This window comes from Phalacrocorax carbo, chromosome 2 (assembly GCF_963921805.1).
Source record: "Phalacrocorax carbo chromosome 2, bPhaCar2.1, whole genome shotgun sequence".
Classification (NCBI taxonomy): domain Eukaryota; kingdom Metazoa; phylum Chordata; class Aves; order Suliformes; family Phalacrocoracidae; genus Phalacrocorax; species Phalacrocorax carbo.
The window spans coordinates 26,741,581-26,813,669 of NC_087514.1; the positions used below are offsets into that span (position 1 = coordinate 26,741,581).

A 72,089-nucleotide genomic window follows, 5' to 3' on the forward strand; every position below is an offset into this window, starting at 1 on the left:
TCTTTTCTAGACTCACTAGAGACTGATGCTCAGTTAGGAGGGCAAATGCTGTGGGCTGTGGTGGTGTTCGGCACGCTGCTGGCTTCCAGGTACACAAAAAAATGTTTAGTGAGAACCGTCAACCTTGCCTGCAGTCCCCATCAGTTCTGGTTCAGCAGGGTAGCACAGGACAAAATATGTTTTCTTTGGTGCTTGTCCACTTGTAGAACCCATGCAATGCTAAGAGTGAGGTAGCACCCAAGAGACACATAGCATCCTGTGTTAAAATTATGCTAATGGTCACATTCCTGGTCATACCACACCAGCATTTTTAAATGTGGCAGAATCTGTGGGAGATTTATACAGTGACCTCTAGGTCTCTAAATGTAGTCCCCCTGTAGTCAAAAAAGGAACACCATGTTCACTATGCTCCAGAAAGGCTGTGGAGAAACCTTGCTCCTGCCATTGCTTCCAGAAGGCACCCATAACATCCTCATGGACAAGCTTAGGAAGTGTGTGTTAGATGAGAGGACAGCGAGGTGGGTTGAGAACTGGCTTAATGGCAGAGCTCAGAGGGCTGTGATCAAGGGGCAGAGTCTGCTTGGAGGCCTGTAACTAGTGGTGTTCCCCAGGGGTCTGTGCTGGGCCCAGTCCTGTTCAACATATTCATCAATGACCTGGACGAATGGATGGAGTGTAATCTCAGCAAGTTTGCTGGTGATACCAAGCTGGGAGGAGTGGCTGATACCCCAGAAGGCTGTGCTGCCATCCAGCGAGACCTGGACAGGCTGGAGAGCTGGGCCGAGGGGAACATAATGAAATTCAACAAGAACAAGTGCAAGGTCCTGCGCCTGGGGAGGAACAACCCGATGCACCAGTACAGGCTGGGGGCTGAACTACTGGAAAGCAGCTCTACTGAGAAGGATGTGGAAGTGCTGGTGGACAACAAGTTGACCACGAGCCAGCAATGTGCCCTTGTGGCCAAGAAGGCCAACGGTATCCTGGGGTGCATTAAAAGGAGTGTGGCCAGCATGTCGAGAGAGGTTATCCTCCCCCTCTACTCTGCCCTAGTGAGACCACATTTGGAGTCCTGTGTCTCGTCTGGGCCCCAGTTCAAGAAGGATGTGGAACTGCTTGAGCAAGTCCAGCGGAGAACTACCAAGAATGTCAGGGGGCTGGAGCAAATCTTATGAGGAAGGGCTGAGAGACCTGGGTTTGTTCAGCCTGCAGAAGAGAAGACTGAGCGGGGGATCTTATCAATGCTTATAAATATCTAAAGGGTGGGTGTCAAGAGGATGGGGTCCGACTCTTTTCAGTGGTGCCTGATGACAGGACGAGGGGCAATGGGCACAAGCTGGAACACGGTAAGTTCCACCTTGATATGAGAAAAAACTTCTTTCCTGTGAGGGTGCCAGAGCAGTGTCACAGGCTGCCCAGGGAGGCTGTGGAGTCTCCTTCCCTGGAGACATTCAAAACCCACCTGGATGCGTTCCTGTGCCCCCTTGCTGTGGGTGTGCCTGCTCAAGCAGGGGGGTTGGACAAGATGATCTCCAGAGGTCCCTTCCAACCCCTACCATTCTGTGATTCTGTGACCATGGGCCAGGGACCTGCAGGTGTAGGGACCTAACATCAGGTAAGGATGGCTGCAGAAAATAGAGTGAATCCCAGCATCTACCACAACCAGAGAATGTGCAATGTTAGTGGGCAACCTGACAATCCCCCCACCTGCCCCCCCCCCCCGGTGCTCTCACCCCAGAAATCTACAGACATTGTGGTGATCAGGACCTCCTCTCTCAGTGACCACCTCCCACAGGGGCTTGCAATATTTCTGCATTTATCCTCTGTGATCACATAGCTAAGGTCATCTAAATAGTGGCTTTTTGCCTAGAGACACCGAAATTGAGTGTACTAATTACTTGTGTTTTTAGTAATTTTGCTGCAACTGTTTTCCTGCTGTCAGGTAGCAAGAACAACAGGCCCGCATGGGAGCACACTAGTCCTGTGTGGCTCGCTTTACAGCCCCAGCACTGTTGCATCACTTGGTTAATAATTTGCTAAGAAAATTTTTAGTGTAACACACTTCCTCCAAGTTTTGAAACTTATGCTTAAGTAATTTAAAATTAGAATTATTTTCTAAGTGGCAATCATTTTATAAGCAAGGACTTGACTGATCTTTGGGCCAACAGGAGAAAGAGAGGTAGGAATTTTCAATGAGAAAATTAAGACTATCACATCTATAGGCTGAATGATGTCTGACTTCAACTGCCGTGCCTCTACACACTGCATACAGGGACTAGCATTTCTTCTCCTCTTGCACTGCTCTCTGGGTGGGTATGGACAGCCCCAGGATGCCACATCCTCCACTGGACCCCTAAAACTGTCTACCAGAGGGGAGGTGAGCAGTGGGGGATCCGGGGGTGGGGGGGTGGAAGTGGGTAGGCAGTGGTCCCCTGCAGGGGCGAGAGGGAGCACGGCATCTGCCCCTCTGGAGGAAGGACCTCTAGCTCTGCTGAGTTTTGCACCCATTCTCCTCTGACTCTGCATGGTTTTCACTGAACTGCTTAATGTTTTAACTTCCACTGAACTCAGAACAGACCTCAATAATTTTTACATGGCCAGGATGCTATTTCTATATCTACCTGTGCCTTTCATTAGCATGTGTGTATTACTTCGAGTCACAGCTTTGCTCTGAGGTTGCTCAGGATGTATTTCCTCTCTAAATACTGCTGAATCACTCAGTGATACCTAGTAGGATGTTCTCAAGCTTTGCCACCATAATATCATTTTAGGTGCTTTTTAGCTATATTTTCAGTCTTCTGTGGTTTAAGATTTTCCTCCTCCCCTTGCTCCAGTCTTGTGGATTGGAGCATAGTAATGCTCCATGTATGCAATGCAATAGTAATTGCAGCATGAATGGCTGCATTTGATCCTCCTCATCTGGCTCCATTCAGAAGTAAGCGACGGGGGCTGGGATGCTCCCTCAGCAGCCATGGCAGGATTTTTTGCCAGCAGCTGTACTTGGGAGCCACCCAGCCCCACCAGGATTTGCATAACATCTTTGGCACATGGGCTTCCACTGGAGAAGCTCCCTTGGCATCTGTGCTGTGACTGGGATGTTGTGCCCAGCTGATAAAGCCCTGGGAATGGAGCTGCCCAGTGCAGCTGTATTGACACAATCCACCAATAAATGCAAAACCATGTTGGCAGGAGCATGTTGGGCTCCTGTCCATGTTCCAGGTACCCCTTAGACTGTTGAAAGAGCAAGTGTGGAAAGAGCTTGCAGTAAATAAGCCTGTGGGTTAGAGAGTTGATGGAATAAATATGCCCCCCCCCACATGACAGATAAGTGCTCTACCCATACAGAAATCCATCCTGTGATTTTTTTTTTTTAAAGCAAATTGATATCCCTTGGTTTATGGACTTCAGACTGCCCCTGGAGAATTATCAAAAAGGAATCTAAGGACCCAGTGAGAAGAAATGCCCTGGTGCTTTGGACCAGTGATGCTTCTAGCACATGCTGTCTCTAGGAGGAGGCAAAGTGGCAATAGGTGGTGCTGTTTAGGAATATCACCTATGAGACCTTATGAACAGCAGTTTTTCACTCACTTTCTCCACTAGCTTTGTGAAACTGAAATTATCAGTCATTTTCCCCTCAGCCTTCTCCTCTCCACACCAAAAAGGCCCAAACTTTTTAGTGTTTAGTGTTTCCCCTAAGGTGGCTGCTCCAGCCACTCCAGCCACTGAACTGTGTTTGTTGCCCTTCTCTGCTCCTTCCCTAATGCTGCCCTACCTGAGAGGCTGAGGCTGCAGCACATACTACTTGAGAAGTTATGTTTTAGAGAGTGATAAAACATAATTTTCTTTCCTGTTTTTGGTACCCTTCTTGATTATGTCCTATGCTTGTTGACATATTTGGCAGCCATTATAGACTGATTTCAGACCACAGTCAACAGTGACTGGTCACCTGCCACCTTCTTACTCCCTCACTTGGTTTTATGAGATCCTTCATCACTAAAAATAGTTTTTATGTAAACTATGCTCCATTTAAATGCACTGAACATCTCTTTCATGCACTACCTTGAAAGCAACCAGATAATTTGTAGCACACAGCTCTTGTCCTAATTAGGGATTTAAATACACGTTTGGTCACAGGATGCAACTCCTATATTCTGAGTGCAACAAAACTTTCTTTCATAAGGATTATTGGATCAAGGCTGTCTTGCAGATAAGAATCTTATATGGTAACCTGAAAAGGGGTGACTAGTTGGTAAAGGGCAGCTCTGTCAACCCTGCCAGTGTCTGGGGTTGCATCATACAATGAGCATGAAGAGGGATGCCTGTAGCTACTGCTTGCAGGTATTTGCTTAAGCAAGTAATCCAGCTGATATTATTCACACTGGTGGTGTTTTGAGGACTAGACAGTGTCCTAAGTCCCAAGAAATGATCTGTTATTTTTTTTGTGAGTAAGAATTTATGTCATTCTCCTACATGAAAAGGAAATACATCATGGTTTCATCTGGTCCATCCGATACTTTCTTTAAGGTGTATTCTTGTCTCCAATGGGTGGGGCCTGGAAATGTTCTAGGCTTTGGCACTCACTGAAACATGATATTGCATTACACTGAAACGTGATATTGCATTACACTGAAACACGATATTCTGTTGAGACTATATACAGACTTTTCCCTAAACTGCTGATGGAGAAAAATTTAATTTCTGTGTAAATAAATCCTAAATAAAATCCTAACCTCAGGGTAAGGATGACATCCTAATTTTATTCCTGATCCCTTCCTTGACTTCAGACTTGATTATAGCCAGGCTATTTAACAAACACATATCTTAGTTTGCTCTCTGCATGCTGGGAGCAGTACTGCCTCCTTTTCTACCGTATGTGGCTGAAATGTATAAATTTGAATGCCTTTGCAGCACTCAGTGCTGCTTGCTGCATTTTTGGAGGTGCATTTCTCAGGAAGCAGTAGCTGCACAGTGCATCTGATCCCCAGGGACCCAAGGATGATAAGAAACATGGGATCTGAGGAATTCCAGGCCTGCCAGCTGGGTGATATCCAGGCAAACCTTGCCCACGGTCCAGCTCCGCATCCAAAAGCTACTACTTTAATAGTTCCTACCTGCAGTATTTCATCAGCTTGGTGGCTGAGCACTTCTGTTTAAATAGAAGAAATGACCAGAGTGCTTTAGATCCACATAGGAACTCTTGCTGGCTTTAAATATTTGGCTCTGGAAGGCAGGATTTGCTATGAGTACCATCGGGACTGTGCAGAACACCTGCATCCCTGGCAGGCGGCACCTGCTGCAAGACTGCAAAAGTACAAGCTGCCAATGACAGTTGTGGTTTTCAGAGTGGTAACTTGGAGGGGAAAAATGCTAGTTTCCAGTCGTGCTGTGAGAGTCAGAAGATCTTGGTTACAACAGTCTAGACTGATGTATACTATACAATAGAGGAAACCCTTCCGCGGAACTGTAGCCTCAGACACTGTGTAAGCTCTGTCACTGTGCATTTACCCCAGTGATTCTGGCGGTACTTGGCAAAGACTTTGCTGAAGTTTACTGAAATACAAGTAAACTAACAAACTCTTCCCTCTCTAATTAAAAAATGAGTTTAGCATGATGGCAGGCCAGTGTAAGAAATATATAGAGTGTTGAGACTTTGACCTTGAACCATGACATTAAAAATTGCATCTCTTCAGAAGCCACATTATTGTCTGCATGCCAGATATATTTAAAACAGTTACAGAAATATTAACCACACTTACAGAAATAGAAGACCATAGTCAGCTATTGACATATATGCTAAAGTCTATCATAAATAAGTTCAACTAAAGAAAATGAAACTACTTTAAATCTAAATAAGAAAAAAAATATAGTGTTTCTAATGTGAATCTCCATAGATCTGCAAGCCTTCCTGCACAGCACCTCTGAAAATCCCCTTGGAAGACCATGCACATCCCCCTGCTCTGCCCGCTGAGGTCTTGCCATCCCAGGCGGCGTAACACTAATGCTGCTCACTTCATATGGCTTCTCTCTCACTTGTGATCTCTGCTTTTTTGCAACAGGACTTTGCGTCAAAAGTGGTCAGCCAAAAACACGTAGCCAGAGGGGCTGCCCAGCTGCCTGGCTGCCATCCAGTTGGTCTGACAGCAGCCCCTTGGCTCTAACAGCTCACCTGGAGCTGACCCCAGCCAGTCCATGGCTGCTCAGCAAACAGGACGTATGCAAGTAATAAATACAGACTCCTTGTCAAACTGGCAAGCAAGCAAGGACCTTGAGAGGCATATGAGAAGTACTGCACTGTTTGGAAAGAAAAAGTAAAGGAGTGAGCTAGTGACCCGCTGGCTTTGAATTCTCCCAAGCCAATATAATTAAGGCCCTTATGAACGTTGCATTTTCCTTCCTTTCTTTTGTTTTTAACTTTTCTTGCCTTCCTGTTGTGAGTCTTCCCTTTTGAAGTGCATGTAAATGACAGTTAAATGTGGCTTGGAACCATAACACAGGCAGCCAGAAAGTTTCTTTTCTGCCTATAAGGATAGTAAGGCAATGACAGAAGTGAGATAAATTATTATTTGAATTGGTAGCAATGCATAGGGCCAGCACCCGACTCAGAAGTGGTGAGGCAGCAGCATCAGACGAAGGGGAGAAGGCTTGCTCTGTGCCAGATGCCCACTTAGCTCAGCTGTGCTGACTCCTGCGGGCAACAGCTCTGCCCAGGTTGTCACCGGTACGGCTCGTCCCGCACGTTCCTCCTGGAAGCCCTCCTGAGGTCACACAGAATGATCACAGCTCTTATCCTCAGAACTAAATCCTCTTTCTCATAAAATAATGTATCCATCATGCATCCAGGAACTTTATTCCTCCTCTTTCCTGCATGCTTTGTGGCATCAGCCAAGAGAACTTCCCCAGTGATCAACTGAACGCTGGCTTTCAACAATCAGTAGAACCACCATAAATGCAAGTCTTGACTGCGGTCATAATCTGCATCTTGTGTAGATCCTCACACAATGGTCACTGTTGTCTAAATACAGAAGCAAAAGTCACCTACAGAAATCCCCAATGGCATGAAAAATATATTTCTGGGAAACATCTGATAAAATCTTTGCTAAGCGCTTCTTTTATTTTTTAGATTGAGTAAAAATTAGTAACAAAACTTTGGAACAGTACTACGTATACATGGAATTATAAAGGTACCAATTACAGTGTTTATATTAGCCATCTAAAAGAGAAAGAAGTGATGTTTTAAAATAAATGAAGAGCCCATGCATTGATATGTTTTACGAATAAAATCTTTATTGTTTATAATAGACAATAACGGCATGCTATTTAAATAGAACTTATTTAACATGTGTGTAACATTGCCTTCCATGTGTCCGTCACAGCATTTCTGCCATGTCAAATACTTGTGCTTACTCAACAAACTGCTTTCCTTTCTGCAAGTAACCTAGAAAATATCTACATAAAAATACACACACATAACTTCCATAGTAGCTAGATATTAAAAGCAAAGAAAAACAAACCTAAAGCCATCAAGACTGACATTGACTCTTAAAATGTAGCAGAGAGTCTGCAAATGTGGCATATTTAAAACTGAATTCCATAAGCAGCCAAAAAATAAAGAACAAAAACAAAATAAGGAAATTAAATTTGCTTCTGTCATGCTTACCAAGTTTAATTTAGTAAAAACTTGTAGTGACATGAAGTTACAAACTATAAGTAACTAGTACTTTGTAGGAATTAGCTGTAAAAATCCCGTTGTAGTCAAATAGTTACACACAAGTCCAGCTTTTATTTTTACCTGAAAAGCTATACCATTGTCAAAACCTGCTACTTCTCATGCCCACTTTAAAAAAAAAAAACAGAATAGCAAATGCAGTAACAGCCTTGAGTTTCCTTATTTCTATTTGAGTTAAGGTGTTACTGGAAGCAAAAGGAGTCTTACTTGGTGGGGATTAATAAAATAACCTAATTTTTAAAAATAAACATAATTCAATTCTTAGTAAAAAAAGACCTTTAAAATAAAATTGTCACTTAAGAGAGAATTTTAAAAAGTGTAAATGCCTGAGAAAGGTGGTCTTTCCCCCAAAGGATGAAGCGATTCCTCCTTTGCTGCCCACTCCACTGGAAATAGCTGTCTTTGCAGCAGAGTAGAGGGAAGATGCCCAAATGTCTCAGTTTGCATGGTTCAAAGCGCTGCATGGTGCTGAAAATTAAGTTGACTTGGACATAAGATGCCAGAGTCTGCAATTCAAGCAGCTGAAGCTTAATGGGAATGCCCTCCCTCCGGCACAGCTGGTGCAGCTGGCTGGGGCGAGGAGGGTGCACAGCAGCACACACCTGGGAGTGCCTGTGTGGTGTGCAGGCTGGTGAACAGCTGCCCCCCTAAACCACTGCCACAAGAGTAAAAGTGATGGACATACCTCCTGACCAGCTTTTCTCAGTTAATAAATATAAGAAGTTAAAAAAAAAGTCTTAGACTTTTTTGCAGAAGTAATGCAGCACCATAGCCAAAAGATGCAAGTAAGTTAAGGCTAAAAGAAATTCAGCAAAAACCTATAAAATGCAGAAATCTGAAGACTGATCTAAAAATTAAAATGTTTCCAAAATAAATAGGAATGTAGCTAAACATGTTTTGTGCAACAAAGGACAAAACCCCCCTCTGGTTTCATCAGAAAACCCCAACAAGCTACCACAAAGCGCAACATCCTGTCCTCATCCCACCTCTCCTCTCTGTGATCTTGTCACAGCAGGTTGCATGAACATCAAAGGCATTGGATGTGTGTTGTTTCTCTTTCAACATTAGCTGCTCATGGTGCTATTTAACTTCCCAGCAAAAGTAATCAGTAAAAATTTACTACCACTACTACTGTTTCACGAGCATAACTCAAAGTCCTTAGACTGATAACAACCTCTTTTTCATTTGGATTTGTTAAAGATAAAAGTTAAGTATCTCTGTAGTTCCAAACAGCATACTAATTCTTTTGAAGAATGCACAGAAAGTTCAGACAACATTATATTTTTGTTTTCTCAGCAGACTGTGTTGAAATAATGTTGGGTTTTGCTTGATAGCTTCTACAATATGTGAGGTTTCCTTTTGTTCAAAAAAAGTCTAATCTTCATAACTGTAAAGAAACATTATGAGTCACCCAGCAAAAGGTGAATAAAAAGACATTCATTCATCCTGTCCTTATTAAGACTTTTTTAAGCCTATCATGGTATTTTGCAGCCTGAATGACAGTTTTTGAATTCCTGGAATTGGCAGCAGCACTACTTTTGGGGAAAGCAGAATTTTTCTTACAGAGTTCTTGCAGAATTGGATTAATCAAAGTCTGCAAAATACTTGGAACTCCTATAATGCATTATCTAAATGTAAAATTATCATTAACCTGTAATCGATATCATTTATTCAATATCTCATGAACTGCTGGGTCCACTCGGCACTTACAGAAGACCCATTAAAACTAAGAAGTTCAGGCAAACTGTTCTTTGAAAAGGTGATTTTTGTTTTATAGATGTGCTGGTCTCCCTTTGGACGGGGAGGAGAATCTGCCCGGCAGCAGTGAGCTTGCTGGGTAACAGGTCCTTGTTTGCTCAGCCCTGCCCTGCTGTACCTGTGCTGGGGATATGGTCTGGGAAACAGCTATGAAAAGGGAATGCACACCTGAAAGCAGACTAGAGGCACTACTCTGACCCGAGTCCAGCTGATTGCAACAGCTCACTGGAGTCTTGGGATAAAAGGAAACAGCTTTGCACTTCTGTTTTTTAGTGAAACCTTTAACCTTGTGTTTGGGCTCCTCAGGAAGAAGTCTGTCCCATCTTCCTGTTGTCTTTGACCATGAAGTTAACCCCTGGATGCACAGCATTTAGTTTCAGCTTTTCTGGTCCTGGATCCCTGTGGTCTAGGATGGACATTGGTACCAGCAGCCCAGGCCAGCTCTGCTGCATCTCTGCTCACAGGCACTGGTTCATCCTCTGGCTGCACTGACCTTGAGGTACAAAAAGGCAGAGGTAGCTCTGAACTGATGAACTTATATTACTGACTGCCCTTTTGACTTGAAAGGTAATGAGACAGATGCAAGTTTGAGACTTTAAGGTGGGAGATGAGGGAGGGCATTAAGCCATGCGGTTTCCATTAATGTCAAGCAAACAGGTGTATGTTCAAGGAGGCATTTCCATATAAGTCACAAACGAGTCAGGGAAAGAGCTGAAATAGTTGCACTGCAATCTTTGGAAGTACAGAAGAAGTGAACATGAAGTACGTACACTGATAGCACAATACCACAGCTATTTAGTCACAGAAATAGTCCCTGAAGTCCCAGCTTGTGTATGGTGTGCCAATAAAAGCTGATTATCCACTGCCAGTTAAAATTGTGTGGTATTTCTGGCATTTTCTATTCTAAGCACAGGAATTAGAACTTTAAATAATGTTCATTGTAGGTGACTGCAACACAAAATGTGCACAGTTCTCTCTTGCAGACCATAGGCCTCATCTTCTAATGGCTCATCTGTGTGACTAGGTCTTGATCATCAAAGCAGGTATTTGAAATAAGTGGGGTTATTTATGTTTGGCTTGGCCTCCAATGCATGCAAAATTCCTTCCAATAGATAAAGGTCAGTCTCAGCATTGATTCAGGTTGATCCATGTATCTTGACTCTGAAATGAGATAGCCAGGTCCCTACAAGGCTCAAGTCCACTTCTAGCCCTTCTCTGGGAGTTCATAATGTTTCCAGTGGAAGGCACGGCTACAACCAGACCTCGTGGTCCTCCTGAGATGAGAGGTAATAGAACTGATTTGTGACAATTTTTCCAGCAGGAATTACATTTAAGGCAGTTCCTCTGAAAAGAATGTGCACTAAAACAAACCCTGAATTTGATATTTAGGCATAACATAGCTTCATTGCTAGTCAAAATCAATACATATATTCAGATCCCTGCTACCAATTCCTACCTTTGTCAAAGGCTTTAAAGAAGACAATTCCGTGTTGAAAATGCAGTTTTGTTTAGGGAAACGTACTCTAGGAGCTCAGCTATCAGTAAAGAATTCCTGATGAGCTGAAGTTTGCTGCTCTTCTCACTATTACAGTTGCTGGGAAAAATATTTGTGAGAGGTACTGTGCTCAAGGGAGCCACTTGGTATTTTACCAGGCTGTAAAGGTTCCACCCTGTGATGTAAAGCAGTGTCAGTCTGAATGCTGGCTATGTGGGGAAGAGAAGGACAAAAACCAGAAGAAAATGAGTCAGGATTGTCTGATTGTCTTAGGGAAAGAGCATGTTTTCTTTTAACCATCCCAGCAGAACAAGCTGGTTGTAAATTATAAAGTTGAAGCAGTTTTGTCTTCACTGGTCAAGTTCTCCATTTCTTAGGTTTATATTAGCATGGCAACAATAAAGCCTGCCATTTAGAGAACTCATCAAACTTGAGATGAAGGTCTTGGACAGATGCCCTGTTGCTGGTTTTACACAGCCAGGGCAAAGTGAGAGTCAGGAAAGCCCGAATGGCAGAACCTCATTTTGTATTCAAACCTGGGCATGTAGCGGGGAGGGAGAAAGTGGCATCATCTTCCAGTTGCTTGTGCTGGATTTTGAAAGGTGTTTTCATTCAAAGGCCAGTTTTCCAGGTTCCCAGCTGAGCTGTGGGACATGGGGCTGCCAGGCACTGCAGATTTCTGTGTATGGTGCAGTGAACTTTGGTTTGGCTTTACTTTGCATGTCAGTCACTGTATACATATTGCATATATGCATCTGCACCATACGCTTATTGTTCCATATGCACATCACATATTGCACCACAGGCATATTGCATATGTAATAGTAGTTTTTAATAAAGAAGTTGAGAACCAAATATAAGAGAAAGCTTAAACAGTGCTGTGCTTTTTTTCTGGAGTAAAATCCAACCGCAAAGCTCCAAGACCTTATTCCTGACCCAGCTAATAGGGACAGTGAAACACCTCAGGAGGGCAAATGCTGGAGGTGAGGAGGTGAAGCAGTGAGCTCTGCAGTGCTGGGGACCAGGTAAGGCTAAGCACAGGGCTGGACATGAGTGCCTGCTCCTGCCCTGGGGCTTGGATGCCTGCAGGAAAGTGTTTGTCCCTACACCTGGGACCCAGAGCCTCAGATCTCTCCCCAGGGTCTGTGGGGATTGCCTGGCCATGATTTCTGGTAGGTGGAGAAGGGAAATGAAGAGCACCTGAGTCCTGCTTCAGTCTGAAGGGGGAAACCTGGCATCTGGGCTTTGCTCCTGGGTTTATTTCTGATTTTTATCCAATGACTGCTGTATGTAACAGCCCAGGCAGCAGAATCTGTGATCACAATGATAAATGAAGCCCTAAAGACTAGTTTGTTTTATCATACCTACTTCAATGTCCTACAGGCGGGCACGTGAATCCAGATGTTAGAGTGCTCTAAGACTATCTGCTTCACGGGTCCTAAGGCCATCTGCATTTACATACGTGTGTGAATAAACAAAAATTGTGTCAGCCTGCCAGCTTGATGGTTGTTTCATGTCATAATACTATCATGCTTTCTAATCAGTCTATAGCTGAGAAAAGACTTGGGTTTCCTATTTTGTTTTGACACAGTGCAAACTGTGGATATGTTTTTATATGTACTGAGTAATGAATGAAAGAAGTAAAAATTTGCTTCTTCTGCATTTATAAGGAAAAAATGTGACTTTGAAATATGTGGTTCATAACTTCTAATGCATATGCCACCCTAAGACATCATAAGAATTAGCTAGAGGATACCAGCACACTGAAAGAAAGTGAATTTCCCCATGCTTCGGTACAGAGCTCAAGTTCTAATCTCCTTTGGAGGTCTTGTAATAAGTAGTGTAAACACAAGTAATCTCTAGAATATGCATCGTTTATTCCAGAAGAGCCATTTGGTTCCATTATGTCATTGCTTGCAAGAAGAAAAAGGGAAACTAAAATCTATCATCTTGACCTGGGCAAATTTAACAACCCATGAGTTTAACAGCATTAGCTCAGCACATAACAGGGTCCAGGACCTGACGGCAGCAAATGGGGGAACTTCTCAATGGGCCTCTTGTATCGGTGATGAAGAAGGCAAGCCAGTATGGTCTGTCTGTGTGCAGTGGGAGAAGTCAGATGTCTGTGCCTGGGGGAGATGGACACCATGGCTGGGAGCACTACATGTGTGGGGCAACTTCTCTGGGGCTGGGACTGACCGAGGCCTTCAAGGAGACCCTCTGGCAACAAAGGTAGGGATGTGCTGCCTCATCAGAGCCAGGCATGCTGCTGATTCAGCTTTATCCTGCTTTGAGGAACTTGTAAATGAAACCAGCTTAGGATATCTCTGTTGAAGTCCCGGTGAGGATTTACGGAACTGCGAGCTAGCATCGATGTCAATGGAGCCAAGAACAAGGCACTATGTGGGTGAAGGGCTGTTGGAGGAGCTGGCTAGGCTAAGACACATCAGTGGCTGGGAGAATTTCATCAGTCTAATGGACATGAAGTCCTCCAAGGACAACCAAGTGAAGATGCTGGAGACAGAGCAGCAACAGTGAGGAAGGAGCAGGCCCCTCAGTGGGGTGGAAATGGCCTGCAAGCTTCTCTGAGGAAGGACAGAGCCCATATCTTAAAGCAGATGAGCAATTGACAATGACAGCTCCAAGGAAGAAAGAAAGCAAAGAGTTTCTCTGCTTCTGAGGCAGTGTCCCTTTTAGGTAGCTCACCTGAGCTCCTGATGCTGTTACCTGTTCCCCCAGACAGACACTAAGAATCTGGCCAAGGATTAAGGTTAACAGGTCAAAACTGATTGTCAAGTTCTGGGAACAGGGATGATTCAGGTAAGATTTTCCTCATCCAAGGCAAAATCATTCAAAGGCCGTATCTCCTGGGTAGAGAACAGGGTTGCACAGGTGATGTAGCTTCATTGACCCTGGCCATCAAGCATTAGTACCATGAACTGCTGGATACATCTGCATACTCTTTTTGTGTTCCCATTGGCTAAGCTAGTAAGAAGGGTTTAAGCAAGGATCAAAGGGTGCTGATGGTGAAGCCCGACAGTACAAAAATTATGCAGGGAACTTGCTGAACAGTCAGTGTCGTGCTTTGTTCCTATCCCAGTACAGGCCTACATAGTTCACCCCCCTTATCCCCTTTACCATGGTGCCTCTTGTTTTGGATGATTGCTCACAAAGCTGTGTCCATCTGATCTTCTTGGTTTGTGCTTTTTGTCCGAGTTCCCTCTCCCCAACACATCTTGCACTGTTGTATAAACATAAATTATCTCAACGTGAACAGGGGTATAAACACTAGAAAGGGCAAGGCTATGAAATACAGTAAGAGATGTAAAAGGAAGGTCTGAAGAACATCTTAAATGGAAGTAATACAGGGTCCTGTAAAAATGTGTTTTCAAGATTATAAGAACAACAGAGATTTGGCTGAATAATTTGGGACTAGACTGTTTGTACAGAAGGGTAAAGTGCTTCAGAAAGAACTGTCAGGAGAAAAAGTGAAATGTTGATGGGGATTAATATATTTATTTTGAAGCACAGAATACAGGAGGTAGGGGTGATGTAAGTGTCTAGTAATTATACCATGATGAGAATCCACAGTCCTTGCAAAGGGAAAGAGGGAAAAGAAAAAAATTATAGTGGACTTGAAAAAAGCAGATTTCTATAAATTAAGATTATTGATAAGAACAATTTCAGAGGTAACAAACCAAAGAAAAGCTTTAGCAGGAATGACCAGGTCTCTGTATAAATTAAATGAAGGACATAATATGTCCCAATGCAGAAGTAGTATTAGGAAGAGTAGTAAGAATAACTTTGTTCAACTAGAGCTCTTCAGTGTCCTCAAACTCAAAAAGGAAGCACAAAGACAGCCATAAGTTGCACCACTAAAGGTGAGTATATAGCATAGGCAAATAGAGACAAAAATCAGAATTATGGAAGTGCAACTACTAATGCAACGAAGATACCATGAAAATACTTTATAAACACATTGGTTAGAGTTGCATTGGTCAGGAAATATTGTTTGTAAGAGCCTGTCCTCAGCAGCACTGGGAAGTCTCACCTGGGAGAATGTGGGGCACAGCCCATCAGCAAACGTGGACAGTGACTGAGCAGTGTCCAGAGGACAGTGATGTGAATGAGCAGATGTCTGGAAGTACCACAGTGGATTACCTTTGGAGACTGGGCGTGGCTATTATTTGCATTTTTTACAATCAGGGAGGTTGCAGGTGTGGCTGATTCTGCCTCAGGAGAAGTAAAGGAATTAGATAACCATAAACTTGCGTTTCTTTTAAGCATTATTTTTCTATGCTTCTTTTTTCTTCACTGATGCCAGCTCATTTTGACACATATTGATGATGTTGTGAAATTATCATGCCCTAAGAGATCCATACAAGAAACATTTTCTAAACAAGCAGAAATGGAAAGAAGCTGAGGTCAGGGAGTTTTGGAAGTGGATGAGGTTATGTAGAGAGACTTCAGGTGAATCGAAAAAAGGAGTAAAAGTAAAAAGACAAAGAAGAAAAATTAAAAAGGAGCGAGGGTGAAATGACAAAGCTGATAAATGGGAAGACTAAAAAGGATGTGACTAATGATATGAGAAGAGTTGTTTCTGGGAAAACTGACTCGTTGAACAATGATTTACACAATAAACACCTGGATATTTGCCTCCTTTTCAACAAATCTACTCAGAGAAACAGCTGGCTGAAGGCACAGTCTCATTGCCGAGTTTTGTCATGTGATTTTTTATCTGTGGCACCATGTTATGACTGTTGTAAAGCCTTAAGTGCTTCTGGACTTTGTAATATATTTGACACGGGAGATTTCTTTTTTCCTGGGTGGTTACAAACTGTACGCAGTTGCTCTGTGGCTGGGAAATTATTTCAGCCAGAAAAAGACACTAGGGTTGAGCAGGATCACCTCTTCCAGTGACTTTCAAAAATACAGGCATTCAGTTAAGCATATTAGGTACCTTAAATTTGTATTTCAAGTATCCCACTGCACTTCCTAGTAATTGGAGTTCCAAGCAGAGATGCTAGCACTTGAAAGACAAACACCTTATTTGTTTATGAGGGTCCCACTTCTGACATAATGACTTGGGTTATTCTGCACTTGTCATGTACAGTTGGGCTAAAAATGATATTATGAATATGTTTATGTGAATTTGTTATTGCAGTATGATTTCTGGCTGTTTTGAAACTTATACTTCATGCTGAAAGTACTTCTCATTCATATCCAACTAGTACACAATTAATCTGCATGTAAGTCAGTTAAAGTCAACATATTTCCAAGAAAGTTCAATTCCCTCCCCCTTATTATATTTACTTTGAAATCATTAACAATAAGTTCTAATGCTTTAACGGAAACTGTTGGTTTTGAGCTGTGATCTAAAGATAACTCATTGCTAGCAGGCAGCTTTGAGAAAGTTTGAATCATTCTAAGTTCGTGAGCAAATGGAGAACAGTTGTCTTTGAAAGTACTCTGAAAGCACAGTCTAGAGGTTTTTTCTTGGAAATACAAATGCTGATTTCAAGGGAAAAGTGTGATCTGAAGCACAAACAAAAAGCTCACCTTTCCCAGAACTGTACGCCTTCCAGCTGTAATTGATTCTAAATGCTTCTTTCTTTGGATGCAAAATACTAAATGCACTGCACAAACAATTTAACAGGAGCCTGTGACTAGGCAAGTAGCAAACGTTGCCTCCACCTGAGGCACTTGCCTCCTCTTTTCTGCCTCCTCTCCTACAGAAAGAGCAACTTTCCCCCTGCGGCTCCAACCTGTGGCCCGTGTGTTCATTTCTTGCAGCCTCACTGAAAAAAATGAATTCACAAAGAAAATCCAAAAGGACATAAAAAGGTAAAAGGCTGTAAATTGTCTCGAAGCTACATTGCTTCCTTACATGGAGGACGTTCCATACCACACCTAGTCATTAAGAATCAATAATTCGCCATGCTGTTAATGTTTGAGCTGCTGAATCTCTAGGGTGAGTTTGAGGAACTATAAACTGTGTGTAGAAGCACAAACGGACACTACCAACCTGCACAAAGGCGATTCCCACAGCAGAAAGAAAGAAGCATTTTAGAGCAAGATAAGCTTTTCATGTTACAGGTAAGGGATGATCTAACTGTCGTTTCATGGAAAGATTTTAAAAGCCGAAGCAAGGGTTTTGCTGAAGGCTTTTCTGGCAGCATTAGGAACTCAGCTGTCCTTGTAAAATGGATGACTGCTGTGCTAAGGCTTAGTCTGGTTTGTATTTGATTTGGATCAATTTCCTCTGTTTTCTCTTTACTGAATTTGAACATCTGAAGTCAATCATTTAAAGAAAATCAACATTTTATTTTTCATAGAACCAAATACTTGGGATTGTGACTGATCTTTAACCTCCAGGAATATTCTTTGTTCTCTGAATATTTATTATTCAAAGTCTCTGGGATATTTGTATGTTGTTATTCTACAGACTTCTGTTCAGGCAGGGGAACCATAAGGGATTATTAGGGATATAGCACTGAGATGAAACTAAGAAATGAAGGGGAAAATATGGCTCCAGTCCTCAGCCAGATCTCAGGCTGCTTTTAGTTAAGCTGATCCTATTCTAATCCTGAAACTGTCTATTATTGAAAACTTTTGTATGAGTTTATATATACTGAAACTCTATTCTGAGTGACAGAGGAGTATATATTTTGGGGCTTTGGTCCTTGGCAGTGCAGTACTTCAAGAGACTTGGTAGCAGCTTTCTAGGCAAAAATGAATGATCAAGGGCTGATCAAGCCACTCATCCTGGCCTTGCAACAGGCACCGCAAATGGCACGACATTAGGGAATGATATTTATAGTCAAAGTGCAGGGAACAGCAAAGGCACTTATCATGCAAACCCGTAACGTCAAAATGGCTGTATTTCCACTGCTGTGTTTTGCAGTTGGATCTGGACAGAGACCCCTGGCCAAGACACAGCACAGTCAGACAGCCACACGAAGGAGTGCATTTTCCAGCATTTTCTGTCTCCTACACTAAGGCTAGACACATCCCTTCCTTAAGTTTTCTCCTCACCATAGTAGGTCTTACTTCCTCTCTTTTCTCTGAATGCAGACTGTGGTATCCCCAGACCACCCACACCCTTTTTCCTCACCTCTTGCTGGCCTCTCCCCAGGACTTTTAGCTCCCTGGTGTCCCTGCACTGCTGGCTGGCTGAGGGCACGTACAGCCAAACCACACCCTGAGGGGCAGGAGGCCACTGGGCACACACTGCAGCCTTACCCTTGTGGAAGGGCGTGTCTTTTGGTCCTCTGCCCCACCTGCCACCCCAAATTAATAAGGAATTAGGTTTTTTTAAGTTCCCACCTACTATTAAGTGCATCTGAAACTGGCCAATATATTCAGAAGAGACCAGGATGAGGGGAGTGGAGAGGGTGTTGGACAGATGGAGGAACTGAATGAATTTCCGTCAACTATCTAACTGAAATATCAGCCATGGTCTTGGTTCAAAGTGTCTTCTCAGGAGGTTCAAAGTGTCTCCTCTACCCCTCTGTCTTCCCTGTGCCCAGCCCCAGCTCCTCTGACTGCGGGCAGCTGCAGGGTCTCACCTTCAGCCCTTGTTTCCTGACAATTTTAATTATTTTCCTGATTTCCTTTGGTTTCAAAGGAGTGTAATTTTATTTTCTTCCAGTACCCATGCAGCTGGCTTCCGCCCAAGGAAAGAGCCCAGTAATTTCAAAGGACATAATGGTACACACAGACCCTGCTCAGAATGGGATTTGCAAGATTAGGTCCTAGCCATGTCCTAAAGTGACTGCTTGGAGACAATAGCAGTGTGGGCAGCAGTTTCTATATTTATAGGTCCCTTTTTTGGTCAGCTGTTGAGGAGAGAAAAGGAGGGGGCAAAAAAGGTATGATGAGAAGCCCAAACAGGAAGGCATCTGGAGGGAGCTGTGCCTCCACACTGTCTGCTTATCCTTGGGAGCCTCCATGGGGCAGGGCTGTGGTGGCTGAAGGATACCTGCAGGTGTGAGCCAAGTAACAAAGAGTACCACTGAAGGCGGCAGCACTGTAGGCCAGCTTCACCGCTCTCCAGAAACGGCCTTGTCCTTTTTGTTAAAATCTAGAAGTAGTGAGAAAGCAAGATTTTATTTTTGAGGAACCCATGTAGTGTCCAGGAGGATGCAACACAAGTCACTGCAGCATGTGCTCAGCATTTTTTTGAAATCTGAGGCAGGCAGTGCTCCCTGGACTTGGGAATTTCATTTCTAGTAGCTATATTGTTTTAAGGGGTACAGACACATCCAGCTTCCTCTGTCTCTACAAGCTGCACAGAACAGTTGTTTTTTGTAACTAGAAGACAGAGGTGTCAGGATGGTCCCTGCAAGACCTTCATCTTCTTGTGGTTATAGTTTCCTGTGAACGTGTTGCTACCTTCAGTAAAGCAGAAATGAAAATGGGGCCTGTGTGACATTGCAACAGTGAGTTTGCATGGTTTGAAGTTTTGTTCCAGTTTCGACCTGTGACAGCTGCTTGAGGATCTCACAACATGTGGCACCTCCTGCACCATTGGGGACGGGCCTGATGGGCACAACCTTTCCAGCCAGCCCGATGATACCAGCGGTCTTGCCTGCCATGGACAGAGCTGTGCCTGGTCCTTAAGAGCTCCGTCCTCAGCTACTCTCTCCCTACAGCTTTGGGAAAGCTTAGCTGTAGCCTTTATTTGCAAATAGATTTGGCCAGCTCCGTGTGGTTAAAGTGACTATCACCTCTTCTTTGCAGGAGCTGAAGCAAAACATATCCCAGTATGTTTAAGCTGTGTGGACTTCAATTTCTGCTTGCCATTTACTTGGTAAGTTACAGTTTTTACTTTGTTTATGTGGGAGCAAATGACAAAGGTTGCCTGCGAGCCTCTGAGCTGTAATCCATGGGATGTCCCTCGCTGCAGGTCAGGCTGGCAGCTTATGCCAGCAGACTGGCTGTAACTCTGGGTGTGGGTATGCAGCCCCAACGTGTGTGACCCCATGGACAAAGTTAAGAAGATGTGTTAATCATTAGGAAAAAAACTTTAAAAACCTATAAGAAACTAATTTACCAATTTTGCCTCTTGTAGTTCCTCCTTAAATATTACTTTTTCCAGTACGTGGATTTCACACTGGAAAAGATTTTAAAATACTGTAAAAAATCACCAAACAGTGAAAACATCTGTGTGTGTATTATAATCCATACATGTGCTGACATATTCAATGTATTCTAAGATATATAATAGCTCATAGTTTAAACCATGCATATTAATTATTTATCCTCATTATTCCATCCAAGTGAATCCCTTTTCAGAGGATTTTCTGGGACTGAAATGTATTCATTAGGCTATTTATGGACCTAATCTATTAAAGTCAATAGATTTACTAATGTCTGTAAAGGCTACAGTGGTAGCTTCTACTTTACAATTGAAATTCATGGAAAAAATAAAACATGAGTCAAATTCAAGTCTACAAAAAAAAAAAAAAAGCATCAGAATATGGAAACCTGGAGGGGAGCAGGGCGGGGAAGGCAGCTGATGTGCCGTAAGGAGTTCTTTCTTTTTTCTTCCCATTTCAAAAGTTGCTGCCCGTGGCACTGCGGACCCCCGTAAAGCCATTACAGTTGCCTTCAAAGGGGTGCCAGATGGATATGGGCCACGGAGAAAGCCCTATTTCCCCTTCAGGCCCCTGAGTAGTGATTCATGCTGTAGACATATATTTGGATATATTTATGGTCCACATAAAGTAATTTTAATCAACAGGAAGAGATATCTCCTGCTTGCTTCACAGCCTGCACTTTGACCCTGTTGGGTTTTATAGCGTCAGCCTTTGTTCGTCCATGGTGTAGAACATGACCAAGCAAAAGCCCTCCACAAAATGGCCCTGGGAAAAACCTCCAGGAGCCAGGTTGTGCCCACCAGCGTGACAAGGGAACAGCTGTAGCAGATCAGATCCACAGTCCTGCTACCTTGTCCCTGGCAGGGGCCAGCAGTCAGCATTTAGCAAAAATAGTAAAGGGTAGCTGTAAAGTACTCTTTCCTTGTATGCGTACCTATTACATGGCTTTTTTTGGATATTTTTTTTACTGTCACTGGTGTTCACTAGCATCCCTTCCCCTCCTTCCCCAGTTCTCACAATATTCTACTTTTCTTGTTTGCAAAGAGTCACAAACCCTTGTAGGCAAGGAGGGCACCATCTCTGGCTGTTATTAAGCAGAATCTGGTGTTATTCAAACACCACTTGTGACACACACACACAGAGCAGTGCTTTAGGGTAAATTGCACTGAATTTAGCTACGTTTTTGTCATAGACAAAATTAAGTTTTCCCTTGGTAATATGTAAGCTATGCTTTTCTATGAAAGGCCAAATAGCTGTCCCAGCAGTAATAGGACCAAATCCAGGGAAAAAGTCATGCAGCAGAGAACATGTACTCCTGGAGCCTGACTCCATGGGGTGATAGACAGGGTGGCAACGGCACTCTGAATCTATAAAGCAGCATAAAGTAATTTTTATACCAGAAGAAAGGGAGTTTTACCTGTGCAGATAAATGACAGAGCCCTAATTCTGGCAGGCAGCTCCTCAGTGTTGGCAAGACCTTGGTGTCAGGGAGAGAAGGTAGATTATCTGAACTGTAGGCTGACTTGTCCTGTGTGCAAGGTCTGCTCCAGGAGGCTGATTTTTGCTTTTTGTTTTTTGTTTGAAAGTAAGAACACCCCTGAAATGTTAGGGCAGGAGTGTGTCTGGGTGTCTTTGGGCACTAGGAAGGGGACAGTTATAAAACTCATATAGAACTCAAAAAATTTGCCAGAAAAAACATGTGAAGACATTGCCAGCCATTAGGAAGAAAACAGAGACTAAGACAGAATTGCATGGCATTTTTGCCGTGAGGTAGAAGCCAAAGATCAGCAGGACATGTCTGCTCTGGCTGTGGCTTGCACTCACATGGAACTGCTGCGAAGGCACAGGGCACTGAGGGTGGTGGGGCAGGGGACCTGGGGAGGTTCACCTTCTTCCCTTACAAAAATGGTTTGGATTTACTGAGGAAATTACAAGGGGTGCAGCCCCAATTCCTCCCCAACCCCAGATGTGGCGTGGGTCTCCCAACGCCCTTGTGGCCACCGGACTGTGCGGCTTCTGGATGGGATGTGGCTGGTCCTGCTGGGGACAGAAGGGTGATCCAGAAATACTTTTATGAATTTCCTCTTGCTCTCAGTCTACACTCAGCTCTTCAGTGCTTCTGTTTGCTCTTGAAGGTAGATCAAATCTCATTTTGTTACATAGTGGTTAGAAAAGGGCAGGGCCCAAATATTTGTTTTCAAATTAATTAATAAATAACACTGCTTTTAAAAATGGATGTGTGCTGAAGAACTGGGAGCTGTTCAGTACAAACCAGAAAAAGCCTCCTTCCTTATACTACAGGAAAATAACTTGCAAGAGGCTCAGTGATGGAGAGATGCTGTTCGTGTGTGGTGACAGCAGACATCCCCCAGCTGCTTTTCTCCATCCCTTTCTCTCTCTCTCACAGGCTACAAGCCAGAATTTGGGGCACCTGCATATAAGTGGGCCTCTGAAGGACATGAATTTCTCTGTTCCAGAAGAAGGGGGAATGCGCATTGTTTACCAGGTAATCAAGTGTCTCTTGGTATCCACTCCAGTCAAAAACTCTGTAGTTTGCACACACTGACCTCACAGGCAGCGTTGTCATCTGTGCTGGTGGGAAGAACAGTCCCCCGAGAGGATCTGAAATTGACTTTGACTTCCTCTATCTGGGAATTCAAGAGTCTGCATGCAAAAAGCAGGAGACAAACCCTTCTCAAACATGTTTTAAGAGGATATCCTAAGTCAGGGATTAATAAAATCAGCAGTCCTAGAGAATGGGTTTCCACGTAACTTGTGTCATCATTTTCCTTCAGCTCTGAGGTTTTCTTCCCAAAGCCATAACCACAGAAGGACAGATCCAGCTCCCAGGCAAATGGAGGATATGTGTCATTTTTTTCCATTCCTGTGCTCAGACAAAGCCCTGTCCTAAGCAGACGTTTGCTTTGGAAAGAGACCACAGTTGGGATTTCCTGCAGCATTCAGGAAATAATGTGAAAACGCCTCTATTGCAGATTAGAAAAGAGCAGACTTGCTTGAGCAGACTCTTGGAGTATCATTCCCCCGGCCAAGCACACTGTTGGCAATAGATTTTAAAAGACTCAAAAGCATGAAATTATTTTGATTATGCTGAAAATGCTGAAGAAATGATGATTTTTCCTCTGATTTTTCCCCATCCTAGTTCACATCTGAGCCACCTGCTGTGAGTTTCAGAGCAACTGGTGAAAAAGATGGAATAATTGACATTGTGCCAATGACAGGCATCCTGTATCTCAATGGGTCTCTGGACTGGGAAACCAGAGCAGCGCACAGGTTGCAGGTAAAAACTCAGTGAAAAATAGGAAAGGAGCGTTATTCACATTCACCTTTTTTTTTGGTAAACCTAAAATTAATGGAAAACTATTGAAATATCAAATTCTTTCTTTTGTCTATGTTTACAGACAGCTTTTCATTTTTAATATTGAGTTTTGCTGAAAGGCAGATAGTTTTATAGGTCTGAAAGACTTTGCACAGGAAAATGCTCCTTACCACGGGAGTGTTATACTGAGAACACAAAAATCACCCTGATGCCAACACCAGTCCTTTCATTCCTCTAATATGAGGAGGACACTTGACTGGAAGTGAAATCTGGCCCCATGAATGAGATTCACTCGTTACCCCTGAAGACTGACAGGGTGAATTCCATGGCTGCAATAGGAAAATAAACTATTGTAATCTACTTAGGAAGATTATAACCTATTTAGTGACTAATGGTATGAGTAAATGACATTTAGACACAGAAGGACAGATCTGACCTCTGTTAGATAACAGCATAAAGCTGTTTGGCAGATATCAGAGGCCACTGTGAGCTTGTCCTGCTATTATACTCTTTTCATAAGGATCTCATTGGAAACACTGTTGGGAGTGGGACAGTGAGTAGGTGACCTTTTGGTCTCAGTGTAGCCTTGTGCTCTTATTCTGTGTCAAAAACGGTATTGTCTTTTTCTGAGGCACTAGCAACTGAGAAGGAGACGATCATGAGAGGATCAGTATCTGAAAAGTCAAAGTACATGATGATGTTTTAGCTAGCCTTAGCTATCTTCCTAGAGTCTAACACTTCAGGTTTAATGGTTTCATGTTCTCAGCTCTAAAGAACCCTTGGACTGTTATTAAAGAGAACAATTTTATAGCCCTAGAAGTTATTAACCCTAAACATGGGAATCCTTTACAGATAAGAAGTTATGACAGAACTGAAAAAAGATACTTGTTTAGGCATAAATAATCATTATTTGATCTATTATGTGCAAACAAAATAAAGTCTGACAGATATAATACATACTTGGTGCTTTAAATTTAAAGAAGGCTGAAAAATAAGAAATCAAATTGTTTGGAACAAAAATGTAATCAGAACTAAGAATTAAGTTTTCTTTACAAACCCTTAGATCAACCTATTTTTCTGGTTGATATTTACAGTAGTACACTTGAGTCTGCTATATCATGTTGGGCTTTCTCTTTGTTCTTTAGAAAATATTTCTTTTTAATTAAGAAAAGCATGAGGTCTAAGCTGTGCAAGAATTCAAGTAGTCAGCTGAGGCTGGAGGTGAGAAATTACACTCTGAAAAGTGTCATCAGAAGCAGGACTAGGTTATTTTGCTTTGTTGCCATTATATACTGTGGTCAATTATTGTCAGTGAGCTACCGTGGTAAATTTGTCCTCGTAGACGGAGACACCCAGTGATGGCTTTCACCAGATTTGTGTCACAGTAAGAATGACTTGGCATTTGACACCCTGATGTTCATTTAGGTCTTTTAATTTATCTACATGAAAATATTTCCTTGCTGTTCCTTCTTTTTCCAAATCAAGGTGGAAAGTCTGGATGAAAAGGGAAACATAGTGAAAGGTCCATACACTGTTACAATATATGTGGAAGATATCAATGACAACCCACCAGAATTTGACCAAAAAAAGTACACTGGAGTAGTGAGGCAGAATTCCCGTCCAGGTAATCATCATCATAATTAAATATTACAGCTAATAGGAAGCTAGGTAGTTTAGTTAAACAGGAAGATAAAGTGGGTGCTATACTTCAACAAGCTGAAAAAATATCCATTTTCCTTCCCACAGGATTGTACAAAATAAAGATGCAAGCATGCATAATATAATGAAAGCGCAAAGAGCTGACAACTGTGTCATGTAAAGGGATGTGTGTAATCAGAAATATTTCATAGTACTGATTGCTTTGAAAGTACCGCTTAACAGGCAAATATTGCTGCCCTCACCATTGCAGTGAAAAGAATCACCCTGTGCTAGCAGTTTAAAATGTAAACGTTGCCAAAGACTATACAGAAGGAGAATGCAAAGAATATGTCAGTCTTTGCACATCAGTGAAATAAAATGACAGTGTAGCTATGGTGTATGTGTTTATACTGTGACTGATGCTTCTCAGAACATGGGCTGAACCTTAGTATTTAGGAGTCTCAGATTATGGATTGCAGCGATCCAGTTCAGAAACCAGGAAAGTATCGAAGAGCAGTTCAAGACCCAGATCTTGGAATTAAAACAAAGGACTCAGCCAGCTGTTATCACTGTGACTATGGACTCAAGAACAAAATTCTGCTAAAGAATACGCATATGAAACTCCATGGGGTCAGAGAACCATTCTGAAATATTTTACTGCATTCTTCAACTGCGTCCAAGTCAAAAAAACTTTGAATGTTACATGGGTGACCAAAAGGCAATAATTCACTTATGTTATCATGCATTTCCATATTTTTTTCACTTTAATTATCAATGTGTCACAGCTGTAGGACATTTTTCTAAAGCTGCTTTGGATTGAACTGATTTGTATAAGGACTCCAAAGTGACCTTAAAGAGAGATACCAGCGAGCTATATTCTGGGTGGAAGCACTCTTGGGTGGTAGATAGCTCTCTGAGTTAGCACTGTCACATTCTTCATCACACCTATCGTGACCCTACAATGCAGAGCTGGTGGAGGCAGGACCTGTGGGATGGTATACAGGCAATGCAACATCCACACACAAGCATGGCTTATGAGAGATGCATTATGAAACAACGGCAGCTCCCCATAAGCTGCCTTCCTGGCTTGAGGGCTCTGCTGAAATGGACTATGTGTTGAGGTTTCAGTCTCCTCTTACCACTGTTTCGTCTCTAACCTGAACAGGCAAGCCCTTCATGCGTGTCCACGCCACTGACCGCGATGATCCTACTACTCCCCATGCACAGTTGAAATACAGCATTCTCCATCATTTTCCCAACCCTTTTACAGAAATGCTTTTCCAGATCAATAATATAACTGGAGAAATCTCACCGAGTAAGGCAGGTATGTAAAAAGATTCTTGTTTGTCAAAAAACAAGCATGAGTTCTTGGGTGTACCTAGGAACAAAACAAAACAGCTCTGATGTTAAATTTTTAATAAACTTAGTCAGTGGGACATACTCCACTGAGGCTCTGGTTTTGGGGAACTTTCTTTGTGTCCCACCAAATTCAAGGGAAGTTAGAAGAAATGGAGATTGGGATCTAAAAGTGAGAAGAGAGGTGGATCCTTTGGCCCTCAGGCCTATGCTGAGTCATATCTTGGGACTAATTCTTTTCCTTGAAATTTAGAAAACCAAAATCAGTAATAAGAAAAATGCAGAGAAAAGTCAGCCAGCTATATGATCCCAGCTAAACTGCAATGATTTAAAAACCTTGTCTCTCCTGGTGGGCAGAACAAGTGCCTAACTGGAGTGAGGGCTGTTCGGTGAGGCATCTGCACAACATAAGACCACAGCACAGAAGTCTCATATGATTGCATCCACTGGTTGTGCTGCTTTGGTCAGAAAAGCCAGAGGAAATGGCTTGCTGAGATTTGGCAGAGAGGCCCATCTAAGGAGTGAGCCTGGAGCAGATGAAGCAGCATGACATTATGTAGGAGGCAATGGGCAGATGAACCATCTCCACAGCCTCTGCTTCATTTCACTTGACCCTTTGCTCTATCTCTAGGCTCTTACCACTTAGATCCTCACAAGCAGGACACTTTCATACTTGTTGTCGCCGTGAAGGACATGGCAGGGTTGACAGCGAATGCTTTCACCAGTAGTGCTGATGTGATCATCACTGTGAAGGAGAGCCTGTGGAAAGCTCCCTCCACCATCCACATCCAAGAAAATTCAACTCAGGTCCACCCTGTCAACATCACCCAGGTAGGGCCCTTGGCTGTGCTCCCTGCACCACTTCCTGGTGCCACAGAGTCATTTTCTGCCAGCTAACTGAGAAGGTGTCCCCACTGCACTCAACGCCAGGCTCTTCAGGAGGACTTTGGCACCTCCCAGTTATTTTTTATATTGTATCCTTTAGAAATTATCGTTTGTGCATGTTTCATTAACTTATTGTATGAAAGTTAATGGTGACTAAGATACTGTCAGAACAAACATGAGAGTGACTGAACTTTGCCCTTTAGTTTGGAGAGGCTGTAAGCGCCGCCCATGTGTGAGAATATCTTATGGATAGAGGAAACATTTGGAGAATTTTGTTACAGTGTAATGACTGGAAGGAAAAGGGTGCTTTACAAGCCTATTTGGCACAATATGAAAAATAAAGCCCTTGAGACATCCCAAGGGAGCTCCCAAACTGACACGTGGCAGTTGGGTGCCTCTGTGGAGGTGCCGCTCACCTCTCCCAAGGGGTTTCTCTGAGCACTTCCAGCCTTGTTCTAACACCACAGGCCCTCCAGGCTTTGGGCAAATGAAGAGCTAACCTGCTGAAGGTTATTTTGAGGTTAGCTGCTTCCATCTGCAGAAAAGCCTGGCAGGGGACCAGCTCCTCTGCAACCCTGGTGTGGGCAGTCCCCCCCACTCAGGGATGCTTGTTGTGACCAGTTTTGTGTGATGCAGCTCACTTGCTGTATCAAAAGTAGCTAGGAGGGACTGAAATGCCCTTCTTCAGTACCCAGCTTTCCCACGGTATTCCTCTTTTCACAGTGCAAACGCAAAATATCTTGCCGATAACGGCTGACCGATAGCAATGTATACATCAGTAAATATTAACTAACAGGCCAGCAGCCTTTCAGAAATGTTTGACTTTGAAAAATTCCTTGGCACTGACATGCCCAATGCTGTCATCCCTTAGACATGGCAGGATTCCTTGGATCCTATTTGCAGGACTAACTGACTTGGTGCTATTCCCACTGGCCTCAGCGACAGCCTGAGGAAGTGCAGAGTGAAAACAGGTGGAATAAAAGCTAGCATGCAATGGTGCTCCCATTCTGGAGTCACTTGTATATAATTTCACGTGGCAGCCAATGACATGCTGATTCTGCCTAGGGAAAAATGAAATGCAGTTGCTGCTATATAGTATAAAACATGAACAGTAATAATGACTCCATTAATTTGTCAGTTTACTGCATTTCATTTTAAATCTGAAACACCCCACTAAAGATCCTTCATCACAGATTTTGATGCATGTAAAGCGCATGCACACTCATACGTGCAGATAGGTGCTGGATATTTGGGGTTTTGTTCCACGTGTCTGAATTAGATAAACCAAAGCAGGCAGGAATAGACAGTGTAAGGAGACAGAATAAATGAGTGTCAAGACATACAAATACATATAATACTTTCTTCTCATGTATTACTGTTTAGGTCCACATCCCAAAACTTTTCCATAAAAAGATAAGTGTCCTAACTCATCTGGACACTTGGAGAAACTGAAGTAAAATGGCTTCACCACAACAATTCAGAGAGCAGAGGTGGATTATCAGTCTGGTTTTCTGCAGCTCATCCCAAGAGCCTAACAATCTGTTAATTTTCTGGTTTAAGAAGCTAACAGGAATGCAGTCTTTTCTGTTTGTGGTCCAGAAATGATCCCTGTTAAATCTCAGTCTACATCTCTGATTTCCTATCCTGACTTATTTTTGTGTTTTTAGGTACGCTCAAATGAGCCAGATGTAATTTATGACCTTCTTGAAAAAGAGAAGCTGCCCAGGCTCCCATTTTCCATCGATCAGAACGGGGTTATTTATGTGACCGAACCATTGGACAGGGAAGAAAAGGATGCTGTAAGTAAACACATAAAACCTGACTGATGGGAGAGACCATAGCAAGAAGCCAATTATTGGTGTGGGAGGAAATACAAGAAAGCTCACTAGAAAGGACAGAGGGGAAAAAAAGAAATAAAAGCTTTTTTTCTTGTCATTTCCCTTTGCAAATGAGTTGATAGATATGAAAGCACATTCATCTACTACACTGTAAACAGCCTTCAGTTTGGTAGCCTACAACATTTCTCCACAGGTCTGGCAGCAGCAATCACTGCCCACGGTGTATGTATAATGTACAACACGGACCAACCACGGCAGGATTGTAGGTCCATAAGGAAGAGGTAGGCAGTGGCATTTGTGGAGGGCAGGAGATTTGGATGTTTTGCCTCTACTCCAGACCCCAGGGTCCTCAGGGATCTCTCCACAGCAGAAGCAGAGTTTAGTTTGCAGTTGCAACTGTAAAGTTACCCTGAAGTTCCCCATCTGGGGGTCTTTTAAACAGAAAATCCTCTGCCCCTTTCTGTTCTTAGAGGAAATTTGAGCAGAGAATAGGCCAGAGGTCGAATATGCTGGAGGAATCCTATCTCTGTATGTGACAGATGAATTTGCAAAGTGGCAAAAATGAGATATTCCAGCTTTTCTTGAATTTTTGTGAAAACAAGTTCACAGTGCAGTGGAGTATTCAGGACTTTTAAATTTTGAGAACTCAGACCTCAGGTACTAAGGGGTGATGGAAGAGTTCTGAATTAAACAGAGTGAAAATACTGAACAAACATATCAGAGGATATTTCATTTGCATGGAACCCTCCCATTGTTACACATTTAAATGCAAAATATTGTCACTGTGGACATTCGACACATCTAATCTCAATATTCTTATTGCAGTATACTTTCTTTGCGATCACAAAAGATAAAATGGGAGAACTGGTAGACAAGCCTCTACAAATTCATGTTATTGTGAAAGACATTAATGACAATCCCCCTGTGTGCCAGCAGGCCCTCACTGAAATTGAAGTTCAAGAAAATGAAGGTGGAGGTGAGAAAGCAGCTACTTTTATACATTTATACATTTATACACATCATTCTGGTCCTGTTATTGTTTCCAGCTGTGTGCAAATAAAGTTAGAAATTCTGATCCCAAAGAGTAAAATGTAGCTCTCCTAGAGAAATGTTTTCCTGTGCCAACAGCCCTGTTGTTTTCACTTCAATAATTCATGTGTAAAGGATTTCAATATCTTGAGAGGACAGACCCAAGACCCTTACTCAAAAACCAGTGTTCAATTTAAAATATAAAATTGCATTTTCCTACAACCACAGTTTTGGACAACTGCTTAGAATGTAAAAATTAAAACACCCTTTTATTGCTAATATAAGAAATACTGCTCTAAAAGCAGCTTGAGCCCATCTTCCCTCATCCAGATGCTCCTCCAGCATAATGCCTTTGATTTCAATGGACCATTACCAAAATCTGCCCCTAAGTCTTCACATCAGTTTTTTGGTTTTGAGGCTGAAGTATCTGTTGTTACAGTCACTTCTGACCAAAACACATAACCCAGTCTTTTTGGACTGCCCAAGCCCAAAACAGCTGGTTGGGATGTTAAAGGAAAAACTCCCAGAAGACAAATGATTGTGTCCATTTAAGTGTTTCCCACACAGTTACATTCTTATTGCCCCTCTACTCTTTGCATTGGTATCTCTTTTGTGTTTGTGTATGTCTGTAGAGGAATGGACCACTGCATTGTCTCACTGACTCTGGTCTCTCCTCTGCCATAGGAAGTAATATTGGTACCGTGCTTGCTACAGACATGGATGAGAAGGACACCCTTAACTCTCGTCTGCAGTTCAAAATCAAAAGTCAGGTTCCTGCTGTGCCTGCAAGTAGTCTGTTCTTTATTCAGCAAGACACTGGGATTTTGCAGTTAATTAGCCGTTCCTTAAACAAGCGCATTGCATCCAACTATTCCTTGAAGGTGCTGGTGACAGATGCAGGTATGTAATGCCTGCTGTTATACATCGGAATAATTTTATTTGCACTGACATCCCCTGTGCTCAGTGTCCAAGGGATGAGAGGAGACCTGGAAGATTCACAGGACAGGCAGGAGCACTGAGAGCTGGCTTGCTCTGGCGTGGTACTGCCTTGTTCTCGAGATGCAGGGAGGTTAATCATGATTCATAACACAAGTATTGAAGGAAACCAGCTCTAGGGCAGAGCATGGGTAAATTGGGAAGCTTGCTAACAAGTACTCCAGTAACAGATTTCCTTCCATGGGAAAAAAAAATGAAGAGATCATGACTGTGGTTTTCCCCAAAAATCTTTCAGATGGATTCACTGAAAAAAATCAAGAAATTAAACACAGCTGCTCAGAGAGTCCAGATAACGTATTTTAAAAGATTAAGAGCTGAAATTAATCTTCAGAAAGAGTCTTGTCCATTATGTAAGTTCCCAGGAGTCCTTTGTGGTTCTCTGAATGGAAAGGAAAACAAACTCCATACTAAAGCTTAAAGCTTTGTGGCAAAACTTGTGGATGGAGAAACTAGCATGTAAAGAAAGCAGTGTAACATGTCTGTAAATTAAATAGCATCACTTGGGCAGATGATATGAAAACCTTGCAAAGGGAAAAGCTAATTATTTTTTTCAATTTTTTTGAATTCCATTCAAACAGTTTTGTTTAGAATATTCCTTAATTTTCAGCTCATGAAGCATGTCCGTAAAACACTAAAATCCAGCTATGTATGAGTTGTACACAACCAGACAGAGTATGCTTTTAAAATCACAACCCTCCCATCGCTATGGGTGTCCCTGCTCAGGTAGCCCTTAGATTTACATAGATCTGAAGTTTAAGTGTGGCTGTAATGAAAATGAGGGTGCTGCCTGATGGCCCACCAAGAGGACAAGGTAGCATAACAATCCAGGGTTTACTTTTTGACATGCAAATGTGATCTTGATAAAGCTTACACAGTTCATAGCTATCATCATCCTGGTAAAGGGATATGGTTAAAAAAAGTGAGGGAAATGAAATGGAACAGGATGGGACAATGCTGAATAAATTGGGAAGGTGAATAGTAAGATAGAGAGTGAGGTTGTCACTGAGATCAAGTGCTTCTTACAACAGCAGGACTTTGCTTGGCTTGGGCAGTTTGGCAGCTGTCACTTTTGCTCACAGTGAACCCTTTTGGAGGAAAGTTATTTTTGGGAGAAGGGTTGTTGTGACGTTGTTTGTTCTCTTCCCATGCAGCATTCCAAACAATCTGTGACGTGCAAATACATGTCATTGACATCAATGATCAGATTCCCATCTTTGAAAAATCAGATGTGAGTATTTCAAACACCGTTTTTGATGTCCCAATAACTTTTGACAAATGTTGGAGCACACGTTCAATGTCTATAGTATGTCAATGGGAAACTAACCATTTACAGAACAAGTAACAGAGCAATCCACTAGTGGAAATGAAGGCAAGATGTCACTGCAAAGCCTGCATATAAGCTCTCTCTAGACAATGAACAGTGGGACTGACTCACAGTTAATTCTGAAATATAAGGTAATTTGCTCAGTGGGAAACTGTTTACAGAAATAAATCATTCTACTGAAGCAGTTTATTGCAGAAATGTAAGTTCTGGAGGGAAACGGGGAAGAAAAAGATTTAAAATTAATTAAAATAGCTAAATGGAAAAAAGCTAGCATCTCCCAAGTTCCCTTCCATACACAATACTCATGTATCCAGAAAAGCCAGAAGGTGAACGGAAATCAAAGACACTACTTGCTTTAATCAGAAACAATGGTCCAGTGATCCATGCGCATACACATACCTGTTCGCCCATGGTTCTGTAATGGGTGTCAGGCTCTTCCCTCTTCCTCTGGTGGAGGTGCTGACATCTGGCAGAAAGTTCTGCAGACCTTCTATGACTTCTGCCTGCTGGCCCAAGCCTCCCTGCAGACATGTAGTGGCTGGAATGCCTACATTTAGGTGTCTAAGCTCCCACCATACTTGTAGGCAATATAGGTGATGGGCTTAGGAGAGCTGTCCGGCCCATCAGGTGTAGGTGTCCTCTTGGGGAAGCTGTGTTGGTTTTTTGCCTTTGCTGACTGCATTGCCTAGCTCTCTGTTGATGAAACAGGAGCTTAGACACATGCAGACTAGACGCCTACATAGCAGGTTGTTGACTTTCTCACCTCAAGGTCTCAGTCCACAACCTGGTCTCAAGATGAGACTGCTCAGTCAGGGCACACATCAGAGTAAATGGAGCTGGGCTGCTAGCGTGGCAACACTCTATGGTGCATGGAGCAATTAAATACGTAACAGTCAGTGGCTACGGTGCTCACTGGGTACAGAGGAGCTGTACTGTCCCTACTGCTGTGAGCATGGCATGAACATGGAGTGGTTTCAACAGAGGAGGTAAAGGTTTTGGGACTGTTGCTATACTAGTAGCTTACCCACTGACAGAGATCCCACCACCTTTGATAAATGTATGGCTAAAAAGGGGGATATAGCAACTTTGCAGAGGCTCTAGTACCCAGCTTGCAGCCCTGGGTTCCCATGGGCAGCGAGGTAGCTCACCTGTACTGCTGCAAGGCATGTCACCAATGCTTTTGCACATCCCTCTAATCTGGTTATGTCTCTGCTGTGAAGTGGACCCACCACTTCCCTCCCTCACACAGCTGCTGTGGATTAAAATACATCTGTGCTTGTGGGTTGCAAGCTTATTGTAGTGCTCAAGTTTTTATCTGTAGATGGTGCTCAGTATGTCATATTTCAACCATATCTCTCTCCTCAGTACCACAATGTGACTGTTGCAGAAAATCTCCCAGTAGGAACAGTGATATTAGAAATTCAAGCTACCGATGGAGATGAACCTGCCACAGGGAGCTCCAGCATCATTTACCAAGTGAAGGAAGGAGATCCAAACAACACATTCACCATAGAGACAGATCCTGAAACAAACCGAGGGTTCGTCAAGATTAAAAAGGTGAATAGAAGGGTTTATTATTTTTTATATATATATACACATATATTTTTATATATGTGTGTATGTGCGTGTGTATATATTTGTCATAAACAGTAGCTACCCTGGTGATTTGCAGAGGGGGGTGTTTGGCTGCTGGTGGGGCGAAGACCGTGGTGCAGACTGCAGGAGGCCCTACTTTTGGGCCCAGGCACCGTGCCTGTGCGGTGCTCAGGCACAGCTGTCCTCTTGCCTTTGTTGTCCCCTACCCACCCACTGCCACCAGCCGCTCCCTCCACTGGTTTTGCTGCTGGCCCCTTCTCCGCCAGAGCAGGATCTGGCCAATGACGTAGGTGTTTACGTACCAAAAAGAAAGAACAGAAGAAGGAGTTATTTGAGTAATTTTGCAGCAGTATTTCTGGAAAACAGAAGGCCAGTTAAATGCTTCCATGGGCTGCGGTCATGGTGATGGACTGTCACAGGGCAGATACTCTGCCCTGCTAGCCATTGGTGACTTTTGCAGTGGGAGGTGCATGTGAGACCAGCATGTCTCAGTGTCAGGATGGAGAGGCAGTTTGTTCCTGCTGAGGCAAACATTAGCTGTGACAAAGCCAAAGTCAGCACATGCTGCGGTGGGTGATGATATATGTCATAGGTTGAGTGCTGGAGACTGGAATATAAGGAACACTTTCTGCTGCATCCATGAATTTCAATAGCTTAAGTGTTCTCCCTTTGATATTAGCCTTCTTGAAGGCCCTTGAATTACAGGTCCAGAAAACCTATCACTCATTTTCCAAGGAGTGACATGTTTGCATCCAGTTCACCTGCCACTGGCTGGACCAAGGGCAGGCAGATGCAGCATTTGGTGACCATCTTCAGGCTCAACCTCATAATTTTTTCCCAAGGAGGCAATTGTAAGAAACTCTGTGGTGTAACAACCCTCACATGACTTTTGTCACCCAGAGGTCACTGGAGGCCTTCTCGTACAGAGCTATAAATACTATTTTTGTAAACAGGTTATAGTTATTAAACTTACTTGGGCAGGTGGCAACATTCTTAGGAAATGAAGTTGCTGAGGAGGCCTCCAAACCTCTGTATCTATCTGGGATACAACCTCCTCCTTGAGAAGAGGGGTCTTAGTGGTTTCCCATGGGAGCTCCCAGCAGCAGCAGGGCCGTTGGTAAAAGCACTTTTTTCTAATTTATTCAGGCTCTTGATTTTGAAGCAGCTCCAGTGTACAACCTGGTGATCAACGCCACAAACCCCGAACCGTTGGTGCCAGACGTGCAGTACAACTCAAGCTCCCTTACCTTGTTTAAAGTTTTCGTAACAAATGTGGATGAGCCACCTGTTTTCCACAAGACAGTTTACAGAGGAGAAGTGCCTGAAGATATTCCTGTCAATACACTGGTCATGACGGTGGAGGCCTATGATCCTGAGGGGGCTACTGTACGGTAAAAAAGAGTGACCATGATTTATTTATTGAATTTGGGATCTAGAAAAATTGCTCTAAAAGAGGTACAAGAAAGACATGCCCAATTCTTGGCATGCAGGCAAAGACTTTTTTACAGAAGTCTCACCTCCTGTTAGAAGGTGGAGGTCTGGTGGAGTGGTAGCTGGTAACTCACCTGCAGCATACTGCTGGGCAGTGCTTTTCTAACCTGCTTTCTATCTGTGCTGTGACAAGCATCAGCCAGTGGGGCCCTTGAAGCAGGAAACTAAAAGGGAAAAAAGCCAATATATGTTTCCAGGAAAAAGGCAGAGCTGGTGTGAGAATAGCAGGGTTTCCGTATCCATAATGCCTTTAACAAATGAATGAAGCATATACTGCATACCCCTAGGAACGAGTAGGACAATAGCTGCTTTTCATGTCACACAGAAAACCACACAGGACTTTTTCCTCCACCAAAACACACAATGTCTAGTGAGTTCAATTCTATAATTGGCAATTAATCAATTTTATTTTCCAACTGCCAAAGATTATATGCCTACTTCCACTGAGGATGTAAAGCTCTCTGCAAGACAACTCCTATGCTTATGAGTGGGGTGCAAAACTTCAGACTGGCTCATTCGGTGGCCCAAAGCCGTGTTGTGTGGCCAGTCACCTTGAATCTCTGCCAGCTCTGTTGCATGGTGTAAATGTACCTTACACAGTAGAGCCAGATAGAAGAATTATTTGTGGCTCTTGCTGCACAATTCCCAGCTGGGACGCTGAACAGATCAACCCAAAACAAACAGTCCTTCAAATTTAACTAAAATTCAGCAAAACACCAAGTCGTTATTGGAGCTGCAGAATATGACTGTTAGGCGTCCCATGGATTTTTATTCCCAGAGGTTTCTCATCTGGCTTTCTACTTTCCCTTAATTTTTGGGAATTTAACATGTTTGGTCTTCTGTCAAACTGGTTTGAAAGTGAGCCACATAGTCCACGAGCTCTGGGGGATGATGACAGAGACAGATGACAGAAATTTATGTTTACATAAACTGCATTTCTGCTAAAAAATAGGTTAAAGGACATAAAACAAAAAGTATAAAAATAAAAGATGTACAAGCATGTCAGCATGCTCTTTATAATGCAAGGAGTACTGAAAGAACAAAAGCGTTGAACAAGAAGGTCATGTCACATCTAGTCAAGCAAATGCCTGTGCTTTAGCTGGGTCATGTTCATGGTTAAATTTGTATAAGTAAATATGTAGAGACCTTGGGGTTTTTTTAAACAATAATATAAAGGCAATTATATGGTGATATTTAAAGCTCTGTTTGTTCCAAGGCTGTCCTGATGGTAATTACAGACTGCTCCAGATGGAGAGCAGATGACCACTGTAGCCTACCTCAGGGTCCTGGCCCCTTGGTTATCAAAAAAAGGGTGCCTAGCTGCACTGCTCCCTCTGCCCCCCAGGCTTTGGCTTGTGCCCCCGTCAAAATCAAGGCATGGGAGAAGTGATAGGGAGAGAGGGACATGGAGTTGGGACAGAGCACACTTCTGGACCAAAAGCTCAGGAACACCCCAGGTTTTGCAGTTAGGAGGAAGGTGGAGTTGCGGTACACAGGCTGGAGAAGCAGTGGCATTCCAACGGTTCTGCTATCAGTCTTTATTCTCAATGATTTTGGCCTGCCTTCCTCTGTTGTCTCTCTTGGTTGGCTGTAGTACTGGGACTCTTCCAAGAACTCTCTCTTTGAGTACAATTGTCATCAAGCTGCTAGCCTAAAATCAGTAAAGAAGTATTTGCTTTGTCAGCATTTTTTCCTGATTTAGAATAGTATATGTGACTTTTTCTTATTTCTTTCCAAAGATACTCCTTAGAAGGTGACATAAGGAAATGGCTGAGGATTGATTCAACCACTGGGCAGATATACACTGCTTCCACTTTGGATAGAGAGCAGCAAGAAATATACACAGTTGATGTTGTTGCGTCAGAGCTAAGTAAGTGATGAAACAACTACATATACACACAGAGGAATTCCCTGCCCTTATTGCTTTATGAGGAATTATCATAATCCCCATGACTAAACCCATGAAAAGTTCAGAAACTTGTGATGTATCCTTAGAAATATATATTTGTTAAGAATTTAACTATCTTAAAAGAAATCTTGATGTTGTAGATAATGAGGATTAAAATAGCTTTCATGAAGTTAGCTATCATATGCCATTATATTTGCATGAGCTACATGACATATAGATGTTAGGATTTCTTCAGTATTTTCAGCATCAACATCATCTGCCACGCTTTTCCTCTATAGCTATAAAGGTTTTATTCTTTCTTGTGTGTATGTTTAGGCTTCCTGAAAACATACCTGGAGAGTAACTTGCAACCTCGTACCTTTAGTGTTATTTTATTTCATTTTATTATGAATAAAACTAATATATTAATTAATCTGAAAAAATATTAGGGCTCCTAATTCCAGCTGTTAGACTCTTTCAGATAGTCCATCTGGGGAGATTTTGTTACATGATTTACCTTGATTAGGGGTTACAAACTCTGGACTATATCTGATTGAATGAGGTATAAATCTCGATTTCCCTTATTAAACATAGATAAAAATTAATGCTGGCCACTGTTTTAGGGGAGATGGGTAAAGATGCAGTTCCTGTATGTCAGGAAAAAGGAGTGCTTCCTTGAACACTGAGGTGGAGTGGGGCTGTTCCTACAGGAACAGGCTGGAGAAATTATAGCGCTTTGAAAGGTTTTCTTGAGACCCTTGCCTTGGCTCCAAGGCAGAATATTGACTTACTTTTCCTATATATAGAAGAGAGCTGGGAAACTTAAGGAGTTTCATGCTTAAGCATGCTTAAGAATGCTCCAAAGAGTGCTGGTCACCTTGGATGTGACCGCTGACCAGGTATGATGGATGTGACTGCTTACTAGATACAATGGTCTATCTGCCTTTTTCACTTAATAGTGTTCTGTAGTTAGCAAGAGTTGGGGCTAAATAAACCATACCATAAAAAGTAGTGGCAACTACCATGAGTCCCTCAGGACTTTGTGAGACCTTGCCGCTTCAACCTGCAGGCAAAATACCACCTCCCACTGCCTGCCTGATGGTGTACCTATACAATAACTGCAAATGCAACAACCCGGCATGTAAGTCCAAGACATGTGTGTAACCTGGCATTCTGTTAAACACTACAGATAATGCAGCTCAGAAGTCCAAAGCAACCTTGACACTACACTTAAGTGATGTGAATGACAACCCTCCACAGTTAGCTATGGATTATCTTCCTTTCTTCTGCCACCCACTCAGTGGAGGAGAGAGAACTTTCATTCAAGCTACTGATCCTGATGAACAGATCTATTTTTCAACATTTGATTTTTCTCTCGTGGATGACATGAATACAAGAAATAATTGGGAAATCTCAAAATTTAATGGTAAGTTAATAAAGCTATTCTTATAATGATATGGGACACTAACTACTCTGGGAAATATAAAGAACTATTGAATTCCTTTTCATTCCTACTATTGCATATCCAGTGTTCCATGCAGAAAAAATATATGTTTTTGAGAAACTAGATGTATTTTGGCATGTATTTATTTGAACACTTAGGTCATTAATAATTTTTTTCAAGAGCTTACATCTAGCATGTTGCAAGCTGAAATTTCACTGGTACTTACAAGAGAAGAAACATGTAAGAATAAAATACTGTGTGCTTAAATGAACACAAATCACTTCTTGTAAAGAAACTGAGCAGTTCGCAAATGGTCTATTTCTGACATTTCATGTGTGAAAGGAAGTCATGCCTCATGAACCAACTGGAGTTCTTTGAAGGGGGTCAGTAAGCACATGGATAAGTGCTTGGCCAATAAATCCTGCCTGAATTCCTAAAAAACGTTTGATGAAATGTCCCACTAGAGAAAGTTGGGCTGCCACAATGTGAGAGGGACAAGTTTTGAAAGGATAAGTAACTATTTAAAATTCAGGAGTTGGAGTAAATGGTCAGCTCTTGCACTGAAGGGAGTTCGTGTGTGGTTTTCCAAAGCGATTTTAGGTAGGACCTGTGTAGGTCAATAAATATGGATGTGTAATGAGGAGGCAAAGTTCACTTATTATACAAAGTTATTTGATTAGAAACCAAGTGTGAAGAACTGCAGACTATCCTTGCAATGCTAAGTTGGTTGAACAATAAAATGGCAGATTCAAATAAACCTCAGACTCCCAAATTCACATTTGAAATCATGGGTGCTGAGCTGGCCATTACAAGTCAGGAGTGAGACCTGTAAGCAGTTCCATGAAAATGTGAGATCAAATTATCAGTAGTGTTCAGAAAAGCAGACTAAATATTGGAGATTGTTAGGAAAGGACCAGAGAAGAAATCAGAGAACATCATTATGCCCCTGTATAAATCCATGATTTGTTCAAATTTTGAACTCGGGTCTCTGTATCTCCAGAAAGATGCGGTAGAACAGGAAACAGGTTCAGATAGGGCAACAAGGATAATCAGAGTTATGGAGTAGCCTGATATAAGGAAGAGTGTGGAAGCAGCAAAAAGTAAGCTACTATTTAGCTTGGAAGAGACTAGGGGAAAAAATACAATAGAGGTCTATAAAATCATGAATGCTATGGTCAGGGTGGCCAGAGGTTCATAGTTTGCCTTCTCTTCCAGTGCACAAACCTGGGAGCTTCAAGTGCAGATAGGAGGACGTAGCTGAATCTGGAACTTGTTGCCACAGGGTGCTGAGTATCTAGAAAGTTTCTACAAGTTCAAAGCAAGAAATTACATCTTGCTCAAGAAGTCCCTGAACTGAAAGTAGTTGAAGGCTTGGAGACCATTAGGAGAAAATAAAATGCATGCTCGCTTTTTTACTGTAATCCCCAGTTATTCTAGAGATAAGATACTGACATCAATAGACCTTTGGTCTGAGCCCAATGGCTGTTATAGTCTTACTTCTCCAAGTTTTAAGGAGTCTTAGATGTAGAAGGATGGTCTGCCTTACTAAGTTTTCTTGGGAACAAATTAAGATGGTTAAGGCTTCTATGAGTATGGGGTAATATTCTTGATTTAAATGTGACGCTATCAGTGTAGCACTACTCAAGATCAGATTTGGCCTCCTGTAGAAATTAGGAAGGAAATCCTCTGACCATACTATTTTGGAGGCTGGAGTAGGCATTCAGATGTTCCCTTTTGACTTAAAACCAATGAGACCTGGGAAGACATGGGGAAAAAAGGAACTACCGTCATGTGCAAAGCAGCCTTAAAAAAGAGTGTTTGCAGTGGGTATGAATGTTGAGCTAAACTTCTTTCTTGTGCTGACATGAATGTTCCACTTCCTGCTTACAGCTACTCATGCTTACCTCTCTCCGAAACACACTAACTTTGAAGAGAACGTGTATAGTGTTCCAGTAATAATTAAGGACAATGGGAAACCACCTTTGGAAAGAAAAGTGAATCTTAAAGGTATACCATGCACAGAACTATTTATTTCAGCACAACAGTTACATTTATGACTAACCAAACTGGACTGCTAAACTTCTCATTAATTTCATGGCATTTCTTTTTGCAGTAAACATCTGCAAATGTTCAAGTGAAAAATCATGTTTTGTTCCAGTCCAGCGTAAGCACTCTGGGCCGAGCGCTGGCCAGGCAATTGGGATTCTTCTTGGGGTCATGCTCATCATTGGTAGGTCACTTTTTCTTGGTTGATTTGAAGCCAGGTCTCTGACATATGATAGTGCTGCTGCATTTCTGACACTGATACACTTACTTCATGAAGAGGTGTTATGAATGTTGCAGAATGGGCAAAAGATGGACAATTTCATGATTGTGTATCATGATTGCTGCAAACCTGTAAGTTTTTGGTCATAGGTATAGCTTTCTTTGGCCTGTGCTTCTGAATGCACATGCAATGGCACAGCAAGCAGCTATGACAGAAGGAAATGCTGTGGTTGTAGCATATTGTCGCTTCATTGCTGCCTACTGCCTTTTCTCGGTCAGGGAAGGCATGGGAGCCTTATCTTTGCCTTCCAGATTACAGTGAAAATAGTGAAGCACCCAGGGATGTAATTCTTACAATGTCTATACCTGTAGCCTACAATTATTATTTTATTCACCTATTTCAGCTTCATAGGTTTCCATATTTCATATGGAGAATGGTTTTAAGCTGTGGGAAACTGGCTTTTACATGAACAAAGTCCAGTTATATTGTTAAGCAGTAGTGAACAGTATTATGTTTTTATAGGCAGGAGTTGATGCAATTCAACAAGTAGCTTAAAACTTTTTCCAAAACAAGAAAAAACCTTTTCTCATATTAGACTAGACTAGACTAGACTAGACTACAGAATCACAGAATCACACACAGGTTGGAAGGGACCTCAGGGACCATCTAGTCCAACCTTTCTGGGAAGAGCAGAGTCTAGACAAGATGGCCCAGCACCCTGTGCAGATGACTCTTAAAGGTGTCCCACGTGGCCGAGTCAACCACTCCCCTGGGGAGATTATTCCAATGGTGACTGTCCTCGCTGTGAAAAATTTCCCTCTTGTGTCCAATCGGAATCTCCTCAAGAGCAACTTCTGTCCATTCCCCCTTGTCCTCTCCATGTGACTCCGTGTAAAAAGGGAGTCTCCACCTTCTTTGTAGCTGCCCCTTAAGTACTGGTACATGGTGATGAGATCCCCTCTGAGCCTCCTTTTCTCAAGGCTGAACAACCCCAGTTCTCCCAGCCTATCCTCGTATGGCAGGCTTCCCAGTCCTTTGATCATCTTGGTGGCCCTTCTCTGGACCCCTTCCAGCCTGTCCACATCCTTTTTGTATAGCGGGGACCAGAACTGTACACAGTACTCCAGGTGTGGCCTGACAAGTGCTGAGTAGAGTGGGATGATGACTTCATTATCTCTGCTGGCGATGCCCTTTTTGATGCAACCCAGCATATTTCAGTTGGAAGGGACCTACAATGATCATCTAGTCCAACTGCCTGACCACTTCAGGGCAAAAGTTAAAACATGTTATTAAGAGCATTGTTCAAATGCCTCTTAACCACTGACAGGCTTGGGGCATTGACCACCTATCTAGGAAGCCTGTTCCAGTGTTTGACCACCCTCCTAAATGCTTCCTAATGTCCAGTCTGAACCTCCCCTGGCACAGCTTTGAACCATTCCCATGTGTCCTGTCACTGGATCCCAGGATGAAGAGACCAGCACCTCCTTCTCCACTTCCCCTCCTCAGGAAGCTGCAGAGAGCCATGAGGTCACCCCTCAGCCTCCTTTTCTATAAACTAGACACACCCAAAGTCCTCAGCCGCTCCTCACAGGACATTCCTTCCAGCCCTTTCACCAGCTTTGTTGCCCTCCTCTGGACGTGTTTCCTTCCTGAAAGGAATGCCTTTCAGTAGTACCCAGTGTCATCTTAGCCATAATTTTTCTGGGAACTGAGGTTAGGCTAACAGGTCTGTAGTTCTCTGGGTCTTCCCTCATTCCCTTTTTGTAGATTGGAATAACACTGTCTAGCTTCCAGTCAGCAGGGACCTCCCCAGACTCCCAAGACGTTTGGTAGATGATCGAGAGGGGTCCTGCCATAACATGCTCTAGCTCCTTCAGGATTCAATTTGTCAACATAAGGGCAAAAGTAGTGAGGATGACTGTTGATGGGATCCAGTCCCCTAGGAAGTGAAGAGCAAGAAGGATTCAGTGCTCAGTCCTTTGTGATTTTTGAATGTGATGGTCGCAAGAGCCAGACTGGGAAACTGTGGCTCAGCTATAGAAAGGGAAGGGAGTGTGAAAGACCCGTGGGGAAAATCAAAGAAAAGGAATTAAATACCTTACAGACCTCATATTCAAAAGAGTCTAATTAAATTAGAAGATAAAAGAAAAAAAGAAACCCAAGAACTTATGTAAGTTACCATTACTTCAATTCTAAAAGAAAAGAGAATGAGCCCCCAAGAACAAGTTCAGTACCTGAAAAGACAAAACCAAAGCTCTGTGTTTTCTTTTGTAATACACAAGCCCCAGAAGCAAGAGAAAGTGCCAATGCGTATGTGATGCATATGTGTTTGCCTTTTGAAGACAAAAAGAGGGAAAAAGCTTCAAAGAACTTAAAATAAGAAGCCATACTTAGACCATGTGACTGACAGAGAAACCCCTCTAACTGCATTTTTATCATCTCAGTTCAAGCTTCTCACATCACTTATTTCTGCACAATGCCTTGATCTGGTTCTTCACTTAGTACAGTGCCACATTTAAGTGAAAATTATGTTGCATAACTGACCAAAGATGTTTTCATTACAAGAGAGCTCATCAGCTTCAGAGAGCACAGTAAAAGTTGCTACTGCTTTATGACTTTTACAAAACACAGTGCATGAAGCTCATAAAGGATTTCTAAAAGAATTCCTGAAATGAATATGTAGGTTTTTTCAATAGCAAGTTTTTTCACTGTAAAGGCAAAATCAGATGATAGCCTCTCAAGTGGATTCAACGAGGATCGGAGATGGGCAAGGAAAAAACATTGAGAAGTATCTAAAGATTTTATGAAACCTGGGGAGATTACAATCACTGAGTTTGGCCTTGAAGCTCAGAATATATGACCATAAAACCAGCCATCTCCTGGGGGCCTGTCTGACACCAGAATGAACTCCTGCATGAGCTAAGGACTCTCTCAGACTTCAGCACCTTTCATTCCAAGAGCAAGGATCCTCTGTAGTCTTACTTTCTTTAAAAGAAACAAATCATAGACACTGGAAAAAAAATACAAAACAAAAATTACACCCAAATCCTCAGCCAATGCATTCTGATGGGAGAAACTCTTTCATTAAGACAAAGCCTCTCTCCTGGAAGGTATTTCTCCCACTGAGAAGTGGGTGGGAGAACAAATATAATGTGGCAGATACTAGGCATGTTCCTTGATTAACTACTCAGAACAAAAATGAATGTAAAATAAGAACAGCTACAGCGCAGATATTCAGAGCAATGAATGGGGCAAAAGGAGCAGCTGGGCACTCCTATATACTCTATATACTATACACTCCTATATACTCTAGTAAAGGAACAAAGAGATGGTGAAAATGATAGATAATCTAACACTGATAAAGAGGAAATAAATTTACATACAGTGTAACAAGCTCGTGATTTAAAAAGATAAGACTATATATTTACACATATAATTTGCATATATGACATTCGTATATTCATATATATATGTATGAATGCATATGAAGACATCTAGATGCCTTAGATTGAATATGACAAGTGATGATAAAGGGTAATGGCACTTCTAATCCAGGCCAAAAGAATATTTCAGTCATTCTTGGCCATAGGTGCACAGATCTCTGGGGTCCATCAGATATTCCTAACAGATACCAAGCAGTTCTTGAAGAAGAATTCTGCTGTCAGTAGTCTCAGCTTTGCTGTGATGGAGTTGCCATTCCATTGGGGGCAATAAAAACAGGGAGTACAGTTCATGACAAACATGATAAATCACTGCTCAAAAGGGGAGGGGCTAAAAAGGACACTTTGCCATCTGGTCAGATCCTAGAGGAGAAGTCCTCCATTGGGGAAGCCTCCTGAGCACTGAGGCATCTGATCCTGCCCACCAGTGCCTCAGGTCCCTCAACATGCTGTTGGTCAAACGCTGCATAGTCATTCCCCAAAGCCATTTGCTTCTGTTCAAGAGGTAAAGCAGTATGGATATTGCAGTGCGGGTGTCAGATCCTTTGCTGAAATACCTTTTCAGAAAGTTTTCTCTTCCCTGTACTGATGAGTGCTCTCTGTTTTCCAGGTTTCGTTATAGGGGGTGTGTTTTATCACATGAAAAACAAACAGAAAAAAGAAAACAAGAGCCATCAGGAAGATGTAAAGGATAAGGCTGAACTCAGTCGCCCTCTGACTGTTTCATGAAGAGACAAAAACACCCTTTGGGTTGGGAAGGAGTCAGCTTTGTAGCTCCCAAAGCCCCGAAGTGTACTGTCACAAACTGAGGATACAAACATGTAAAAGCAGCCTCCCAGAGTTTTGTCCTCACTTTTGCAGGTAATACTATTCAGTCACAAAACAAAAAATGTACGTACACTTCAGCAGCAGCCATTAATAAGAATATCATCTTTGACTGAAGTGTTAACTCATGACAACACCAAATGCTGAGCTTCTGCAAGGGACATGGGACCAGACTTCTTTCTTTGCAGCTGAAGTAAATATGGACTTTCCAGAGGACTACATTTTATCTAACTGCACATCTTTGGCTTTTTGCATATCAATAAGTAACTGAATAGCAGAATGGGGAATAAAGTCCTGTGCTACATTTGAGGATGTCCCGTGAAGTTGCAGGAACCTCTCTGATCCTCAGCAAAGGAGCTCCCAAACATTGCAAACTGTAATCTGCCCTGGGTCATTCCTGTTTAAGTTATGTTGGTGAATTTGTGCTAGAAATATTCACTAGCCATGTGACATTTCAGTCTTTCATTTTTAATATCCACAGAGTATAACCAGTTTGTGAGGCACCATGGCCTTTCGTTATGGTTTCCAAGTTAAAAAATACACTGAGTCATGTGGAATTGGGTAGTGTGCTTTTTTATCATACTGCTGCAACTATTGTTTTCCCCACTATGCACTAGATAAGAATAAAAAGGTTCTTTAAAGGTTTTAGTGTTTGCTGATTTTATTTTTTTTAAAAAGAGAGAGAGTGCATGAGAGCAAACCATTGCTGCTTGGTTATCTATTGTATTTAACCCTCACTTTTGCATAATACAGATTAAAAATGGCTCTCAGGCCAGAATGATATATGTCCAGCTGATTCAAGATGCAAAGATTGCTGGAGACACTTGTGTCTTGGTGTCAGTAAAACCTATTTGAGCCCAGGATGACACTCAAAGAAGGAAAGCCTTTCTCCTGACAGCATGCCTATAGAAGGGCATTTCTGATGACAATTTGAGGGAGGCTTTTCTTTTAAGCTATAAATAAAAGCTGACAAATATTGTGTTAAACTGAAAAGACAATATACTTTTGAAAACACTGAAGAAAAGGTCATATGGAAAAGAGTATGTTTGTTTATGCAGGATTTTTTTTAATAGCTTTTGCATGCAGCACAAAACTAGAAAGAAAAGAGCACTTTTTTGGTAGCATTGCATTATAATAGGTTTTCCTAGAATGCTGCCAGAAAAAACTTTGCTTTTGGGCTTCAGCAACACAAACCAATTGTTGTACCTCTTACCCCAGCTTCCCCAGCTGTTAAAGCTTTGTTATTTGCTGTGGGGCTCACTGCTGGAATGTATTTATTTTATGATGGGAATGCAATCCATTATATTTGGAAAGTATGACATTCAGTTACGTCAGTGTATCCAGGGATTTGGTTTAGTATATTGTTTTATAAATAAAGGAGCCAAAGTTCAGGAGTCATTGTGCTTGTGTGTACCAATACGGCTTTATCTGAAGATGAGGAAAATGTACAGAAGTTCCACTTTGCTTTATCTCCCTGACCCGTCTTTCTGTTTGCTAATTTTACCCAAATGCATCTCCTATTTTCAGCAATTTTTTTTCTGGAGACAGGTCAAAAATTTTCTTGTCTTATTTACCTACATTCATGGGTAGTTTGATGTCATGACCTTATCCCTTTCCTCAGCCTACAGAGGCATTGCTGCAATTTCTTGTGTTTCATGGGTAATTCATTGCCCAGATGCCCCTAGCCTGAAGGATAGGAGAGCTTCCAAGACAGGTAAAAAAGTTCCCTCAGGGTCTTGACCATGTCTACAGTCTTGAAGACTTTCATTCTCAGTGCATTGAGGATCACGCCTCCTGCAGGCATTAATCTACGAAAAGTGGTTCATGAGTAGTAGGTGAGGTCTGAATGAAGCCGCCTTGGCATGCTGCCTCTGTGGTGGCTGCCCTGGGCAAGCATCTCTAAGGGCTGAGCACGTTTTCTCTTGCTGCTGCAATGACCACTGACAGCCCATGCTCCTGCCTGCAGCAGAGCACAGCCAGGGCCTGCAGCACCCTGACCACCTCACCCCACTGCTGACCTGCACGTCCTTCCCCACCCCACTTGCCCAAAGTCCCCTGCAGTTGAGGAATGTGCCGTGTTCATGCATGGGCATTACCTAAGCAATGCAGCCACTAGCTAACCTGTGGCTGGAGCACCAGGCACTTCTTAATGTTTCTTGCACTGTGCATTAGTCCTACCCTAAAAAAAAAAAAAAAAAGAAAGAAAGAAAGAAAAAATTTCCAACCCTGCCACAAATATTCTTGTTTTCTTCACCCTCCTCCTGCCTGCCTGCCAGGAATTCCCCCCCAGCCCTCCAGGGGTTTATTTAACCCAGTCCTGCTCTGGCTCCCCCGTGGTTCGGTCTCTCTTGGGAGCCAGACAAAAGCTCTTACCCAGCCTTAACCCTCCCCCCCGCAGCAGACTGCTGCCTCCGGCCTCCTTTCCAGAGGACAAAGTCAGTTTTCTTTGGGTCTCTGGAGAGGAAGAGAAGCAATACTTATTATTGTTCCTTCCCACCATGCTTCCCACCAGCCTCAGCTCATTCCCAGGTCCCTGAAGGAATGGCAGATACTAGGACGTTTTGCCCTTGTACATCACATTTTACTCTGAATTCAAGTTTTAAAGGATGAGCACTTCTTTTTGAGCTGTCAATGTCTGTTAGTCACTGCACTTTCCAAAGCAGTTTCACTGACACTTCTTGGGAAGAACTAACAACACATAAACTGCACTTTACATGTAGAAGCGTAAAGATGCAGACAGCACTGAAAACCGAATTTGGCACAAACCTCCAAAAAATAGTTCTCTGAAGTTGGCCACATTTTTTTAAACAACTTTGAAATATTGGCTTATATTTGATTTTTATGCTTGAATAATAGGTATGGCATACCAGCATGATTTGCACGCGTACATGATTCACTACAAAGAAACTAGTAAGGTCTGCAAATTTTAAAACTGAATTAGAGCGTTGAGTGCATGATACTTAGACAACGGTAGAGAAGCTGAAGCTCTCCTACTTTATAGCCACAAATTATTAGAACAACTTTATACACTGATAGCAGGGGAACGATTTTTGAAAACAGTGTTGATGGCTTTGGACTCCAGCTACAACCTTTCTGCCAAGAACAATATCACACAAGAAGTCCGGTGATGAAATCTGCTGAGAATATGTCCTCTGGCACTATTCCTTTCCATGGCTCCTCCTCCAAGCACGCAACATCTCATTACAAGGTTCACAGATAGCAAAAGATGTTTCAGTGCTTTCTAATTCTTTTTTACAAGATTAGAGGGGTTTGGTTATCTCCGGGATTAATGACATTCATTAATTAAACTGTCATTATGCCTACTTTTCAACTCTTTTGTAAATACAAACATGGAAAGTATGAACAAGATTTTTATCTGGGTTTATAGAACAAATGTCACAGAATGGCAGCTTTTGGGGAAAAAAACCATGTTTTGAAGTATAGTTCATCAGCACTGCTCACACAATCAAACACACAAGGCTGTACCCACCACACATAGCTACTGCTTTGCCTGTTAATGGGGATAAAGATAAGGCAGCCCCCAGCAGCATGGTGATGGGTGGGGAGGGCTGCGTGCCAGCAGCATCGCTGGGACTGCAGCGCTGCCCAGCCGGCTGGGGACACTGGCACTGGCAGAGGGACAGACTCCCTTCAGACAGCAGGGGTCTTCTGTACCTGGGGAATGCAGGGAGAAGTGTGTCTTCATGCATAAAACAGTTCTGTAGCGAGAGCTGGGCTCTTGGGGTAGGCAAGCATCATGTGGAGAAGCTCAGAGAGCACTCAGGTGGGGCTAGGAAGCTGACCCGTAAAAGGGAAGAGGTTTTGGCTCAAAGAGGATGGATGATCTCCCATTCCCTCTGTGTAGCAGCTAATCCTAGGTGCACCTCACTAGGAGTTTGAGAAGACTTTACAGATTTGCCAGAACTGGGAGCTGAAATTAGTTAATTTTTTGTGCAAACTAGAGCAAGGAACAACATAATCCATAGAGTTACCAATCCTTTGAGACACCAGAGTTTTTGTGCCCAGTTTCTAAACATTATTTCAATGGCATTCACCCCCTCAGAGAAGTCCTCCTTCCCTGTTGGCTGACTTTGGGCCTTGAACAGAGAAACCAGAAATTTGTAGCTTAAACTACAAGACAAAGTCCTAGAGCTACAGGTTGCTGCAACAACAGGACAGAGCTTAGAGAAGGGATGCACTGCAGCCTGTGACCAAAAGGTTACAATGGGGTATGTGAGCATCCATTAGTGCAGTAAAATACCATGGAAATGTTCAGAAAGGTGGACAGCATCACTGTGTCAAGGATCCTAAGCCAGGAAAAACACTTACAGCTTTTTAATTGCATATTCCAAAAGCAAAACAGAAGATTAAAAGGAAACCAGCAGCAGACCTTTGAACTCATTGCTGAACAGCCTGTTCCTCCACTGAGAGCGAAAGATTGTACAGCGCAGGGAGATGAACTACTCAAGCATGTTCTGTTTACAGCTTGGGGGCTAGAGATAGGCAATGAGTACAGTTGCAAAAGGATATTATGCCACAGATGAGCTCAAGGGGAAGAAGTGTCATGCATTTGCAGCTGGGAAGATGACAACTATTATTGCCATGAGCTGCATGCATACTTACATCCAGTTCATCCGGTTATATCAGTATCATAAGTGGACTCCTCTTGCCATTCCTGAACCATTCCATAAGACATAAATTAATCCTGACTATGGTCAAGAATTGTGTTTCCACAACCTCCTCTTCCAGTGCACCGCTCCTCAGAACTAACACTTGCAAGTCCTCTAGGGAAGTGTAGGTTTAGCACGTCATTCCTGGTTCTCAGAACTGAGCAGGAAGAATAGATTGCGGAAGATAGAAACCAGGGGCACTTTCTAGGGTAATAATCCCATTGCCAGGTGAAGAGTTGGGGTTGGCATCCAGTTGCTAACAGTCAGTATAGGTACACCTTCTGTCATTTCTCCACCTGCCAGAAACAACCCCTTTGAAGATTTCACACCCTGAGGTCTTCATTGCAGAGCTACATTTCCTACATTTGAATTATTTCTTCTGCTTGGCAAAGCTGAAGCGACACAACGGCTGAGCCCACAGGACATTTCCTCAGGTAAGACTGATGGAAGGTTTATTGGATCCCTCTGCACAGTGCAGCAAGCTCATCCGTGCTGCTTGTCCCTTCCCAGCAAAGCGACTTGTCTGTCCTCACTCAGCACTGAAAGGCCATTATTGTGGGAAGGCAGTGGAGGACTAGCAGTTATAGAGTGGAGCCAGTAAAGGTTTAGTGGCTTGATTTACCTGAGTTATAACTCAAGAAAGCTTTCAAAACCAGCTTGTCCCAACTGGCTGAGCAGACTAACAAGAGGTAGCGACTGGCACAGCTGGTCCCGTGTTGCTTTCACACATTCAACCTGTTCAGTGAAGGGTTACCAGAAGAGGTGATGGTGGGAAAGCATCAGAGGGCAGAAGGAACAAGAAGGCAGCACTGAGCAAGACATACCAAAAAATGAGAGGAGAAGAGTACTCTGAGCGCCAGCTGAAGACCTGCGTAACTGGCCATGCCTGAATGCTGCGCAGCTCCTCTGAACCACCACTGTCTTTCCTACCTGGAAGGAGGTCGCTGAACTTCAGGATGCACATACATCCTTCCAGGTCTGGTGGCTGCAGAAGGGCTAGAGGCAGCAAGTGCCACTGGCTTCAGAACCTGGGGGATTTCCAGCTGCCACCCCTCTTGAGCTCCTTTTGCTGGAGGCTGCTGCCAGACCTGACTGAGAAGGCGCCTGTTTTTCTTTCATTTTTGGCCAACATCTGAAAGGCTACAGATTTTTTCTTGCCCTTTGGATAGCTCTGTTGATGTTAAAATCTACTCTTATGAAACTTTTTCCATGTCCCCAGGAAATATTTTGTGTGAATATATTCTTATCCTACCCTTATTGATTTTATCTGGAATACTTTTTGCCAAGTCTAATTTTTAGAGCCTTACGTTTATTGTCTTAGGTCCCAGTCATTAAGTGTTTTGATGGGCCCTTTTTTTTTTTCCATGATGCACAGTGCACTTCTCTTCTTTCAAGTGAGGCACAGCTAAGAAGGCTTTGTTATTTCTGTGTCAGTCAGGCTGTCAGTGTAGGCTAGCAGAACAGGGTGAATGAATAAAAGAAAGGGCATCCTGCTACATACTTACATCACTGGAGCTGAAGCCAAAAGAAAGCTGATTTATGTCTAATTAGTTAAGATAAGAAGGAAATGAGAAGGGGACACATGGGAAGCCCTAGACGGTGACTGTGTTTGCTCAAGCTTCTGGCTATGTGGGTTCAAGCTTTAGGAAACCATTTTGTACTAACAACTCCATTATAAATGTCTTGTATTTTAAGAGCATCCTGGATGTTGGACTTGCAGGTTTGTCACTTGCTAATATCTCTTACCTTTCCAGAGCTCTGTGGATGTGTAGGAGAGGGTAACCCCGGACACAGTGGGACTCTGAATGCCCCCGAGTTAGGGCATGTTACAATATCCCCTCCCCGAGTCTCTTCTGCGTTGGTCACCTGTTTGCTTTGCAGACGTCAGCCCATGTGCTTGTCTCATTATTTTAAGGCCTAGCTCCTGAAAGCTATAAGCTGTAGTTACAAAAGCGGATGTCTTCTCTGCCAGGTGCATGCCTCACCTGCAAAAGACAGATCTACTGAGAAATGCCTTTTAAGTCAACTTGTGGAATTACATCACCTGCGCAGGGCTGTGGGCATCCCCTGGCGAGCCCTCGCTGGGCTGCTGGCTTGCTCCCGCCGGCACTGCGGCAACGCTGCCAGCTCAGGCAGACCCTGCCTCCTGCTCCCTTGCAGGGCTGAAGCCACCAAGCAGCTGCTTTCATGCTGTTTGCGTGGATGGCTTACCTGGCTCTGAAAACAAAGACAACTCTGTATGGACTAAGTGAATGCCTGACATAAGCAGCAATGAACAAAAGTGGTAGTGTGGTGGCCGAAGGTGGGGTGGCTGCCCCAGCAGAGCGCCCTGGAGCAGCAAGGAGCCCTGCCTGGGAAAGCAGTGATGCTGGGGAGGGAGGGAGCTTGGCCAGAGCTACCAAGATGCCGAATGACTTGGTGGGTGCCATGTAAAGTATGTTCAGTTTGCAGGGATGTGGAAAGAGCTGTTTTCCCAGGGCTCAGGGAGGCGTTATCACAGCAGAGCTGTGACGATAGCCACTTTCCCAGAATATTTGGAGTGAAAGATACCCTGAACATTTAAATATTATTGATACTAGCAATCTCCAGAGCCTGTTTGATTTGCAAGGGCCTATCACCCAGTCTCCATCTGCCTTTGATGTGCATTCCTGCATACACACAAAGCACATTCATTTCCTTTTGCAGTGTTTTCATTTGCTGCTAGGAAGCGTCTTGGCCCCTCAGACAGGCCTGTGGCTATTCAAACAGCGTCAGTAGTTTTCATATCACTGAGAGTCTTAAACAAACTCTGCTAGCTTTCTGTTGCACTGCATACCAGCATTTTACCATGGTCCGGAGAGTTTTAAATTCCCACAGTAAGACCTATGTCTTCTCTTCAGAAATTACCCACCATCACCACCGCAACTGCCCAAAATACTTGCCTGAAAATTGAGTTCTTGCCAACGCTCCCTGTGGCGTCCCACTTTCTAACACTATAATATAAAACAGGGCTTCCCTCTCCAAAAGAAGTATCAAAGGGTGTCATCAGAGCACACAACAGGAGGAATAAAATAAGGTAAAACTCAAATATATTCTGAAGGTGATTTTAAGCCGAATGGGGCAATGTTAGGTGGAGGCAGTTTTAACAAAGAAGTGTTTCCATAAAACTCTTCCACAGGAAACATCCCTGTAAAACCTAACATGTATGGGAGACAAAGCAGTTCGTCATTTTGCTGTTCCTTATGCCACTTCTACTTGTGCCATTTTTTGTTTTTATATGATGTTCGCAGCAGAATGACTATAATCAACCTGCCAACGGCATTACTGATTCTCAGGGTGCACCACTGTACCTTCAGAAGGTGGTGACATGAAAAGAGGCAAACATGTCACAAATGATGTGTGTTACCAAGGATGTAGAGTGGACCAGCTGAACCTGGAGGAAAGCAAGAGTAGTATAAGTAGACAGTAGGGTTTGCATCACAACAGGCTGGGACCAAAGCCAAGGTAGAACTGTGGACAAGGCGGGCCCAGGGTTGAGGGCCAGGTCATGATCCAAAACATCAATAAACCTTGACCATTGTGCATCAAATGGGAACGCAGGGGTGCAGTCTGAAGTCACGAAAATGTCAGGAAACCTCAAAAGCAAGGAAGGTAGGGAAGAGAATGGCTGGAGCAGGGTAAAGAGGCTGATCAGGAGCAGTCACCAATGCCTACGAGCCCTAAGCCTATGGCTGAGTCTGCTTCTGAGGAGTGCTTGGGTATTCTGCCTGGCCTACAGGTGCTGGACCAGGAAAGTGCAGGTCTCCAAAATATCCTGGGTCACATCTTCAAGGCCCAGGCAGATGGCAATGACATAACCCTTCCTAGCTTGTGGATATTGGGAGCTTGTGGCATTACTCTTTGGTAAGGTGTTTGACTACAAAGCCGTCATGACCATGGATAATGACTAATGGGGGAGGAAAATGAGGAGGATGTGATCAAACAGAAAAAGGTTAAGCAGTGAAACATTACAGTCTTTCCTGGACTGTTGTAGAGTTGGGCAAGAAAACACAGCGTGTGTCAGTGCTTTATCTGAAATCAGGTTCAGATAACAGTGGCAAGTAGGTCTGTGGTTTGAGGACTTCCAACACTTATCTGCCAGCTGAAAAATTAAGGGCTTTCAAGGAGAAGAAATGCAGATGTTCTTGCCAAACTTTCTTGGCATGGTGGTTGATCAGCTTTGTTGCATTGGGGATTCAAGTGGAGACAGTAAGTGCAGAGTGGAAGCGGGGAGGAAACCCCCAGCTGACAAAGAAGCACTCTGGAAAGTGAAAGCATGGAGGGCATCGTCCTGAGCAAGCGTGGTCAAGGGTTAGGTGTACACCACTTCACTTTGATAAACTTTGAGAAGGCAATGGTGTTACCTAACACTGATTTCCATTGCAGGGGACTAATTGACAGAGCGATGTAGAGGGATTTGAAAATTACATTTAGAAGACTTAGGATTTACCACCAGGTATAAGAAATGAGTGTGGGCCTCAGCCTGAAATTACTCTGACTGACACAACAGGGAACCAGATACTCTAAAGGGCAGTGGGCAGTGGGGGATCCTTGCATAGAAACATCCATCTCCAAGGATGGTGGTCAAAAAATACGCTCTTGTGAACAAAGCAGCTCAGAGATGACTTCTGAAGGGAGGATCACTGATGTCTGGAAGGAACTAAGAGCTGTGGACCTCTGTGGGTTGGTGTGACCTTAGGCACCTCATGAGTTGATAGATATTCAGATGTTGGGTCTGGCCACCAGAAATTGAATACGAATCATCTGATTCAGATGGTCTTGCCACCATCTGAATATGTCTGGCCACCAGAAATTGTCCATGTTCCAGTATTTCCAACTGAATTTGTACCTCCAGGATGAAATCTCACCTTTTTATGACAGAGCAGCCTTCAAGTCTTAATTTAAATCCAAGATAGCTGGTTTTGTCTCTCAAGATAGGGCAGACCTGTACTAGAATTTTTACTGAAACTATCTTACTAGGATAATTCCAGCAGAACTACCTCTATAAATTGCACATTTTTTCACTTTTGTAACTGGGAGGTCTCAGAACAGTGTAACTTGCATTTGCCCTTTACTGGGTTTCTGCCGTGCTGTTTTGATTACTTGGATGATAAGTAAGTTACAGAAATATAAACACTGAGGAGAACAAGGACCATCCTGCCTGTTGCTTTGATAGCACAGCCTTAACTGCAGAGTTAGAGGCATCTGCCCCCACAAAGAAGAGCCTGCTGAGTTTCAGTGTCTATGTGTAAGGATGAGGTCACCATCTGCTTCTGCTCCTCCAAAGCAAAAAATACTTCCCTGGAACATTTAATCTCCATTTTGGAGAGTACTGCTAGAGGGGCCACTCACTTGAAAAGCCTTTGATGAACCTGTAACAAATGCCAAGAAGGAAGCATGCATTTTTTAATTAGTTGGAGCAGCAGCCAAGCTCCGAGTATCAAAACAATGATCCAGAAGAGGAACGTCTATGGTCTCTTGGAAGACGTTATGCAGAAATACCATGACTGTCACTTCCTTTGGATTAGATAGACAGATTACCTTGACAAAGATGTCCTGGGGCAAAGTAAATTTAAAGATTACTCTGGTTTTCTAAGAAAAGTGGTGATTGTTGCATCATGTCACTATACATCAATCTAATCCTAAAAACATTATGGATAAAATTTTTAAACATCACTGGAGCATTTAAAGACATTTGAGTATTTCAGGGTACCAAAACATCCATATCAGGTGTAGAACATGATCTTCCATTCACTGTTCTGATAGATACAGATGTGTTCCTTGAAAGCCAACTTAAATTTAAGATCAGTGCTCCCTGTTATCTTTTAAATACTTCATTTCTGAAGAGTGGGGGGTATAAATCTCCAGATTTGATTTGATTCAGAATCCTGTTGTCTACATAAATGACAGGGGCCTGGACTTGCCCTTAGGATGAACTTCACCTTTCAATAGCTAGTTCCAGAGCATCCCTGGATACACGAGCAAAGAGCATTATGGGCTTGCTTGTAGGGAGAGGGGAAAAATATGTCTTTGGCATTGTTAACTCAGTAGAACCACATGATGCTACGTACAGCAATGCATCAGCCAGTCCAAGATTTGGCAGAATACTCACAATGTTCACCCACCCACCAAAATAATGTTTTGGTTTGTGTTTCTAACTTCCTAAACCCAGGGGCAGGAGCATCCTAGCCCATGCACTGCATCAGCTGTCTTGACAATGGCAATGGTATGGCAGTAAACAATAACAGCAGCCTCTGTATCAGGAGAAGCTGCAAGAATGAAACTCCTCACATTTCAGGATCTGACACTATCTGCAGGACATGTGAAGTCCCTGAGGACAGCTCTAGGATTGCACCACTTAACTGCAGTACACAGGGAGTGCAAAGGATTTTCCTTGGCTGACTAGACCAGGCATAGCAGAAACAAGAGGAAACCAATGAATAAAAGGCCATGAAAAGGGAGCTTAGAGTTCTCTGCAACAACTGTAAGGAATAATGTCAAGGACGAGCAAATTCAATGATGGCAATTTAAATTAGTTCTTTAGAAGTGGAGTGGAAGTATCTCCAGGAATGGATGTGATGACAAAGATGACAGAAGTTGCAAGAGGTGTTACCTGACAGCACCTGTTTATACTTGAAGCCCCACCTGCTGTGGTTGATGGAACAGAGCTCCTGTGGGCAAGCAGCAGCACTGAAGATGGACGGGACACATGAAAACACAGATGCTGGTGTGAGAAGGGGAGCAAGAGAAGAGTGTTATCAAGAGAAGAAAACAAACAGATGAGGAAGAAAGGGTAAAAGAAAAAGTTTATACAGAAGTACAAAGAGGAAATAAGCAATAAAGAGGATGTGGTTGCACCGAAGAATAAAAGAGCAACTATCTCCATGAAGAAAAGAGTAGGATAGAAAAGATACAATCTCAAGAAATTGACCTGAAAACTAGTAGCAGACCATCAGCGTATGTCTTAGTCATCAGATTGAAGCAGAACCTAGATGTTTAGGATGTAGTGACTCAAACGGATGCAATCATGTGAACATACTCTAACTTTCCAAGTTCAGTTTGAAGAAAAAATTCTACTGAGCTTAGATGTTCCTAGATGTACTAGCCAGAAATGCTTTCAGAAAGTTACTGAACAAACAAAAGCAATACTATTTTAGTTCTTAAGTTAAATGGGAGGAAATTATAGAATGTCTGATTTTAATATATAACTTGGTACTTCTTTAATTCAAAGATGCAAAAACTACTTGCAGGGAGACAAAAACTTACAGAGAAGCACTCCAGACTTAATTGGCTGAGTATGCTCTCAAAGAAGACATTAGGAAGTCCTTAAAGAACACAGACAAATTCTTATGAGCAAATAAAACTGTTTTGTACATCAGGATGTGCAGAGATAAAGTAAGAATAAGCCAAAAACAAGAACAGATTTAGATGCTGCAATGGAATTTAAAAGCAAAACATTTTTTTCAGCAGTATAATAAAGAAAAAAAAGAACAGGGAAAGAAGTGGAGCCGCAATGGAGCAAGAACTATATAGCAGAAAGACTCAATTCATACTTTGTCTTAGTCTACAGTAAGAAAAATTAAATAAATCATGGAAAAAAGCAAGGCAACTAAAGGAAATTATTGCTTTTGAGGTGTAAACAAAACCTCAGCTACTCTAGTAATGGGTTTCAATCTCCTAAAATCTAGACAAATTAGTTACATGTAACTACAGTTTTGGTAGCTACAGTTTTGGTAGCTAGTTAAGAATGGTGGGATTATGAGTAGAGAATAGTAAATATGATGCCTTTGTTTCAGGAAGAAGAAAATAGTATTCTGGGACAGGACCAGTACTCTGACTTCAGGAGTAGGCATGGCTTTAAAGAACAAGCACAACTGAAAAGAAAGAATAATTAAAGACATGAAAATAATTGCTGAATGGGATAAAAGGCATGGGTTTACAAAGCTAAATTATCCCAGACTGACAAAAGAGTGAATTTTCCCTGAAAAAAAACCCCAACCCAGATCTAAACCCACTGAGTGTCAGCTGATATTTTGATACACTCTCAAATGGAAATTGTTAATATAACTGAGGAAGGTAGAGGATAGAAGTGGGATTAAAAAGTCATACCAGGGTTTCACAAAGAGAAGACAAAACTGGATGATGTTGATAAGGAAACTACTGGGCTGAAATATGTTGTAGGAGTTTGACAAAGATCAGTCTTGGTTTCATCTAATTAAAAGTTTTCCTTTGGGACTTCAGCAAAAAGAAATATTATTCTTCCAATGACATTTGCTAGGGACACAAGTAGTCTGTAATGGTCAACACAATGCAGAACCAGAGTATCACAAAGGAACAAAAGGTAGCCTTGAGAAATAAGTAATAGAAATGGGTTGAAAGTTAACAGTATGAAGGACACCATCACTTGGGGATCAAAAATAATTTCTGCCATATCTGAAACAACAGATGAGAACGGCTTGGGGAGAAGCTATAGTAGTGCTATACTAGTGTGGGGGCAGACGAGCACAAATCACAACCATGAGAAAAACAAATATGTGCCTAGTGTATATCAGAAGAATTAACTTTCACTGCAGATAGCAAATTATGAATATTGGTCTCCAAGACACTTTGAGATCTCATCTGAACCATTGCAGACATTCCTGGTCATCCCCTGTCAAGAAGGATTAATTGAAACAGGATGACATGCAGGCAATGATCAGACCGATGGACAGGAGGGGCTGGTGCCTGCTTAGCAGGGAAAAGAAAATGAATACAAAGTGTTTCTAGAAATACATCAGAAAAGAGTGAACACCAGAGAAAGAAAAATAGCTGTATAGGGGAAAACGGCATAAGATGGAAATCTAAACTAGTTACAAACAGCAGTAGTGTAGATGATAGGATTCTGGTTTTATGACTCAGAAGAGCAAGGCTGTGGCACATCCTCCCAGTAGAAGCAGTAGAACCAGAAATTTGTCTGGTATTAACAGGCAGCAGGATCCCTGCATAGAAGGATTACACCCAACAGGGTTGCCTGAGAATCATAGAATCATTAAGGTTGGAAAAGACCTCTAGGATCTTCAAGCCCAAAGGTCAACCCAACACTACCATGTCTCTTAAACCATGTCCCAGAGTGTCATGTCTACACGTCTTTTAGAGCAGGAGACTGCACTTGCTGGTCCCATGTGCTTCTGGAGGAGAAGGAGGCAGGCCTCTCTTTCTGGTGGCACGACCACCTGTGGATCCTGCATCTGAGCTGTCAGCCTGGTTTAACTAGAGCTCTGCAGTTCTCTCTAGTCCTTGAATTAAATGTTGTATGCATGGAAATCTAAAGGTGTTCATCTTCTGCAGCCAGCAGTGCCTCTCACTCCTGTTCTGCTTTAGCAGTATAATTCATTCCTCCCATTTGAACGAGAAGCTCGCCACATCAATCTGGCTGTTAAGCTTTATGCATCATATATATTCTGTGATTATACTATATCACTGCTGGACATGCAGCATTGACACCATTCCACAGTGGAGGAACATGTACTGTCCTCCCTTCAGGAACACGTATTCCCTTATAAATTATACAGTACCAACTTCTTGCAGTGGAAGGTTATCTCTCTTTAAGTTACAGAAAAAAAAAATACTTCCAGAGTCCATGCATTATATAATAAAGTTATAAGCTGTGCATAGTTTTGCAACATATTTTCCTGGTAACAGTAAATGTCTTCAGTAGCACTGTGAGTGAAGTATAACAAAAACAGCCTACAGTTAGTATCTAAATGAAACAAAGCATAACGCGGATTAAGTGCTACCATGATTTTATCATAGACATGCGATTAGGAGAACTGCTTTGTTTAAAAGTTACAAAATCTTTTTGAAGTCTAAGCTTGGATGAAGCTGATCTGCACAGGAAGCAATCATTCTTCTTACTTCATATGTCACAGTTGTTCTTCCATTTCAGCTCCCTTAGAGTTTGTGCCTTTTTAAGCAAATAAGCTGCTGGGCTGTAGGGGATGGGGCACATGTATATCCCTCATCTTGCACAGTGACTGGTATGTCCAAAAGCCTTGGGTTTGCTCTAGTGCCCAGTCCAGAACCCAGAAACTCAAGAGTCAAGAGTGTTTCATGTTCACTGCAAGCATGTGAATAACTTTGGATTCACCGGTTTTAGGTTAAAAAAAAAAAGAGAATATCAGTGCTTGTGGCAGAGAATGTAGGACATGAGAGGAAGCACGTTAACTGTAACTAGCAGGGAAAGTTTGGACAGCAGCTAAAGGAAAAGCAGCTGAAGAGACAGAGAAGAGGGGAAAAGAAACAGAGGGAATAGAGCGAGAAAGGCACTTGAATATGGGAGGAGCTGGTATAGTTATTCAAGGAGAAAAGCACTCATCCACAGCAGCAGGATGGGAAGGGAAACAAAATGCACAAAATTACAGAAATTTTCAGAACTGGTGTGCTGACTGTGCAAAGCAGGTGCTAAACCTAAAGCACACTTAGGTGCATTCAGGATAATAGGTTAAAATTAAGCACGAATGTAAATTCTTTTATGATTCCTATCCTGGAACAGAAGGCAGGTTAAGAACAGGGAAAGGGTATAACACCTCGAACACACAGATGACCACATAGTTTGCAACTGAGTTTGTAATAGCAAATGTCTTCAGAGTGGGAGCTCATTTACTCAGTCCTCCACCTTGTCCCTTTCCATGAGCTCAGAAGGAAAAAGCAGTGTCAGAAGGTACCCAGATGTGCTGAAGATGTGATCCATGCTGATGCTTTTACTGCATTTTGTGAATTCCTCCTTCCTTCCAGTCTCTGTGTTTTGATACTGGTCCTAGAGCACTGTGGGAAAAAGAATATATGTTTTAGGGAATTTTCTTCTAATTGGAACAGAGCACCATGAAATTTTCACTAAGCAAATAATACTGGTGAAAACCCACCATTTCCTGTCCATAAGAATATTATACATTGACTTTTCCATTTCCAATAAGAAAACCACCAAATATGCTGAAGAAGATTATCCTGAAGTAAGACAAAACCATTGTATTTTCAAAAATTACTCTTGAAATTTTAAAGTAGTAATAATAACAATTAAAAAAACAGACTGAAATATTCCATTCTCCTTAAAGGCTTCTGGATGTTTTCCTTTTCCAAAATAAAATGGTCTTGACACATCCATGTTTCCACGGAAAGTTTCCGTTTTGACATGAATGGCATTGTTTGACCAAAAAACAGTCTTCCACTGGAAAAAATTTGACTAGTTCTTGTGTGGCCATCCACACCCTTTTCTTTCTCCTCAATATCTTTTTCCAGTCTTGATCAGTTAGTTCCCTGCCAAAAAAACTCTGCCTGCTAGGAAAAGTAGCAGAGACAACATGTCTGCTGCTGTTTTGCTCATTATTGTGTGTACCCTGGGCTTTTTCACATCAACCCTTTCCTCGCCAAGACCTCCAGACTGCAGGTTTTCAGGGCAACCACCGCCTCCTGCTCAGCATTTGCACCACTGGACTAGCAAGATGGGGCAATATCAAACTGCAGACCCTATCCTAACACCCTGCCAGAGGAGATGCCTTGCTGCAGGCAATGGGAGTACCCTAGCTGGGACAGGCTAGCTCTGGTCCTCAATAAGCACAGTATGTTTTGTTACACTGCAATTGTGATCTCAGGTTCCTTCAGCTGCCTCAGAGCTGAGTAATATTGAATAAGTGCTGATTACTGGCAATTAAAGGAGTTCTGTATGCAAGCAGCACTGATCATTCAGGCCGGAGGTGGGTGCTGGCATTTATGATTTAAGTGCTTCTGCACCAGCGTAAGGAGGATTTCTAGGAATAGCCAAGGTGGTTGAGTGTAAGCTCTGCACACAGGTATGTCAAGGAAAAGAGGTATTGCACATAGTAGGTCTTGGTTTCCAGTGCTCTGAGTGCATCATTAATTCTATGTCATCCCAAGACAGGTGAGTTCACAGCTCCAGCAGCGCTGGTGCAGAGCCTGAGAAAGATTTATTGCTGTTACTTGAGTTTGTTAACAGATCACTTAGGCACCAGTGGAGGATGGGGCCATTGCAGTGAATGCAGTGGAAAAAATGCCCATAGCACAAAGCCAAGTGCATCTTGAGGAGATGAGCGAGGGAAGGGGGAACGTGCCAGCCGAGTGCCCCCATGTGACCCTCGAACCATCTTCAACTCTGCATTAAAAACAGGTCCTTGTTTTAAAACATCAATTACAGAAAACTTAAACACAGCTAAACATCACTCAGAGCCCAGCTACCATTTGGCTTCAGGTTATGATGACATTAAGAGGGGGTCACTGGGGTGGGATGTCTCACCAAGGTACCCAGCTCAGCCTGGCGAGCCGTCCCACAAACTGCCCCAGCTCCAGCATGAGATTGATGGTGGGTGACCGCCCCAACAAGAGGGCAGCTCTGCTGTGGCAGGAAGGTGTAGCAAACTGTAAATCTCACTGAGTGGTAAGAGCAAACACCATGATGTAGCTCCTTGCTGGAACTTGGCTGGAAGGTGTAAATATTGCCCTCAAAAACCTTCGTGGAACTACTGCTGGTACAGCTGAACGGGGGCTGGGACTGCTGTGGAGACAACAGGCTTGGCAGAAATATTTATGGGTATGAAGCTGCTTAAAAAGAAGGCTGTTCAGCAATCGACTTGTGAGTCTATCTAAAAATATGAGCAGAAGGGTCTCTTATCCCTCAAATATTTTAAAATTAGAAGGTGCTATTTTGTCAAAAGAAATCTTCAAAGCTTTATAATATTTATTCTTCATAATCTGGGTCTTTGATGTGGCATCTTTCCTTGAGTCCATGTTTTGAAGGGAAATCTAAGAAACTCATCTGAATAAAGCAAAGCTTCATAAAACACCATGTCATGCCAAGCCGAGTCACCACTCAAGGACCAATGTCACACCACAGTCACTCCTTTAGGGCAGCACTGTCACTCCTCCAAGCACCAGCAGTACCATTTCCACCAGAGCTTTTGATTTCTGCAGAGCTACCAGGGTCATATGCCCTGAGAATGTCCCTGGTCTCTACCCTGGGGATGCTACAGCCCAGCTAGAGTGAGTGGGATTTTCCTTGGTCACTGGCGGTCTCCTCCAAGAAGTGCTGGGCACCTGCACTGTGGGAAGGAGCTCAGTAGTTTTCCTTAACCATCCTCCTGGTGGGGAAGGAGGAGAAGTTGTTTTTAGGACTTAAACATGGCTACTTCAGAGGTGGCATTCCTTCAACTCCTGAGAGACAATAAACATCGCCCATGAAAGGGACAACATCAACACTAGGGACGCAAAGCTCGAGGTGTTACAGACTGCAAGGGATCCCTCAGCAGACAGTACTGGGCTTTAGCACCTGAGCTTGATTTCAAGTCCACATGTGTCTCTACCCATGACTTGCAATGACCCAGCAGTGGCACAGCACAGAGGTAAAGCCTACAGTTTCTCTGCAGTCAGAACTGCTGGTGGTTTTCAGTGGAGGAGAGGGGAGAAGCCTGTCCTGCAAATCCTTTGCTTTAGACGAGTATTTCTTTCCTTGTGTCAATGGCAATGTTCATCACCGTTTATCCTGGCACTGGCCGGCAGCAGCAGCAAAGCCAGAGGTCTCTTTTGTTTGTAATCTCTGCTGAGCAGATGAATCATTGCTGTGCATCATCAGATTATTTCTGCTTTATAACACCCTGCTCATTTCATTACAAAATTCCAGCTTTGAACGGAGTAAATTAATTTGTCTTTTTCTTGTCTTCACATTCCTTTCAATATTTAGAGTGTGATTTCCACAGAAAAACAGAAATATTGATCTACGCCTGGGGCCAGCTAACATCAGGCCATAGGCTGTGTCCAGCACAGCACTTTCTGGGCACCAGCCACCATTTCGTAGATGGGTTCCTTTGAAATAGACCCGTCTTTGTTATTGAGTTCACATCCTGTCATCACTGACCTTCTGCATCCTTCTGCAAAAGCAAGACACTTCTGGAAAGTTTATTAAGTCCAATCTTGTCTGTCTGATGTCAAGTCTAAAGCCTTTTTTTGTGTGAATTCACCGGGGTACACCCTTTTTTTGTGGCCTTTTTTGTGAATTCACCTGGGTACACCCTACCCATACTACACTGCAGCGTGCATCAGCTCAGGCAGCTGAGCAGCTGCCTTCGGATCAGGAGATGGCTGTGCCTCAGTGGTGCTGTGCTTTAAGTGTTCACTGTACAAAAATCCCCAGAGGATACACTAAAATGAAAAGCATGTGTAGTTATCCGTTGTATTGTCTAACCATACCCCAAGAAGAGCAAAGAACCTCAGGCTCACCAAGATCAACAGGGATCCTCCCCAGACTTTGCAATGAGGCTGAAACTGTACCCGTCCACCATGTGTGCGGTGTGTACAGTGGAAAGTATTCTCTGTAGGAGCTCCAAACAAAGGGAAACTGTTGCTGGGATAAACCCAGTGAACATAAAATAGCTCATCCTCTGGTGTGAGTCTTCTAAGATATCACACTGAGATATCTGCTATCTTTCTAGTTTGCTTTTTTATTCATGGAACTTCTTGTACCAGCTGTGAATTGCTTTGGCTCAGCATAGTAGGAAGGAGTAATCTGCAGCATGCAGCTGGTGGAAAAATAATAGTGGTAATGACGGCCTGGCCAGAACTGTAATGTTGTAAAGCTAAATAGAAAATAGCCAGTGGGATAAAAAACTTTGCTGATGACCAAATATACATACTGGTATTGGGACTAAGACTGTATTTTGTGCCCCTGCTCTGAGCTCCCAGGGGCTAACACAGATGGTTGCATGTGCTCCTGCTATGCTGGTGCAGGCAGGTTATAGCACTGTATCTCCCTCCCATCCATGTCTCCTTCTGCCCCATGCTCTTGCAACAGCATTAAGGGGCAGCAAGCACCGTGGTGAGGTGTGCTCTACCAGCTAGCCTAAGTTTTAGGGAGATCCATACACTGTAGGAGCTGTACACTTCAAGTACTTATTTCTGAGTAAGCCATACACATGAAAAGAAGTATCTCCCAGCTGCTTCCCCATCAACTGCAATGTCCAGTGTCATCTAACAGGTCTGGACTAATTTGGGACTAATGCAGAGACCTTTCTGCTAGCTAGCACAAACCTCTGCAAAGCAGTTCAACTTTCTGGTCAGCACCGCGGCCTCTATTCACAGGGCATGGCAGCTTAGAGAAGTTTGCTTGCTGATCTTCGGCCAGGGTTGGGACTCCACAGTTTTCCATTAAAGAGAAAAAAATATTTTGAGTGTGGCTGATTTTTAACAGAGAAAACAAAACCCAAGAAAATGTTGTATGTAAAGGCTTTTGTAAACAGAACATGTTTTGGAGTTTAATTGAGGCTTTGCATGCACATACTACTGTCAAGCTTAATTTATTGTGCTTCGTTGCTCAAAAAAGCATGGGAGAAGCATCTTCCTGCATGTTAGTTATTATTTTAAAAAGGGGACTCTGCTAGTAAGGGCATTGAACCTTAGGTCACTGCAGCGTAGAGGAAAATAACCCACTTCACCTGTGCATCTCTATTTTTCTTTCTACCTCTGCACGTCTACTTAAAACAGGAGCTCCTGGGTCAGGCAATGCCTAACTGCATGTTTGTACATTGCCTGTTGCGATGCTGCCCCAGCTGTGCCTAGGGATGCCGCTGTACTTCAGTGTTTTATAACACGACTGATAATTCTATACATTTCAGAAGGAGCAATCAAGGTTGTTGAGATCATCCTTATGATTCAGCCTCTGATTTATCATTATTAGACAAAGTCATGCCTACCTCTGCACGAGATTGTGGTGGAATAGGAACAAGGGATTTTCCTCTCCTGGATCTCCATGGTGGGGCCGCAGGAAGCAAAGAGCTCCTCCTTTCCTGTGTCTCAGCCAGCAGAAGACATTCAGCCTGGGAAGTGGTGTGTCCTTCTGGATCCCACAACCGGGTGCCAGAACTTTCATGCTGTTTGAGGGAAGGTCTTGACTGCATGTTGCAAGAAATCACAAGGCAAGCTAGAAATGTCAGACAGTACAAATCACCTTTGCCGCTCTCCAGAGCTTCGTACCACAGTGTGCCTCAAGGAAAGACCAGAAGGACAGAAGAACTTTATCTTCCATCTCAAGACAAACACCCAAGTCTCTGAAATATGAACCAGTTTGTCCTGTCTTGCAAAGCTCAAAACTATAGGCAAAAAAATGAAAAACTGAACCCTGTGGCCAGCTTGCTGCTCTGGAGGATTCTTTCCTGGGCTCGATCTGTTCCTGTGTGTCATTGGGCCCTCTTGGCCCATATCATGCCTTGTCCCATAGCAAATCATACAGACCGCCCTCGTGCCTTTTGTCTGGGACATGTCCCACCACCCCCCTTCGCCCTGCCCAGTGTGGGTCATGCTGAGCTCTGCACCCTGGAGAGGAGCCGGTGGAAAGGGCTACGATAATGAAGCTGGTGCCTCTGGCCAAAGCAGCAATGGCCCTTGCAATGACTCTTTGCTTGTTTCTCCCCATCTTTGTTTCTTTTCATTTATCATGTCTTTTCTCAGAGGCTGGTGGGAATCCCAGGCCAACATCCTTCTCTGGGCAGCTGCCATCCCACTTGCCTGCTGCTCTCCCTTCCCTTTCTCCCAAGGGACATGCTGTGGCTGAGGTGAAAAGTGCAAGCAAACTCTTTGTTAACATTTTGAGAGTACATTATTGAATGTGTTTGTGCATAAACTTTTGGAGGTTCACCAAGTTAACTATGTGTCCTGATGAATACAACCACTTCTGGGACTATCACTTCATTTCACAGATAAGATCGCTCTTTGCTAGTGAGTCATCTTCTGATTTGTTTTTTTGTAATATTGCTTTATTTTTCCTTGTCAAGAGGTAAACACAGCTACAGACTCCAATTCTGTGTTTCCTCGCCTACAGCTCAGGGACACTGTCATTAACTATGCCCCACAGCCGAGGCAGGTCAGAATCCATAGCTCTGGATTTTGAGATTGCTCAACCACACAGATTTGGCAATGTGTTTTGGGAAGAGACTCCTTTTCTTAAGTCACTAAATACCATCAAACAGGTGTTGAGCTGTGCCACTGGAAAAAAAAACAAGCCCACAGCTGTGCGTGTGACTTCTGTGAACAGCAGCAAAACAGATTACTGTCTCCCATGGAGAGAAGAACCTCACAGGAACAGCAGCCATCTCCATACCTACCTGAATGTGTGGGAAGCACAACAGCAAGTAGTTTGTTGAAAAAACAGGCACTGGTAAGTACATTCTACCTGATTTTGTGCTTTTGCCAATCAAACTAGTGAGATATTCAGTCATTTCTCGTCTCTTCACATAGGACAATAAGGAAACAATCAGAAAATTTCATCTAATAAGGCATCTAGCATGCTCTGTCGACAAAGGAGAGGTTTTCTGTTATTCAGATCTCCTTAGCCTTATAAAGGAAACATTTGCCAGTGTACACTATAATACTAGTTGAATGTTATCAACCAGCTATTGTGGTGTCTAACATAAATCCATAGCGCTCCCCATTGTCAATTAGCCAATCCCATTTAAAATATTCTGCCACACTGGAGAGAACTGAAAGCCAGCAGAGGTATATCTTCTTAATCATTGTGCTTTCAGGTTGTAATAGCTAAGTACAGTCTGAAGTGCTGTGGGAAGGAGGCTGGAGCAGCCATGAAACGCTGAGCTTTCCCTACTATATTAGGTAACATGGAAGTGGAGAAAGCTGTGCAGGATTACGAGTAGGATGAAAAATGGTATGTTTCTCTCTCATCCTCTTTGCTTTAGTTCTCTGTTGTACATATTCCAAGCAATTTATGGCTAAGTTTTTAAGTTCTGTTTGGAAAGTGATGGTTAGCTTAAGGCTGGTGACAAGATATCACACATCTGACCTCCACATCATTGCTCCTCTTGCAGCTCAGGCTAGTGTTGAACAGAAGGTGTTGACCTCTGATCATTGTGCAGAGCAATTAGAGAACTGAGATGTGGTGCCCTGAATCTACTTTTTACAATACAGATGTCTATAGCTCAAAATCACTGTCCCCATCAAAGCCAGCATACCTGTAGGAAGAGATACCAAAGAATAAATAAGGATGGGAAATTAATTATCTTCTAACCCTTGGAAACTAATCTTGATTCAAATAATTTACAGAACAGTCAAAGTTGGAGGTACCACAGCACCCAGATATGCATGAAAAGAATGACACTGGATCTTGTTGCTGTCAACCTCATCCTTGTAATCTTCCTGAAAGGAGCATCTCATCAGCAACTATGAAAAGTAGCTTGTTAGCATTTTATTGACCATCATTTTCAATGGTTTCAAGGCAGAGAATAGACAGAGACATTGCTCTATCTTGGCTTCAGTTCCCTAAATCCAAACTTAATTGAGGTGGGTTCATCTTTTGCTCCCAGCTGATGTATACTCGCATGACTACTCTGATACCTGCTGAATTACAAAGCACCTTAAAATGTTCTTCTCACTATGGACTCACAAACTAACATGAAGTCTCCTCTTTAGCAGTCTGCCCCTCCTTCTGACATTACCAAAAAAGGGAGTATGCTACCCTTGTCTCTAGACGATGGCAGCGTTGGAATGGAAAAACACTGGGAGAAAACACAGATCATCCTTCTTCTCACACAGTAGGTCACTTTTCAAATGAGTTATAGTTTCCTGAGGTCTCAATTTTGGAGCAATAATGGTTTTTTGCCTACACGCAATATTAAAACAAGTGGTAATATTCTCAAGTCATCAGCTGCATCAAAGCTTGCAAGTTATGATTTTGGAATTATCATTTATCTTACTTGATCCATTTATCTTATTGCGTGGATCTCTCTTGCAAGACATTTAACTTTAAAACTCGTTCATACATTAGATATGTAATAAATCAACTTATTTAACTTATACCAAGCTGTGACACAGTTATTTCAATAACATAATCTGTCTAATGACATAATTTGTTCTTTCAATAGAATATTAATAGCAAAACTACTAAAAGTATACACAGAATCCTCATTATACAATATCAGAACTAACAATAAACATCTAAGCAGTTGGATGAAGAAAATATTGTGAAAACGCAGGGTAATCCAAAATAGCTTTTTCCTAGATAAAAAGTGTTGTGCCAAATTTGAGATCATTATGCCTAGTCTTCTTCAGTGCTTTTCTGTATTAATGGACTTTGTCCAATGTGCTACACAAATTGTCACGTCTTTGAGGATATTAAATTCTAATTGTCATGGGCTATTGTGCACTGCAGATTCAGAGCTGGACTCAAAAGCATCTGGTTACAGCAGTAACTTTTGTAAAGGTCTTTCAGATCAATAACATTAACTTTCCAAAATACATAATGCAAACAAAACAGGCAAGCATTACAGATATGGCTTGGCTTTTACACAGTCCTAATAGGCAGAATTGGCTGTAGTTCTATGAAATTTCCACTGCAGAACTGAATACAATGAGAATTTTGAGTGAAATGCGACTATGGGGTGCAGACCATGGTATCTAGAGGAATACCTCTTGGCTTTTTTATCATGTCTTTCATCTATCTGTGTTTTTCTAAAGTTATGAAAAACACCAAGCAGCATGGAACATTTCATAGGCAGGATATCTGAAATAGAAATATCTTTTCTTAACAATCAGGATTGACTTTTAAATTCTGCCCTTTCAATTATAGTTTGATCTGCAAAGTACAACTAAATAATCACAGATTACAGATGTAACATTAAATTCTGTCAGTACATTTCAACAATAATATCAATGACTTTATAAAGTTTTCCTACATTCATGAGTGACATTTTGTTAGCTAAAACTGTGTACTCAAGGGAAACACCGTGAATAGTCAGCGTATATCCAGCTGTGTGTAAGTATTTGGGCACACTGTCACCAAATATACGCAGGTAGGTGTCTTTGACATCCTCTCTTGTTTTGATGCCTTTGAGTTTACAGCATCAGACATTACGTTAGCAATCTTTCCTAGACATACCTAAAGTTAAGTGCTGTCCGAGATTCACAGTTTCTGTGATCTAATGATAAAGGAGTCTACATTACCTTGCAAAAATATTGAGTGGTCTAAAAAACAGCAATACTTGCAAAACACTGAATTTAGTGAGAGAAAGAGCGTGTATGGATATAGCCCTTTTATAAGTTATTTTTAGCACAAGTGTTTTCTAACTGCTAGGCTTTGAAGGAAGTTTGTTAGGAAAAAAAAGAAATTTCCAAGGAGCAGACATTTGACCCATCCTCATGTTTGTAAATACAGAGATTACCATAAAATGTTCTTGTTTATCAAACAATCATGTCTTCCTGAGAGCTGTTTGACTTTCTTGTAATTCTGCAATGGCTCAGTGTTCACTAGCTGGGAAGAGTTTACTCCCATCTCTTCTGTTTTACAGAACCCGAGGAGCCAAGTTTTGTCAGATGGTGACAGAAACCTTCTCCAGTCCTCCTCACACAAATGACATCCCTACAGCTCCCTCACTTCCACCTCTCATTTTTCCACATTGTGTAGCGCTGTAACCGAGAATATGAAAATGAGAAACTACACCAAATCCCCAACCCCAGTCTCACTGGCCTAAGGGGAATTTTTCTAGATCACCAGCCACACCTAGTGCACACATGCCTGGCCCTGGTGGACCTGCGTCCCTGTACCAGCCACAGAACCAGTCAATTTTACTGGCAAAATCCTCAGGCAGTTACAGTGTCCCTGACCTGTGCTCCTATGAGGTGCACACCCCGGCTGTACCCACATGAGGAGCTCCCCAGTGCCTTTGGAAAAGCCATCCCCACCCTCCTTCCATCACACCTTGCCCAAGCGAGCCCAACTGTATAAAACCTATGTCTTCTTTTTGCCTGTTTCTAGCCACCTGAAGGCCAGAATGTGCTGCCTATATTTAGTGAAAAAATAAAACTGTCCTCATAATGCTCCATTTAAAGTCCATGGAGAGCTTTGCTGCTGATTTTGACATAGAAAGGACAGTGCCTCTTCTTTCTCCCTGTGCTGGAGTGCCGGAGCTGACTGCTGCACTGCTGCCCTTGAAGCCCCAGCTCTAAGTCAGAGCCTCTAAATCAGAGGCCTCTGTGCACTAGCAAACAAATGCCAATGGGCTCTAGAGGAAACACTTCTAAGAAGTCACAAGACCAAGGAAAATAAAGATATTATTGCAAAGGAAAGGGTGGACATCATTATGCTGCTGGGGTGGTTTTGGTGCTGATTTATATTTAACCTACTTAAATAAACTGCAATGTCTGTTCTGTGAACACAAAAATGGATTGAAAGTTTCCATTTGATTAAATAAGGAGAAGAAATTACCCTGTGGCTAGTCTGTACATTCACTGATCAACAATGAAATCTCAATGGAAACTAGTGACCTGCCACTGTCAACGTGCAACCAATTTGAACTGCGCTTGAAGGGGCAGTCATGCAAGCACCACTTTGGACATTTATTTAACACCACATCAAAGCACAGCTCTCTGCGCAGCTCACACTTTTTTCTGTGTATTTTTGGGTGAGACATGTCAGCTGTGGCTATACATGTAGATTGAACAGGACCAGGTTATGCCTAGCTGTTGTACCGATGGGTGGATGCCCTGCACCATGGGGCTTGGATGAATAATCCCCCCCAAAGAACACCAGGCAAGCTGGTAGATGGTGTGCTTGGGGGCATTTCCCAGGGTCAGGCAACCTAGATGCTGGAGAGAAAAGGGGTTGGTAGCGCGGACACCAACCACTCTGGGCCAGCAGGCACCAGTATGGGAAAGCAGTCTGAGGAACATATCCTATGGGTGCGAATACTCACAACCACCCAGCAAGGCAGAGCCAGCTTCCCAGTCCACTTCAGCCCCAGCTCAGTACCAACCATGCCAAAACAGGGTCAGCTCCATCCACAGCCACCCCTGTGCCCAGCTGCTATCCTCCCTCAAAACTGTTCACCTCTTTTTTTCCTGTTCAAGCATCCTGGGAAATGTGAAGTTGACTGCACTTCACCCACCTTGGGAAGGCGTAGGGGACTTCCATGTTTACCAGTGGGACTCTT

The 72,089-nt window shown here is 42.7% G+C and overlaps 1 protein-coding gene and 1 long non-coding RNA gene across 2 annotated transcripts; one reads left to right on the top strand and one right to left on the bottom strand.

Moving 5' to 3' along the window:
* Nucleotides 1-16,938: 16,938 nt before the first annotated feature.
* Nucleotides 16,939-46,074, top strand: CDH17 (cadherin 17). Its single transcript, XM_064442408.1, has 18 exons — nucleotides 16,939-17,072; nucleotides 19,719-19,788; nucleotides 22,485-22,583; nucleotides 23,238-23,375; nucleotides 24,900-25,038; nucleotides 26,218-26,376; nucleotides 27,040-27,239; nucleotides 28,961-29,092; nucleotides 29,957-30,107; nucleotides 30,845-31,060; nucleotides 32,308-32,384; nucleotides 33,846-34,037; nucleotides 35,223-35,467; nucleotides 37,307-37,437; nucleotides 38,645-38,881; nucleotides 40,790-40,906; nucleotides 41,013-41,129; nucleotides 45,216-46,074. The coding sequence occupies exons 2-18, from the start codon at nucleotides 19,744-19,746 to the stop codon at nucleotides 45,332-45,334; spliced, it is 2,514 nt and encodes an 837-aa protein (XP_064298478.1). The 5' UTR covers nucleotides 16,939-17,072; nucleotides 19,719-19,743; the 3' UTR covers nucleotides 45,335-46,074.
* A 13,693-nt stretch (nucleotides 46,075-59,767) lies between these two features.
* On the bottom strand, nucleotides 59,768-66,389 carry LOC135312292 (uncharacterized). Its single transcript, XR_010371857.1, has 3 exons — nucleotides 65,850-66,389; nucleotides 65,188-65,289; nucleotides 59,768-60,913 (listed from the first exon to the last, which is right to left on the bottom strand). It is a non-coding gene; the product is annotated as an uncharacterized LOC135312292 (long non-coding RNA).
* Between the last annotated feature and the right edge of the window lie 5,700 nt (nucleotides 66,390-72,089).

Excerpts from the sequence above, each read along its gene's own strand:
- CDH17 (XM_064442408.1), top strand. The coding sequence starts at position 19,744 with ATGTTTAAGCTGTGTGGACTTCAATTTCTGCTTGCCATTTACTTG. Across the intron at positions 34,038-35,222 it reads GGTTCGTCAAGATTAAAAAG|GCTCTTGATTTTGAAGCAGC; the intron begins GTGAATAGAAGG and ends TAATTTATTCAG. Across the intron at positions 40,907-41,012 it reads AAGAAAAGTGAATCTTAAAG|TAAACATCTGCAAATGTTCA; the intron begins GTATACCATGCA and ends TTCTTTTTGCAG.